The sequence below is a fragment of the Lolium rigidum genome, chromosome 7 (genome assembly GCF_022539505.1).
Source record: "Lolium rigidum isolate FL_2022 chromosome 7, APGP_CSIRO_Lrig_0.1, whole genome shotgun sequence".
NCBI lineage: Eukaryota > Viridiplantae > Streptophyta > Magnoliopsida > Poales > Poaceae > Lolium > Lolium rigidum.
The window spans coordinates 653,250-725,338 of NC_061514.1; the positions used below are offsets into that span (position 1 = coordinate 653,250).

Below are 72,089 nucleotides of genomic sequence, written 5' to 3' on the forward strand. Positions count from 1 at the left end.
TGTGCTAGAGCTTTTATTTTGAAAACATGAAACAATTTTGTCAACGGTAGTAATAAAGCATATGTATCATGTAAATTATATCTTACAAGTTGCAAGCCTCATGCATAGTATACTAGTAGTGCCCGCACCTTGTCCTAATTAGCTTGGGTTAACACTGATCATCATTGCATAACATATGTTTCAACCAAGTGTCACAAATGGGTACCTCTATGCCGCATGTACAAGGGTCTAAGGAGAAAGTTCGCATTGGATTTCTCGCTTTTGATCATTCTTCAACTTAGACACCCATACCGGGACAACATAGACAACATATAATGGACTCCTCTTTTAATGCTTAAGCATTCAACAGTTTAATATTCTCATAAGAGATTGAGGTTTTATGTCCAAACTGAAACTTCCACCATGATTCATGGCTTTAGTTAGCGGCCCAATGTTCTTCTCTAACATTATGCATACTCAAACCATTTGATTGTGAAAACCGCCCTTACTTCAGACAAGACGAACATGCATAGCAACTCACATGATATTCAACAAAGAGTTGATGGCGTCCCCAGAGCATGGTTATCGCACAACAAGCAACTTAATAAGAGATAAAGTGCATAAGTACATATTCAATACCACAATAGTTTTTAAGGCTATTTTGTCCCATGAGCTATATATTGCAAAGGCGAATGATGGAAATTTAAAGGTAGCACTCAAGCAATTTACTTTGGAATGGCGGAGAAATACCATGTAGTAGGTAGGTATGGTGGACACAAATGGCATAGTGGTTGGCTCAAGGATTTTGGATGCATGAGAAGTATTCCCTCTCGATACAAGGTTTAGGCTAGCAAGGTTATTTGAAACAAACACAAAGATGAACCGGTGCAGCAAAACTCACATAAAAGACATATTGTAAACATTATAAGACTCTACACCGTCTTCCTTGTTGTTCAAAACTCAATACTTGAAATTATCTAGACCTTAGAGAGACCAATTATGCAAACCAAATTTTAGCAAGCTCTATGTATTTCTTCATTAATGGGTGCAAAGTATATGATGCAAGAGCTTAAACATGAGCAAAATAATTGCTAAGTATCAAATTATTCAAGACATTTTAGAATTACTACATGTAGCATTTCCCGTTTCCAACCATATAACAATTAACGAAGCAGTTTCAACCTTCGCCATGAACATTAAAAGCTAAGAACACATGTGTTCATACGAACCAGCGGAGCGTGTCTCTCTCCCACACAAGCATTTATTCAGAGAATGAAAATAACAAAATGAAAATAAAATCACACAGACGCTCCAAGTAAAGTACATAAGATGTGACCGAATAAAAATATAGTTTCAAGAGAAGAAACCTGATAAATTGTCGATGAAGAAGGGGATGCCTTGGGCATCCCCAAGCTTAGACGCTTGAGTCTTCTTGAAATATGCAGGGATGAACCACCGGGGCATCCCCAAGCTTAGACTCTTCACTGTTCTTGATCATAGTATATCATCCTCCTCTCTTGACCCTTGAAAACTTCCTGCACACCAAACTTTAAGCAAACTCATTAGAGGGTTAGTGCACAATCAAAAATTCACATGTTCAGAGGTGACACAATCATTCTTAACACTTCTGAACATTGCACAAAACTTCTGAAAGTCAATGGAACAAAGAAACTCATTCAACTTAACAAAAGCGGCAATGCGAAATAAAAGGCAGAATCTGTCAAAAACGAACAGATCCGTAAAGACGAACCCGGAAGGGGCACTTAACTTGCTCAAATGGAAAAACTCAAAACTAATGAAAGTTGCGTACATATCTGAGGATCACACACGTAAATTTGCAGATTTTTTTTGATTTTTTTACAGAGACTTATGCGCGAATTCGTGACAGACAGCAATGCTGGTTTTACGCGCAGCAATCCAAATCTAGTATCAACTTTACCATAGAGACTTTACTTGGCACAAAAACATGATAAGGAGAGGTTGCTACAGTAGTAAACAACTTCCAAGACTCAACAAAACAAAAATTGCTTTAGTAAAATAAACACATGGGTTATCTCCCAAGAAGTACTTTCTTTATAGCCATTAAGATGGGCTCAGTAATTTCAATGATGCACTCTCAAGAAATAAGAGTTGAAGCAAAAGAGAGCATCAAAAAGCAAATTCAAAACACATTTAAGTCTAACATGCTTCCTATGCATAGGAATCTTGTAAATAAACAAGTTCATGAAGAGCAAAGTAACAAGCATAGGAAGATAAAACAAGAGCAACTTCAAAATTCTCAACATAAAGAGGGGAAACTTAATATTATTAAGATGCATATAACCATGTTTCCCTCTCTCATAATAACTTTCAGTAGCAACATGAGCAAACTCAACAATATAACTATCACATAAAGCATTCTTATCATGAGTCTCATGCATAAAATTATTACTCTCCACATAAGCATAATCAATTTTATTAGTTGTAGTGGGAGCAAATTCAACAAAGTAGCTATCATTATTATTCTCATTATCAAATATAGGAGGCGAAGTATCATCAAAGGAAATTTTCTCCTCAATTCTTGGGGGACTAAAAATATCATGCTTATCAAAGCCAGCTTCCCCAAGCTTAGAATTTTCCATATCATTAGCAACAATGGTGTTCAAAGCGTTCATACTAATATGTTCCATAGGTTTTTTAATTTTCGCATCAAACCATCCATGTCTTAAATCAGGAAATAGAATAAGAAGCTCATTGTTGTCCATTATGCCTAACTAGTGTAAATAAGAAACAAAAAGATGCAATTGCAGGATCTAAAGGAAATAGCTTCGAGCACACACACAACAGCAACAGAAAAGTACTTTACCTGGGACCGGAGTATGAGTGCCTTTTACCTTTCCTCCCCGGCAACGGCACCAGAAAATAGCTTCGTTGCCGGGATCCGGTGTGTGTGTGCCGTTTACCTTTCCTCCCCGGCAACGGCGCCAGAAAATAGCTTCGTTGCCGGGATCCGGTGTGTTTGTGCCGTTTACCTTTCCTACCCGGCAACGACGCCAGAAAAGTGCTTGATGTCTACGGGTGCTTCTATTCTTGTAGACAGTGTTGGGCCTCCAAGAGCAGAGGTTTGTAGAACAGCAGCAAGTTTCCCTTAAGTGGATCACCCAAGGTTTATCGAACTCGGGGAGGAAGAGGTCAAAGATATCCCTCTCATGCAACCCCGCAACCACAAAGCAAGAAGTCTCTTGTGTCCCCAACACACCTAATAGGTGCACTAGTTCGGCGAAGAGATAGTGAAATACGGGTGGTATGAATGAATATGAGCGAGTAGTACGGCGCCGTGAAAAGTGCTTGCTGGCGTGCGATTGATGGTAGTAATATTGCGAGGCAGTATAAATGCGAGTAAACAAGTAAACAAGCAGCGATAGCAGTATTTAGGAACAAGGCCTAGGGATCATATTTTCACTAGTGGACACTCTCAACTTTGTTCACATAACAGAATAGATAAATGCATACTCTACACTCTCTTGTTGGATGATGAACACCACTAATTGCGTAGGATTACACGAACCCTCAATGCCGGAGTTAACAAGCTCCACAATATTCAATGTTCATATTTAAATAACCTTAGAGTGCATGAAAGATCAACACAACTAAACCAAGTACTAACATAGCATGCACACTGTCACCTTCACACTATGTAGGAGGAATAGATCACATCAATACCATCATAGCAATAGTTAACTTCATAATCTACAAGAGATCATAATCATAGCCTACGCCAAGTACTAACACGGATGCACACACTCGTCACCATTACACCGTGCGGGAGGAATAAACTACTTTAATAACATCACTAGAGTAGCACACAGATAAATTGTGATACAAAACACATTGCAATCATAAAGAGATATAAATAAGCACTTCACTATGCCATTCATAACAGATGAATAAGTATTCTGTGAAATATAGCCTAAGAGACCCACACGGTGCACACACTCGTCACCTTTACACACGTGGGACAAGGAGTCTCCTGGAGATCACATAAGTAAAATCCACTTGACTAGCATAATGACATCTAGATTACAAGCATCATCATATGAATCTCAATCATGTAAGGCAGCTCATGAGATTATTGTATTGAAGTACATAGGAGAGAGATTAACCACATAGCTACCGGTACAGCCCCGAGCCTCGATGGAGAACTACTCCCTCCTCATGGGAGACAAGCAGCGTTGATGAAGATGGCGGTGGTGTTGATGGAGAAGCCTTCCGGGGGCACTTCCCCGTCCCGGCGGCGTGCCGGAACAGAGACTCCTGTCCCCCAGATCTTGGCTTCGCGATGGCGGCGGCCCTGGAAGGTTTCCCGTATTGAGGTTTTAGGTCTAGGACCTTTATATAGGCGAAGAGGCGGCGTCAGAAGGTCGAAGGGGCGACGACACCATAGGGCCGCGCGGCCAGGGGGTGGGCCGCGCCACCCTATCATCTGGGGGCCCTGTGGCCCCCCTCTGGCGGCTCTCGGGTGTTCTGGATGCTTCCGGTGAAAATAGGAACCTGGGCGTTGATTTCGTCCAATTCCGAGAATATTTCGTTACTAGGATTTCTGAAACCAAAAACAGCAGAAAACAGGAACTCGCACTTCGGCGTCTTGTTAATAGGTTAGTTCCAGAAAATGCATAAATATGACATATAATGTGTACAAAACATGTAGATATCATCAATAATGTGGCATGGAACATAAGAAATTATCGATACGTCGGAGACGTATCAACACCTAATACACTTGTCAGATGTATAGGTGCACTAGTTCGGCGAAGAGATAGTGAAATACAAGTAGTATGGATGTATATGAGTGGTAATAGCAATCTGAATAAAATATGGCAGCGAGTAAACATGCAACAGAACAGTAAATAAACGGAGATTCGATGTTTGGAAACAAGGCCTAGGGATCATACTTTCACTAGTGGACACTCTCAACATTGATCGCATAATAAATAACTCTTTCTCATATGTGCTACATACACTCTTTTGTTGGATGACAAACACCAGTCGTTGTGTAGGGCTACAAGAGCTCCCTCAAGCCGGAGTTAACAAGCGCCACAACATTCGGTATTCATATTTAAGTAACCTTAGATCATAATAGATCTTTGCAAAATAAACCGAGAACTAACATAGCATACACACTCGTCCACATTACACTATGAAAGGAGGAATAGATCACATCAATACTATCATAATGACAATTAACTCCACAACCTACAAGAGATCATGATCATAGCCTACGACAAGAACCACACGGTGCACACACTAGCACCTTTACACCATGCGGGAGGAATAGACTACTTTAATAACATCACATGAGTAGCACATAAACTAGTAGCGATACAAAGCTCATCATATGGATCTCAATCATGCAAAGCAATTCACGAGATCATTGTATTGGAGTACGAGAGAGAGAGATTAACCACATAGCTACGGTAGAGCCCTCAGCCCCGGGGTGAATTACTCCCTCCTCATCATGGAGACAACGATGGCGGTGAAGATGGCGGTGGAGACGGCGGTGGAGATGGCTCCGGGGCAATTCCCCGTCCCGGCGGCGTGCCGGAACGAGACTTCGTCCCCCGAATTGGAGTTTCGCGATGGCGGCGGCTCTGGAAGGTTTCTCGTCTCGTGGTTTTTCCGTGTCGAGGATTTAGGTCAGCAGGCATCTTATAGGCGAAGAGACGGAGTCGTAGGGGCCACAGGCGGCTCCTCCTCATAGGGGGCGCGGCCACACCCTTGGCCGTGCCGGCCTGTGGGGTGGGGCCCTCGTGGCTCCCCTCCGGCCCTTCTTCGGTGCTCCGGAAGCTTCCGGGAAAAATAGGATGTTGGGCGTTGATTTCGTCCGATTCCGAGAATATTTCCTTTCTAGGATTTCTGAAACCAAAAACAGCGAGAAAATAGCAACCGGCCCTTCGGCATCTCGTCAATAGGTTAGTTCCGGAAAACGCATGAATAATGACATATAATGTGTATAAAACATGTAGGTATCATCAATAAAGTAGCATGGAACATAAGAAATTATAGATACGTTTGAGACGTATCAAGCATCCACAAGCTTAGTTCCTACTCGCCCTCGAGTAGGTAAATGATAACAATGATAATTTCTTAAGTGACATGCTACCAACATAATCTTGATCAACATTATTGTAAAGCATAAGAGATGAATGCAGCGATTCGAAGCAATGATGAAGATAATGAGTAAACAAATGAATCATATAGCAAAGACTTTTCATGAATAATACTTTCAAGACAAGCATCAATAAGTCTTGCATAAGAGTTAACTCATAAGCAATAAGTTCTTAGTAGAAAGCTTTGAAACAACACAAAGGAAGATATAAGTATCAGCGGTTGCTTTCAACTTCAACATATTTATCTCATGGATAATTGTCAACACAAACTAATATAACAAGTGCAATAGGTAAACATGTAAGAATCAATGCACACAGTTTACACAAGTGTTTGCTTCTAAGATAGAAAGAATAGGTAAACTGACTCAACAATAAAGTAGAAGAAAGGCCCTTCGCAGAGGGAAGCATGGATTACTATTTTTGTGCTAGAGCTTTTCATTTTGAAAACATAGAAACAATTTTGTCAACGGTAGTAATAAAGCATATGAGTTATGTATAAGATATCTTATAAGTTGCAAGCCTCATGCATAGTATACTAATAGTGCTCGCACCTTGTCCTAATTAGCTTGGGTTAACACCGATTATCATTGCATAACATATGTTTCAACCAAGTGTCACAAAGGGGTACCTCTATGCCGCCTCGTACAAGGGTCTAAGGAGAAGGTTCGCATTGGATTTCTCGCTTTTGATCTTTCTCAACTTAGACACCCATACCGGGACAACATAGACAACAGATAATGGACTCCTCTTTTAATGCTTAAGCATTCAACAACGATTAATATTCTCATAAGAGATTGAGGTTTTATGTCCAAACTAAAACTTCCACCATGATTCATGGCTTTAGTTAGCTGCCCAATGTTCTTCTCTAACAGTATGCATACTCAAACCATTTGATTGTGAAAACCGCCCTTACTTCAGACAAGACGAACATGCATAGCAACTCACATGATATTCAACAAAGGTAAAAGTTGATGGCGTCCCCATAAACATGGTTACCGCACAACAAGCAACTTACTAAGAAATAAGACACATAAGTACATATTCTTCACCACGATAGTTTTTAAGCTATTTTGTCCCATGAGCTATATATTGTAAAGGTAAAGAATGGAAATTTTAAAGGTAGCACTCAAGTAATGTACTTTGGAATGGCGGAGAAATACCATGTGGTAGGTAGGTATGGTGGACACACATGGCATGGTTATTGGCTCAAGGATTTGGATGCACGAGAAGAATTCCTCTCAATACAAGGCTAGGCTAGCAAGGTTGTTTGAAGCAAACTCAAGTATAAAACGGTGCAGCAAGACTCACATATAAACATATTGTAAGCATTATAAGACTTTACATCGTCTCCTCGTTGTTCAAACACCTCAACCAGAAAATATCTAGACTTAGAGCGAACAATCATGCAAACCAACTTTTAACATGCTCTATGTAGTTATTCATTAATGGGTACAAGGTACATGATGCAAGAGCTTAAACAAGATCTATATGAGCACAACAATTGCCAAGTATCACATTATTCAAGACATTATACCAATTACCACATGCGGTATTTTCCGTTTCCAACCATATAACAATTAACGAAGCAGTTTCAACCTTCGCCATGCAAATTAAAAGCTAAGAACACATGTGTTCATATGAACCAGCGGAGCGTGTCTCTCTCCCACACAAGGATGAACTTATTCAAACAAAAACAAAAACAAACAGACGCTCCAAGTAAAGTACATAAGATGTGACCGAATAAAAATATAGTTTCAAGAGAAGGAACCTGATAATTTGTCGATGAAGAAGAGGATGCCTTGGGCATCCCCAAGCTTAGACGGTTGAGTCTTCTTGAAATATGCAGGGATGAACCACCTGGGCATCCCCAAGCTTAGACTTTTCACTCTTCTTGATCGTAGTATATCATCCTCCTCTCTTGACCCTTGAAAACTTCCTTCACACCAAACTCGAAACAAACTCATTAGAGGGTTAGTGCATAATCAAAAATTTCACATGTTCAGAGGTGACACAATCATTCTTAACACTTCTGGACATTGCTCAAAGCTACTGGAAGGTAATGGAACAAAGAAATCCACCCAACACAGCAAAAGAAGCAATGCGAAATAAAAGGCAGAATCTGTCAAAACAGAACAGTCCGTAAAGACGAATTTTAAAAGGGCACCAGACTTGCTCAGATGAAAATGCCCAAATTTAATGAAAGTTGCGTACATATCTGAGGATCACTCACGTAAATTGGCATAATTTTCTGAGTTACCTACAGAGAATTAGACCCAGATTCGTGACAGACAAAGAAATCTGTTTCTGCGCAGTAATCCAAATCTAGTATCAACCTTGCTATCAACGACTTTACTTGGCACAACAAAACAACAAAACTAAGATAAGGAGAGGTTGCTACAGTAGTAAACAACTTCCAAGACACAAATATAAAACGAAGTACTGTAGCAAAATAAACACATGGGTTATCTCCCAAGAAGTTCTTTCTTTATAGCCATTAAGATGGGCTTAGCAGTTTTAATGATGTACTCACAAGAAATAGTATTTGGAGCAAAAAGGAGCATCAAGGGGCAAATTCAAAACAAATTTAAGCCTAGCATGCTTCCTATGCATAGGAATCTTGTACACAAATGAATTCATGAAGAACAAGGTGACAAGCATAAGAGGATAAAGCACGAGTAACTTCAAAATTCTCAACATAGAGAGGGGAAACTTAATATTATTAAGATGCATATAACCATGTTTCCCTCTCTCATAATAACTTTCAGTAGCATCATTGATGAAATCCACAATATAACCATCACTTAAAACATTGTTATCATGGTTCATATGCATAAGGGTATCATTATTTTTGACATAGGAAAAACTCTTCTCATTAATAGTAATTGGAGCAGGATCATTATTAAGAATTTGAACATGGTAAACGAGTTGCATACTAAGGGAATGGTTTTTGGCAAGCCCATCATAACTATGACAAGTTTCATAAGGATAATTGTAACATGTGTCATATCCATCTCTATAGCGATTATCTAAACCAGAATATGTAATATCATCATTTTCACTAAAAGTAGAGGTCTCAAATATAGGATCTTCGAGCACAACGTCCCCAAGCTTAGAGCTTTCAATATCATCGTTTGAAGGGACATGAATAATGCTATCATCATTACTTTCATAATCAGTACCAAAAAGATTTCCAACATCAAAGGTAGTGTGTTCTTCCAAATCATGATCACTAACATGGGTAAAGGGTATAGGAAGATCATCGTACTCAGATTCATTATCATAATAATCATTAGGAGCAACATACTTACGGTTACCTATTGTTACCTCATACACGCGGGGATATGCCGTTGCCTCTTTCTTCTTATTCCCCCTCTTCTTCTTCTTCTTCTTCTTCTTCTTCTTCTTCTTTTCCTTCTCCTCATTTCCTTCTTTAGGAGGAAGAGGCTTGAAGGGAGGCTTCTCCTCAGGACCTGATTTATTTCCAGAAACAATAGAAGAAACTTGGGAGGATTCCCCCTTTTCATTAATAAGTTCAAAACACACAACGGTCCTATCATATTTTGGCAAAGTGTCATCTTCTAAAATATTTTGTATGTAAGTATTTGTATGGCAATTATTAATGCAATAAGAAAGACACCCATGCAGGACATCATCAATATCAAGATCCTTAATATCTAACAAAGAAATTTTTCTGGATAACTCTTCACACCACAAAAATAAAGTAAGTTCATCATGCTGATTAGGAGTAATTTCATCATCACAATACAAATTTGCAGCGCTCATGGGGTTCAAATTATCATTGGAGGAGCATTGAAAATTAAAATGACCCACTCTATGGCAAAGTTCACAAATAAAAGGATAGAGGACACAAACTTTTTTACCAAGATCATCTAGAGCCCTAGACCACTTTCTAGTTTTCTCATTAGTATGATGGATACAATATTCATCTTCGATTTGATTAATTCCACAAGGTCTATGCATTCCACAAAAATTAACATGCTTATAGGAAATAGCATTCTTAGGAGTTTGAGCATGTTTATTGCAGTCATTAACAACAGTTTCATCCTTCATACAAGCCTCTTTAAAAGGTTCATGATACTTATCAAAATTCTTCCTAGGCAATTCAAAATGAGAGGCAAAAGCTTTATAAAGATTTGCAGCAACTTGAGAGTCAAGACCATAGGTAGCACTCATATCTTGAAATTTACCAGTATCCATAAAAGTTTCAATGCATTCATAATCATAATTTATACCTGACTCTTTACCTTTGTTGTTCTCCCATCCTTCAGCGTTCTCCTCAATCCGATCAAGAAGATCCCACCTAGCTTCAACCTCCTTGCTTGTGAAAGATCCCTCCGAACAGGCATCCAGATAGTCCTTGTGTTGTCCTGAAATCCTCGCATAAAAATTGTTAACAATAACATTACGGGGAGCTCATGAATGGGACATTTGAGCATTAGTGACTTCAATCTCCCCCATGCTTGAGAAATACTCTCTCCATCACGAGGATAAAAGTTATAAATATAATTCCTATCAATATGCACTTCATGAGGAGGATAAAATTTAGAATAAAAGAGAGGTACAATTTCCTCCCAACCAAGAGAATGACTATTCTTCAACAATTTATACCAATGTGCCGCTTTACCAGACAACGACATAGAGAATAATTTCTTCTTCACTTCATCCATAGAGATACCTGCACACTTGAATAACCCGCATAATTCATGCAAAAACAGTAAATGATCTCCAGGATGGACAGTTCCATCCCCTTCATAGCGGTTATCCATAACACGTTCAATAATTTTCATAGGTATTTTATACGGAATACTTTCAGCAGGTGGATTTAAAATATCAGAAGCATCATTAGAGTTATCGCATATGGGAGATAAAGCATTATCAGAGCAAAATATTTCTTCCAAAGCTGAGGAGCAAAAAAGATTATTTTTATGTAAACTAGCTTCCCCAAGCTTAGACTTATCCATAGCATTAGCAGTAATTGCATTCATACTAATAACATTGCTACTATCATGCAAATAAGGTTCCATAGGTTTTTTAATTTTCGCATCAAACACTTCTAAATCAGGAAAAGGATTAAAAAGCTCACCAATTTTTTTTGTTGTTTTCCATTATGCCTAACTAGTGAAAATAAAAACAAGAAACAAAAAGATGCAATTGCAGAATCTAAAGGAAATAGCTTCGAGCACTCACACACCGGCAACAGTGCTAGGAAATAGCTTAGTAGTCGGAGGATGTGAATACCTTTTACCTTACCTCCCCGGCAACGGCGCCGGAAAAGTGCTTGATGTCTACGGGTGCTTCTATTCTTGTAGACGAGTGTTGGGCCTCCAAGAGCGAGAGGTTTGTAGAACAGCAGACAAGTTTCCCTTAAGTGGATCACCCAAGGTTTATCGAACTCGGGGAGGAAGAGGTCAAAGATATCCCTCTCAAGCAACCCCGCAATCACGATACAAGAAGTCTCTTGTGTCCCCAACACACCTAATACACTTGTCAGATGTATAGGTGCACTAGTTCGCGAAGAGATAGTGAAATACAAGTAGTATGGATGTATATGAGTGGTAATAGCAATCTGAATAAAATATGGCAGCAAGTAAACATGCAACATAACAGTAAATAAGCGGTGTTTGCAGTATTGGAAACAAGGCCTAGGGATCATACTTTCACTAGTGGACACTCTCAACATTGATCGCGTAATAAATAACTCTTTCTCATATGTGCTACATACACTCTTTTGTTGGATGACAAACACCAGTCGTTGTGTAGGGCTACAAGAGCTCCCTCAAGCCGGAGTTAACAAGCGCCACAACATTCGGTATTCATATTTAAGTAACCTTAGAGCATAATAGATCATTGCAAAATAAACCAAGAACTAACATAGCGCACACACTGTCCACATTACACTATGAAGGAGGAATAGATCACATCAATACTATCATAATGATAATTAACTCCACAATCTACAAGAGATCATGATCATAGCCTACGACAAGAACCACACGGTGCACACACTATCACCATTACACCGTGGAGGAGGAATAGACTACTTTAATAACATCACATGAGTAGCACACAACTAGTAGCGATACAAAGCTCATCATATGGATCTCAATCATGCAAAGCAACTCACGAGATCATTGTATTGGAGTTCAGAGAGAGAGATTAACCACATAGCTACAGTAGAGCCCTCAGCCCCGGGGGTGAATTACTCCCTCCTCATCATGGAGACAGCGATGGCGGTGAAGATGGCGGTGGAGACGGCGGTGGAGATGACTCCGGGGGCAATTCCCCGTCCCGGCAGGGTGCCGGAACAGAGACTTCTGTCCCCCGAATTGGAGTTTCGCGATGGCGGCGGCTCTGGAAGGTTTCTCGTATCGTGGCTTTTTTTCGTCCCGTGGTTTTAGGTCGAGGGGCTTCTTATAGGCGAAGAGGCAGCGTCGGAGGGTCAACGAGGCGGCGACACCATAGGGTGGCGCGGGCCACACCCAGGCCGCGCCGGCCTATGGTCTGGTGGGCCTGTGGCCCCCCTCTGGTCCTTCCCGGGTGTTCTGGAAGCTTCGTGGAAAAATAGGATGTTGGGTCTTGATTTCGTCCGATTCCGAGAATATTTCCTTACTAGGATTTACGGAACCAAAAACAGCGAGAAAACAGGAACTGGCCCTTCGGCATCTCGTCAATAGGTTAGTTCCAGAAAATGCACGAATATGACATAAAGTGTGCATAAAACATGTAGATATCATCAATAATGTGGCATGGAACATAAGAAATTATAGATACGTTTGAGACGTATCAGCCAGCCGAATAACCACATCAATATCTTCAAGTTCACAAGAACAAATTTCGTGCATAATCTCCGTGTAAAGCTCATAAGGAATAGCACTAATACTTGCACCAATATCACATAAACCATAATAACAATGATCACCAATTCTAACAGATAGCATAGGAACACTAGCTTTCCTAGACTTATTAGGATGCGAAACAATATTAGAAGCATCTTCACAGAAAATAATATGACCATCTTCTACATTTTCAGTCACAAGATCTTTAATTATTGCGACAGCAGGTTCAACTTTTATTTGTTCTTCAGGTTCTATAGGTTTCTTTTCACTTTTATGAACCGCACTATTTATAACAGAGTACTCCTTCATTTTAGCAGGGAAAGGAGTTTTTTCAATATAAGCTTCAGGAATAACATGATCAACAGTTTCCACTACAACACATTTATTTATAGATGAATCAATTTTATCTTTATACGGTTCATGATACTTATCAAAGTTCTTCTTTGGCAATTCATAATGAGAAGCAAAAGCTTTATAAAGATTTGCAGCAACTTGAGAATCAAGACCATAAGTAGCACTCATATTACGAAATTTATCGGTATCCATAAAAGCTTCAATGCATTTATAATCATAATTTATACCTGATTCTCTATCCTTGTCGTTCTCCCATCCTTCGGTATTTTCTTGGATCCGATTAAGAAGGTCCCTTTTAAACTCTTCCTTGTTGCGTGTAAATGATCCGAACAAGAAGTATCCGAGCAAGGTCTTGTCTTCAAAAGAAAGTCTTGCATAGAAATTATCAATAATAATATTACCGGGAAGCTCATGAATGGGGCATTTGAGCATTAAAGACTTCAATCTCCCCCATGCTTGGGCAATACTCTCTCCTTCATGAGGCCAAAAATTATATATGCGATTCCGATCTTTGTGAATCTCACTTGGAGGATAGAACTTAGAATAAAACCGGGGCACAATATCATTCCATTCAAGAGAATCCCCATTATCCGAGTAATTTATACCAATGCGCCGCTTACCAGGACAGCGATACAGAGAACAGTTTCTTCCTCACTTCATCCATAGCAATACCTGCACACTTGAATAAACCGCATAATTCATGTAAGAACAGTAAATGATCTCCAGGGTGGACGGTTCCATCCCCTGTATAACGATTACCCACTACACGTTCAATAATTTTCATAGGTATTTTGTATGGTATTTCTTCCTTACCTGGCGCCTCATCCACTACCTTTGCAGTAGTAGTAGATTTCCCAAATAAACACTCAAGAGAAGATCTCTCCATAATGAATTATAGCAGCGAGCGAGAAATAAAATCAGCACAAACGAGTAGAGATTTCCCTTACCAATTCCACTTACCAATAGCGCTTCACTCCCCGGCAACGGCGCCGGAAAATAGTCTTGATGACCCACAAGTATAGGGGGTGTATCGTAGTATCTTCGATAAGTAAGAATGTCGATCCCAACGAGGAGCAGAAGGTGTTGACAAGCGGTTTCGATGAAGGATTCACTGTAAATGCTCACAGACAAGTATTCAGGGGTTTTTGATGTAATAGATGAATAAAGTACGAGTAAATAAAGTGCGAGAGTAATAATTGCAGCGAGTGGCCCAATCCTTTTTAGCACAAAGGACAAGCCGGTTTGTTTACTTATAATGACCAAACGTTCTCGAGGACACACGGGATTTTAGTCTAGTGCTTTCGCTACATACGGCTAATTAATCTTCATTGTTTTGATAAGTGTTGTGTGGGTGAACCTATGCTAATGTACCGCCCTTCCTAGGACTAATACATACTTGTGATTATACCCCTTGCAAGCATCCGCAACTACAAGAAAGTAATTAAGATAAATCTAACCACGGCCTTAAACTGCGAGATCCCGCTATCCCTCCCGCATCGATATACCAACGGGGGCTCGGGTTTCGTCACTCCGGCAACCCCGCAATTGGCAAACGAGTACAAGATGCATTCCCCTAGGCCCATAAAGGTGAAGTGTCGTGTAGTCGACGTTCACACGACACCACTAGAAGAATAACACCACAACTTAAATATCATAACATTGAATATTACTCAACCATACTTCACTACTAACATTTAGACTTCACCCATGTCCTCAAGAACTAAACGAACTACTCACGAGACATCATATGGAACATGATCAGAGGTGATATGATGATGAATAACAATCTGAACATAAACCTTGGTTCAACGGTTTCACTCAATAGCATCAATAACAAGTAGAAATCAACAACGGGAGAGTTTCCCCTATCAAACAATCAAGATCAAACCCAAATTGTTACAGCGGTGACGAGGTGCAGCGGTGGAGACGGCGGTGATGATGATGAAGATGATGATGATGGTGATGGAGATGATGTCCAGCTCGATGACGGTGACGATGGCGTCGATTTCCCCCTCCGGGAGGGAATTTCCCCGGCGGATTCCTGCCCGCCGGAGAGCTCTTTTCTCTCGCGGTGTTCTCCGCCCCGCAGAGGCGGGCCGTGGCTCTTCGCGATGTACCCCTGGAGCTTAGGTTTTCGGGACGAAGGCGTACGCGAAGAAAAGGAGGCGAGAGAGGGCTGTGGGCCCCCTCCTCACAGGGCGGCGCGGCCAGGCCTTGGGCCGCGCCGGCCTATGAGGTGGGCCCACCTCGGGTCCCCTCGGCTCCCCCTTCTGGCTCCCTTCGTCATCTGGAAAAATAGAATTTTCGTATAATTTCCGTCAACTGTTGATCTTCCGAAATATTGCATTCTGACGGTGCTTTTTCCAGCAGAATCCTGGCTCCGGTGCGCGATCCCCAAATAATCATGAAACATGCAAAATAGATGAAATAACATAAGTATTATCTCCAAATATGAAATATATCAATGAATAACAGCAAATTATGATATAAAATAGTGATGCAAATTGGACGTATCAGAGGCGCAGCTCGAGTTCCGGCACCACATGCTAGTTTCGGCAGGTCGAGATGCGGGCGGCGCGCGGCTGCTCCTGCCTGCCTGTCGCGGACTCGCGGTGAAGGCGGAGTCTGTGACCAGCACCCGCTCGGCCATCAGCAGTAGCATCAGCTTTTGCCCATGGACATGAAGAATGGGTGAAAACAGTCTGCGCCACAGCAGTGGCGGCCGCAGAAAAAAGTTGGAGGGTGGGCACACCTCAAAAAAAATTGTGTCTCCCCTAAATGTGATAAATTTTGCTAAATGAGTTACATACATAGCCAATAAATTGCCAATATTGAAGCTCATTACATATATATATGAAATGTGCAAAATTACAATACAAATAGTTCAAAACTTGAAAGTCTTACATGATGGATAGCATAAATAGAAAATTACATCACTATGCTATCTCCATGCCTGACAAGGTATCGACTTGTCAATGCCTACAGATTGTAGACTAGGGTTTTCAGGGAAGTAGAGGGCAAATAGATCTCGAGGGTTCAGCCGGTGACAAGGTATTAACTTGTCAATGCCTACGGATTGTAGACTAGGGTTTAGTTGGATGTAGAGGGCAAGTAGATCTCGAAGGTTTCAGCCGAAAAGTACTCGACGAATATGAAAGCTAGGGTTTGAGAAACAATGATTCGATGCCTTCTGTGTCCCTCGACTCCCCCTTATATAGGAGGCGGAGCCGAGGAATTCGTATTGTACAAGTTACAGAGTCCGGGAAGGTTTCTAACTCCTCCCACAAGATTACAAATAATGCTTCCTATTAGAACTCTAGCTTTCCTTAACAATATCTTGGGCTTCCGAATCTTCTTATTCTTCGGGTAGTGGGCCTTCAGTAAACCCCGGGTACCATCATCGACAGGCCCATTGGGGATGCCTATGTCAGTAGCCCCCGAGATTTTGCTTGAATCGCAGAGTCAGGGAAAATCTCCACTGTTTATTTTTACTCGACAATTCAAAACCTTTCTATATTTATTCAGATAAATTTCTATATTGTGCAGGGATAATGGTAGTTGGGGCTAGTTCATCTGACGGATCAGGTACTAGTTAACTGCTCTAGTGGCAATCCGCAAAAACCTACTTCAAAATCACGTCCCTGGACATGATCTCGGGATACTTGGTGTAAACTTCGACGAGTGCCGCTTAAGGTCTTACCATTACGTCGAGTCCCGATTATATTTATCGGGTACCTAACGCGTCCGTTAGGATTTTTCTTCGTATCTGTTGATACGGATAAAAGTAACAAACCGACGTCGAGAGCGGCGCCACGCCTCACGAACGGATGCGGGGTCTTACCTTCGCAAAGTTTTGCGGCATTCGGAAATTGATCGCAACTTTGGCGTTACGAGAATATATTGTCGAGTGCTTATTCGGACTGTTGGAATGGCACATTTTATTGAGTCAAAGATGACTTATATTGTTCTCCCGATGGGAGTATATGCGGAGTTATTTATAACTCGAAATATACTCTTTTGCCCTTCTATCTTTCTTCTTTTCATTCTTTCTTTCTCTCTCTCTCTTTTTATTTATAATTTCATCGGGCACGCGAACAGGCGTTCCCGATGGGAGTAGCTCCGAGGCTACAGCCAAGGACTTGTCCTTGGTTGTAGGCTCCACGCCTTATGCCGCTATATTTTCTTTCTCTCCCGAAGTTTTATAATTTCTCGGGTGCGCGAACAGCGCTCCCGATGGGAGCGATCCCGAGGCTATGAACAAATATTTGTATTTGATCATAGGCTCATGCCATTTCTATTTTGTCTTTCTTGATCTTTTCATTTTTCCAAAGTAGCCCCCGAGCATTTGATCAAAAACTTGTATTTGATCAAAGGCTCTCCGATTTTTTTCATGTCGCCTTTTTATGCCAGCTGTTGAGTCGAATTTTTCTCTCGACAAGGTGACGTTATTGCTGACGATAGCCACGATTGCAAATCCGAAAATGGCGAGAAGTTTTCTCCCACTGCCTTGCGGGCCCAAATTATCCATTATCTTGACACGTCGTGTAGGTGGGGGACACACGTCCTCCGCTTTTCCGGCGCACGTACCGTAACTTCTCCAGTGTTAAAATACTTTTTTACCCTTGTTTCCACGTGGTTATCATCTGTCACACGTTTTTTCCATCCAACGGTCCGCCGCTTCACCGCACCTCTATATAAGATCTCCTTCTTCTTCCTCGAGCACTTCCGCTCGCGCCGCTCTCCTGCTCTTCTTTGCAAAACCTCCGCCTGCGCCCCACAACTTCCTGAGCTCATCTTCTCCAAGGTGCATTCTGCGCCATTGTTGATGCCACCGCGTCGGTTGATCAAGCGCGAGCATGCCTGAATCGTCAATGGCTGCCGTAGATGCGGGAAGCGCGGAGTGGGAAAGGTCCAAAATTTCCTCTCAGGACATCAATCTCTTGAAGAAGCTAGGGATTAGCAAGAAGCCCAAAGCGCTGTGCTTCCCTAGTGAAGAAAGCTACCCCACCCCTCCAATGGGGTATCGGGTAAGTTTCGTCGATCATCTCATCCGTGGTCTTTCCGCCCCCATTCATCCTTTTCTCCGTGGATTGCTTTTTGTTTATGGTCTTCAACTTCACCACCTCATGCCCAACTCAATCCTCCATATCTCCATTTTCGTCACCCTCTGTGAGGCCTTCCTTGGCGTCCGGCCCTAGCGGGCGCTATGGAAGCGCATTTTCTTTGTCGCCGCAATGGTTCTCCCAATGTCGCCTATAATATAGGCGGCGTTGTTATTCTGTTCGCCCCACGGTCGATTACTTCGACGTCAAACTCCCGACTCGAGTTCAAGGGTGGCGCAAAAAGTGGTTGTACATCCGGGAGGAGAACCATGGATGCGCCGAAGACAACATCCCTCCTTTCGATGGTGCCAAAAAATTCTTCGCCGCCGCTCTTCGGGATGCGGAGGCTACCGAGAAGAAAAACATCGACGGAGGCCTTGATGTCTCGCATCCATGAGTTGCAAAATACTCGCGGCAAAGAATTATCAGGCATCCAAATCACAGCGTATTTTCTTAGAACCAGAGTGCAGCCTCTTCAGGCTCGCAAAAACCCTCTCTGGAAGTTTCTGGCGACGAGGACGCAGATCGGTTGTCAGTGGATTTGGAGGTCAAGGATTTAGAAAAGCTTGTCCGAAAAATCTCTTCTCTCAGCAAAAAATATTCTGTCCCTTCTTCTTGTCGTGTAAAACCGTTCAGCGCCACCAATGCGCTTCCCAAGGTAAACTTTGTCGATTGATTTGTTATTGCCTTGCTATCTTTTTTTTAACTCCTTTTTTGACATCTTCCCCTGTTTTTATATAGAACCATCCTAATCTTATCTCGCTTCCTCCCCTTCCTGAGGGTGGAGAAGTCGAGGAAAGGGCCGTTGTCACCGACGACAACCAAGATGCCCCCTCTTTTGTGAATGAACCCGCAGATTCTCGAAAATCTGCGGGATGCGTTGAAAAGGAGGCTGCCTCTGAAGGTACTGCGTCAGCACAATCTCCTCCTCCTGCTTGTTTCTCCAAAGAACAAAAGGAAAAGGAGTGATGTCGAAGATTCCGGCACCTCCAAAGCCGAAGAAGCTGTTCCTTCACATCAGAAGGCAGCTTATGATCCATACCTTGAGGCCCTCATCAGTTCGTAAGTCACCTCTTTTTTTTTTTTATACTCGAAGATTTTTCTCTATCTTGCTTTTTATGCTGCCAACATTTAATCGCAGTGATGATGAGGAAGAAGTACCAGCTTTTGATGTGGCTGCTCGAACGAGTACGTCACATACTCTAGTTGTTTCGGAGACGCCAGTTGAGGGAGAGGAATCCTCGCCTCCTCAACAAAACGTCGGCGCTTCTACTCCTCCTTCAAGCCCCCTTGTCCCTTCACCGAAAAGGGCAAGGGTTGAAACAATCCCGGAGCCTACTCTCCAATTGAGTAACTCCTCTAACCCTCTCTTGGATGATGTAAGTTCTTAATTTTCTTGTCACTTGTCTATATTTCCTCTGTTTGCTTCTTTATGCCATCATATTTTTCCCATACCGAGCATTTCCTTTCTTTATCCTTCTTTGACGACCTATGATCAAAGAGCTTATTCGTATCGGTGCTCAATTCATTGGGTATCGTGAGTATGCGAGTAAGACTGAAGGTAATGCCTTGCTGCTTCTTTTTGCCCTTGCCTTCTTACTCCTTTGTTGTCGATGTTTTTAACTAAATTTAACTTTCTTGGCAGAAAAACTGGCGGAGGTCAACGAACGTGCCAATACACTTGCTCAAAAATTACAGCAAAGTGAAGAGGCTCATAAGAAGGCCGAATCAGATGCTATCCAAGCTAGAGCAGAGGCTGACAAGGCCAAGGCCGATGCTGCTGGTGTCGAAGATCTTAGGAAGAGACTTCACGATGCCGAGACTTCGCTGAGCGAGCATATAGCCGCACAATCTGCTCGCGAGGAAGCGATCATTAAGCGCGTAAGGTCGCAAAACCGCCGCTTTGTCAGTAAGTATCTGAACCACTTCACGTCCTTTCGACTTTCTTTCCTTCACTCGTTTGTTGATCAATAAGTTTTTATCTTGACAGATAAAACATCTCAAGAATTTGAACTTGAAGATCCCGACAACGATCCTCTTCTTGACGCCATTTCGTTCCTTGAGTTTCATGGAACAGAAGCACGCGAGGGCATTGATCAAGCTAAAGCAGAGTTGTCGTGACTCTTCCCCTATTTCTTCCCGAAGAAAGAGGAACCCGCAACTTTCCTTGCTCTTGCCAAGTGCTTTAATCCACCAGAAGATCTTGGACTGAAGATGCGCCGGGAGAACATGAAGATTCGTTGTTGAAAGCATCTGTTGCCTTGGTCGTCGATAGCCAACAAACTATCAAGCTGGGCGAAAGTAGGCGACACGGAACGGATAGAGCGAGACAAAATGGCGATCGTTGATCAAGGCGGCAAAGCCCAACACGAAGAAAATCCTGTCCTATCTCGGGATCAAGCCATCTTCAACTCCTAGCTCATCAAAGCCGGAGGTCTAGTTGAATGCCCCTTCTTTTTATTTTTCCTGTTTCTTTAGCTATTGTCGCCATATTAGTTTTGGCGACAATTACCTTAGTACTTTTGAAGAACTCCTTCTTGTAATATCCATGTAAATTTCTTGAAGAGCAATGGAATTCTGTCTTGTGCAATCCTTTGATATTGGAATTTTCTTTTCCAGTTGATATTTGATAACTACTCTGCCGATCCTCATTACGCAGATACTTCTCCTGCTTCCTCCTTCTCGAAGAAAACACTAGTCAATGATAACTTTGTCGACGGTTCTTCGGGACAACATTTGTCGCAAGATTTGCAAGAATTGCGCCAACAACTCCAATCTATGAAAAAACAAACTCTTGTGATGATGGAACAATCTCGACAAGCATCGAGAGAGAGAATATTGCTCTTCAACGAGGCAAGAGAAGCCATTGCTGCAAAGGATGATCTTGTTCTTGAGGCTACCGAAGCTTCCTCTCGAGAAAATTATATGCTTCGAGCTAATGATCGACACCAGCCTGGACATGACAGGTATGTTTCCTGTTCATAACCATGCTTTGGATGTTATTTTTGCTATTTTTCCTTCCTTGTCAATTTATTCGTTGTACCGGGCTCATTTTTGGATCTCTGCTGCCGAAGATCAACGTGTTGAAGCTCGAGCCAATGCTACTGCTCGGACCGGCCGCACAACATGGTTCTAACTTTTGGGTTACTCCCGAGCGTACCCGTCAAATTGTCGGATTCCAAGATCGCGCGGGTCAGGTCCGTGATTTCCTTGACTTCGTACGAAGACTTTGTTTTTAGTTTATGGAACCATGTTCCCTCGCAACAAAATGCAGAAACTCTTCCTGCATTAATGGAAAAGTTTCGAGATGCTCCTCGAATCCATGGCTTTGTGCGGGCTCAACTCTCTGCTGGCGCAAGATTTGTTATGATGATGATAAAGATTTGCCATCCAAAATTGCCCATGGATCAAATTGTTCCCACGTGCCTGGCTAAAATGTCGAAGAAAAAGAGAAACATGGGCAAGATTGATGATCTGGTGACTCCTGTAGCCGAAGATATGATGGATGAACTTCTTCGGATGGACGCTGAATTCTTTGTGAAGGGTAGCTATGCCGAGCATAGCACTCGTCCTTCCAATGAACGAGTAACCATAGACCATGTGCTAGGTATCCATTGATGGTTTTTCCTTTTTTCTTGCTGTAGTTTCACCATTGATACGCCTTTGTAAACATGATCTATATTGTAAAGCTGTCAACTCTGTAAGTATGTATTGTTTTTATTTTTGATCGTCCAGCCCCCGAGCCTTTGGCTGGAGTTTGCACTATTTTGTTATCTCGAAGATTTTCTCTTATTGCGAGAAGGTATATATATTTTGCTATCAATGGGCATGAGCCCCCGAGTGTCTTGGTGGTCATGTTCTATATTTTGTTGCGAGGTTTTTAGACCAAAGCAATAATATTTTGACGAGTACGCTATATTTACAGTTGTTAGCTTCCGATGTTCTATTTGGCGAGGTAATCTTGTACCAAGGCGAAATATTTCGGTAAGTCTAGTTTATCTATATTGTATATATTTTGTGACTTGAAGGCATTGAGCCCTCGAGCGTGTCGAAGAATAAGAAGTATATCTCCACTATCTTTATTATATTGCAGCACCGCGAGCCCGCCTCATTAAAAACCTTTCTCGGCCCCACTCGGTGCCCCGAAAAAGGAAAAGAGTGCGTCTGGAAACTCGCGGGCGTTTCGGTACATTGTATTTTTACGAGAGGAGGACTATATTTCGACTCTAAGCGTAGAACCGCCGAGTCGTGCCACGTTCCAGGGGTTTTTCTCGGGAACCCCTGTCTTCTTGTCTTTTATCCTGTATGCTCCTCCTTCGATTACTTCCGTAATGACGTAGGGGCCAAGCCATGGCGACTCGAGTTTTTCAGTACGCTCTTGGTTGACATAGGCATCCCCAATGGGCCTGCCGATGATGGTACCCGGGGTTTACTGAAGGCCCACTACCCGAAGAATAAGAAGATTCGGAAGCCCAAGATATTGTTAAGGAAAGCTAGAGTTCTAATAGGAAGCATTATTTGTAATCTTGCGGGAGGAGTTAGAAACCTTCCCGGACTGCGTAACTTGTACAATACGAATCCCTCGGCTCCGCCTCCTATATAAGGGGGAGTCGAGGGACACAGAAGGCATCGAATCATTGTTTCTCAAACCCTAGCTTTCATATTCGTCGAGTACTTTTCGGCTGAAACCTTCGAGATCTACTTGCCCTATACATCCAACTAAACCCTAGTCTACAATCCGTAGGCATTGACAAGTTAATACCTTGTCAGCCGAAAAAGTACTCGACTGCTAAGAACTAGGGTTGTGTTGACAATGAAATCGATCCTCTCTTTCTCCCTCGACTCCCCCTTATATAGGAGGCGGAGCCGAGGGTTTCGTGATGTACAAGTTACAAATACCGGGAGACACTTTGAGTTCGTCCCGTAATAGTTACAAGTCATTATTCCTAATACAACTCTATCTTTCCAAACTAACTCTTAACTGGGCTTCCGGGCTTCATAAACATCGGGTCGTGCGCCTTCAGTAAACCCCGGGTACCATCTTCGGCAGGTCCATTAGGGATGCCTATGTCAATGCCTCTTCGTAATTAATTCTACAATAACAATAGAAACAATAAAATTTGTATAAGATATTGATTGCCATTTTCTATCATATATCATCCATTCTAATTCTATAATCTACATAGCTGCTACACACAAATATCAAATGATTATAATACTAGGTAAAAAATATTGCCAAATGCAAACAGAGAACTAGAGAAGCCATAGCAGAGAAGAGAGCCAGAGAGAGCCGGGCACGGACAGACGGACTCTCTGTTCAACTCCAACCTGCAGGAGGGCCGAGGGCGGAGGCGGCGTCCAACGGAGCAGCTCAGCCAGGCGAGAGGAGGAGATCGGCGAGGGCCCGTGATGTCTACGGGTGCTTCTATTCTTGTAGACAGTGTTGGGCCTCCAAGAGCAGAGGTTTGTAGAACAGCAGCAAGTTTCCCTTAAGTGGATCACCCAAGGTTTATCGAACTCGGGGAGGAAGAGGTCAAAGATATCCCTCTCATGCAACCCTGCAACCACAAAGCAAGAAGTCTCTTGTGTCCCCAACACACCTAATAGGTGCACTAGTTCGGCGAAGAGATAGTGAAATACAAGTGGTATGAATGAATATGAGCGATAGTAACGGCGCTAGAAAAGTGCTTGCTGGCGTGCGGTTGATGGTAGTAATATTGCGAGGAAGTAAAGATGCGATAAAACGAGTAAACAAGCAGCGATAGCGATATTTAGGAACAAGGCATAGGGATCATACTTTCACTAGTAGACACTCTCAACATTGATCACATAACAGAATAAATAAATAGATGCTAGACTCTACACCCTCTTGTTGGATGATGAACACCACTAACTGTGTAGGATTACACGAACCCTCAATGCCGGAGTTAACAAGCTCCACAATATTCAATGTTCATATTTAAATAACCTTAGAGTGCATGACAGATCAACATAACCAAACCAAGTACTAACATAGCATGCACACTCGTCACCTTCACACTACGAAAGGAGGAATAGATCACATCAATACTATCATAGCAATAGTTAACTTCATAATCTACAAGAGATCACAATCATAGCCTACGCCAAGTACTACACGATGCACACACTTGTCACCATAACACCGTGCGGGAGGAATAAACTACTTTAATAACATCACTAGAGTAGCACACGAGATAAATTGTGATACAAAACACATTGCAATCATAAAGAGATATAAATAAGCACTTCACTATGCCATTCATAACGGTGAATAAGTATTCCGTGAAATATAGCCTAAGAGACTCACACGGTGCACACACTCGTCACCTTTACACACGTGGGACAAGGAGTCTCCGGAGATCACATAAGTAAAACCCACTTGACTAGCATAATGACATCTAGATTACAAGCATCATCATATGAATCTCAATCATGTAAGGCAGCTCATGAGATTATTGTATTGAAGTACATAGGAGAGAGATTAACCACATAGCTACCGGTACAGCCCCGAGCCTCGATGGAGAACTACTCCCTCCTCATGGGAGACAAGCAGCGTTGATGAAGATGGCGGTGGTGTCGATGGAGAAGCCTTCCGGGGGCACTTCCCGTCCCGGCGGCGTGCCGGAACGGAGACTCCTGTCCCCGGATCTTGGCTTCGCGATGGCGGCGGCTCTGGAAGGTTTTCTCTGGTTTCGTCGAACGTGGTAGGGTTTTCGCGACGGAGACTTTAAGTAGGCGGAAGGGCAAGGTCGGTGGAGTCCTGGTGGGGCCACACACTAGGCCGGCGCGGTCAGGGCTTGGGCCACGCCGCCCTACTGTGTCCCCACCTCGTGGCCCCACTTCGTTTCCCCTTCGGACTTCTGGAAGCTTCGTGAAAAAATAGGACCCTGGGCGTTGATTGCGTCCGATTCCGAGAATATTTCCATACTAGGATTTCTGAAACCAAAAACAGCAGAAAACAGGAACTGGCCCTTCGGCATCTCGTCAATAGGTTAGTTCCGGAAAACGCATAATAATGACATAAAGTATGCATAAAACATGTAGATATCATCAATAATGTGGCATGGAACATAAGAAATTATCGATACGTCGGAGACGTATCAGCATCCCCAAGCTTAGTTCCTGCTCGTCCCGAGCGAGTAAACGATAACAAAGATAATTTCCGGAGTGACATGCCATCATAACCTTGATCATACTATTGTAAGCATATGTAATGAATGCAGCGATCAAAACAATGGTAATGACATGAGTAAACAAATGAATCATAAAGCAAAGACTTTTCATGAATAGTACTTTCAAGACAAGCATCAATAAGTCTTGCATAAGAGTTAACTCATAAATCAATAAATCAAAGTAAAGGTATTGAAGCAACACAAAGGAGGATTAAGTTTCAGCGGTTGCTTTCAACTTATAACATGTATATCTCATGGATAGTGTCTATGTAAAGTAATATAACAAGTGCAATACGCAAGTATGTAGGAATCAATGCACAGTTCACACAAGTGTTTGCTTCTTGAGGTGGAGAGAAATAGGTGAACCGACTCAACATAAAAGTAAAAGAAAGGTCCTTCAAAGAGGAAAGCATCGATTGCTATATTTGTGCTAGAGCTTTTATTTTGAAAACATGAAACAATTTTGTCAACGGTAGTAATAAAGCATATGTATCATGTAAATTATATCTTACAAGTTGCAAGCCTCATGCATAGTATACTAGTAGTGCCCGCACCTTGTCCTAATTAGCTCGGATTACCAGGATTATCATCGCAATACACACGTTTTAACCAAGTGTCACAAAGGGGTACCTCTATGCCGCCTATACAAAGGTCTAAGGAGAAAGCTCGCATTTGGATTTCTCGCTTTTGATTATTCTCAACTTAGACATCCATACCGGGACAACATAGACAACAGATAATGGACTCCTCTTTAATGCATAAGCATGTAGCAACAATTAATGTTCTCATATGAGATTGAGGATATATGTCCAAAACTGAAACTTCCACCATGATTCATGGCTTTAGTAAGCGGCCCAATGTTCTTCTCTAACATTATGCATGCTCTAACCATTTAATGAGTGGTAAATCTCCCTTACTTCAGACAAGACGGACATGCATAGCAACTCACATGATATTCAACAAAGTGTTGATGGCGTCCCCAGAAACATGGTTATCGCACAACAAGCAACTTAATAAGAGATAAAGTGCATAAGTACATATTCAATACCACAATAGTTTTTAAGCTATTTGTCCCATGAGCTATATATTGCAAAGGCGAATGATGGAAATTTAAAGGTAGCACTCAAGCAATTTACTTTGGAATGGCGGAGAAATACCATGTAGTAGGTAGGTATGGTGGACACAAATGGCATAGTGGTTGGCTCAAGGATTTTGGATGCATGAGAAGTATTCCCTCTCGATACAAGGTTTAGGCTAGCAAGGTTATTTTAAACAAACACAAGGATGAACCGGTGCAGCAAAACTCACATAAAAGACATATTGTAAACATTATAAGACTCTACACCGTCTTCCTTGTTGTTCAAACTCTTTACTAGAAATTATCTAGACTTTAGAGAGACCAATAATGCAAACCAAATTTTAGCAAGCTCTTTGTATTTCTTCATTAATAGGTGCAAAGTATATGATGCAAGAGCTTAAACATGAGCACAACAATTGCCAAGTATCAAATTACCCAAGACATTTTATCAATTACTACATGTAGCATTTCCCGTTTCCAACCATATAACAATTAACGAAGCGGTTTCAACCTTCGCCATGAACATTAAAAGCTAAGAACACATGTGTTCATATGAACCAGCGGAGCGTGTCTCTCTCCCACACAAGCATTTATTCAAACAAAAACAAAAACAAAAACAAACAGACGCTCCAAGTAAAGTACATAAGATGTGACCGAATAAAAATATAGTTTCAAGAGAAGGAACCTGATAATTTGTCGATGAAGAAGGGATGCCTTGGGCATCCCCAAGCTTAGATGCTTGAGTCTTCTTGAAATATGCAGGTATGAACCACCGGGGCATCCCCAAGCTTAGAGCTTTCACTCTCCTTGATCGTAGTATATCATCCTCCTCTCTTGACCCTTGAAAACTTTCTCCACACCAAACTCGAAACAAACTCATTAGATGGGTTAGTGCATAATAAAAATTCACATGTTCAGAGGTGACACAATCATTCTTAACACTTCTGGACATTGCCCAAAGCTACTGGAAGTCAATGGAACAAAGGAATCCATCCCACATAACAAAAGAGGCAATGCGAAATAAAATGCAGAATCTGTCAAAACAGAACAGTCCGTAAAGACGAATTTTATTAAGGCACCAGACTTGCTCAAATGAAAATGCTCAAATTGAATGAAAGTTGCGTACATATCTGAGGATCACTCACGTACATTGGAATAATTTTCTGAGTTACCTACAGAGAATTAGGCCCAGATTCGTGACAGCAAAGAAATCTGTTTCTGCGCAGTAATCCAAATCTAGTATGTACCTTACTATCAAAGACTTTACTTGGCACAACAATGCAACAAAACTAAGATAAGGAGAGGTTGCTACAGTAGTAACAACTTCCAAGACACAAATACAAAATGAAGGTACTGTAACAAAATAAACACATGGGTTATCTCCCAAGAAGTTCTTTCTTTATAGCCATTAAGATGGGCTCAGCAGTTTTAATGATGCACTCGCAAGAAATAGTAGTTGAAGCAAAAGAGAGCATCAAGAGGAAAATTCAAAACAAATTTAAGTCTAACATGCTTCCTATGCATAGGAATCTTGTAAATAAACAAGTTCATGAAGAAAAAAGTAACAAGCATAGGAAGATAGAACAAGTGTAGCTTCAAAAATTTCAGCACATAGAGAGGTGTTTTAGTAACATGAAATTTCTACAACCATATTTTCCTCTCTCATAATAACTTTCAGTAGCAACATGAGCAAACTCAACAATATAACTATCACATAAAGCATTCTTATCATGAGTCTCATGCATAAAATTATTACTCTCCACATAGGCATAATCAATTTTATTAGTTGTAGTGGGAGCAAATTCAACAAAGTAGCTATCATTATTATTCTCATCATCAAATATAGGAGGCATATTGTAATCATAATCAAATTTATCCTCCATAACAGAGCGGTACTAAAAGACCAATATCATTATAATCATCATAAATAGGAGGCAAAGTATCATCAAAGTAAATTTTCTCCTCAATGCTTGGGGGACTAAAAATATCATGCTCATCAAAGCCAGCTTCCCCAAGCTTAGAATTTTCCATATCATTAGCAACAATGGTGTTCAAAGCGTTCATACTAATATGTTCCATAGGTTTTTTAATTTTCGCATCAAAACATCCATGTCTTAAATCAGGAAATAGAATAAGAAGCTCATTGTTGTCCATTATGCCTAACTAGTGTAAACAAGAAACAAAAAGATGCAATTGCAGGATCTAAAGGAAATAGCTTCGAGCACACAAACAACGGCGCCAGAAAAGTACTTTACCTGGGACCGGAGTATGAGAGCCTTTTACCATTCCTCCCCGGCAACGGCGCCAGAAAAGTGCTTAGTTGCCGGGGTCCGGTGTGTGAGTGCCGTTTACCTTTCCTCCCCGGCAACGGCGCCATAAAAGTGCTTGATGTCTACGGGTGCTTCTATTCTTGTAGACAGTGTTGGGCCTCCAAGAGCAGAGGTTTGTAGAACAGCAGCAAGTTTCCCTTAAGTGGATCACCCAAGGTTTATCGAACTCGGGGAGGAAGAGGTCAAAGATATCCCTCTCATGCAACCCCGCAACCACAAAGCAAGAAGTCTCTTGTGTCCCCAACACACCTAATAGGTGCACTAGTTCGGCGAAGAGATAGTGAAATACAAGTGGTATGAATGAATATGAGCAGTAGTAACGACGCCGTAAAAGTGCTTGTCTGGCGTGCAGTTGATGGTAGTAATATTGCAGAAGTAAAGATGCAGTAAAACAAGTAAACAAGCAGCGATAGCGATATTTAGGAACAAGGCCTAGGGATCATACTTTCACTAGTGGACACTCTCAACATTGATCACATAACAGAATAAATAGATAGATGCTAGACTCTACACCCTCTTGTTGGATGATGAACACCACTAACCGTGTAGGATTACACGAACCCTCAATGCCGGAGTTAACAAGCTCCACAATATTCAATGTTCATATTTAAATAACCTTAGAGTGCATGACAGATCAACATAACCAAACCAAGTACTAACATAGCATGCACACTGTCACCTTCACACTACGAAAGGAGGAATAGATCACATCAATACTATCATAGCAATAGTTAACTTCATAATCTACAAGAGATCACAATCATAGCCTACGCCAAGTACTACACGATGCACACACTGTCACAATTACACCGTGCAGGAGGAATAAACTACTTTAATAACATCACTAGAGTAGCACACAGATAAATTGTGATACAAAACACATTGCAATCATAAAGAGATATAAATAAGCACTTCACTATGCCATTCATAACAGTGAATAAGTATTATGTGAAATATAGCCTAAGAGACTCACACGGTGCACACACTGTCACCTTTACACACGTGAGACAAGGAGTCTCCGGAGATCACATAAGTAAAACCCACTTGACTAGCATAATGACATCTAGATTACAAGCATCATCATATGAATCTCAATCATGTAAGGCAGCTCATGAGATTATTGTATTGAAGTACATAGGAGAGAGATTAACCACATAGCTACCGGTACAGCCCCGAGCCTCGATGGAGAACTACTCCCTCCTCATGGGAGACAGCAGCGTTGATGAAGATGGCGGTGGTGTCGATGGAGAAGCCTTCCGGGGGCACTTCCCCGTCCCGGCGGCGTGCCGGAACAGAGACTCCTGTCCCCCAGATCTTGGCTTCGCGATGGCGGCGGCTCTGGAAGGTTTTCTCTGGTTTCGTCGAACGTGGTAGGGTTTTCGCGACGGAGACTTTAAGTAGGCGGAAGGGCAAGGTCGGTGGAGTCCTGGTGGGGCCACACACTAGGCCGGCGCGGCCAGGGCTTGGGCCGCGCCGCCCTACTGTGTCCCCACCTCGTGGCCCCACTTCGTTTCCCCTTCGGACTTCTGGAAGTTTCGTGGAAAAATAGGACCCTGGGCGTTGATTTCGTCCGATTCCGAGAATATTTCCTTACTAGGATTTCTGAAACCAAAAACAACAGAAAACAGGAACGGGCCCTTCGGCATCTCGTCAATAGGTTAGTTCCGGAAAAAGCATAATAATGACATAAAGTATGCATAAAACATGTAGATATCATCAATAATGTGACATGGAACATAAGAAATTATCGATACGTCGGAGACGTATCAGCCCGCCCGGGAGGAGGTTGGCGAAGACGGCGAGGGTCCGGGCCGTCCGGCGACGGCGAGGAGAAAGGACGGGGAGCGACCTGACCGCGCGAGCTGGCAAGGAGAAGGGGCGGGGATCGACCGCTGTGGCCCATCGGCCGTCCGCCGGCAGGGAGATCGACCGCCGGTCGTGCCGTCTGGTCTAGAGGCTGGAGCGGTCGAGCGGAGGAGGCCAGGAGGGGATCGACCACGAGTTCGTCCTGGACCTGGATGCCTTTCTCCGTTTCACGTCACGTGGTTCAGAAATTAAGGGTAGTAAAAAATCTCACAAAATTTGGGGTGGGCCACGGCCCACCCAGCCCACCCTGTAGGTCCGCCCATGCGCCACAGTGACATTTCCAGTCGACCAACAGTCACTTTATGGCATGACTCCTAGTCACATCAATATTTTAGAACTTTCAATAGTTGATACTTTCTCCAGATCTCAAAGCAACCTGCTGCTCTCAACGGTAGAGATTACTTCCTCACCCATAATTGCGTGTACAAAGTTATTTTCGATAATAATTTTATGTCAATTATTGATTGATGCATACTTGCTTTGATCCTCCGTCATGGCAGTAAGATATTCTTTTCACTGCATGGCAGAGCACAAACAAAGATACTCCTCAAATGCACCGAACAGATCGATCGAAAGACTTCTTAATCATCCAAATGGAGTGACCCATCGACCACCATCGTCATGCTACCCATCAATCATAAAAGCTAAACTATTTTGAACACACTGCTAGGCCACAAACTCAAATTACAGGTATCAAAATCAAAATTTAGACTAGTCGATGTTTGCTTTATTTTTGCGAGGTTAACAAATGCGGTTGAGCTGGACACCTCGCATGCAAGGTTGGTTGGGTTGGGCTAATTATTGTCTATCGGTTCTGCTTGAGCTGGACATTATACGAGGAAAACACCAACAATTTTGCCTATTGGCAAAATATTTTGATAGTTGCCTTACATTAAAATAACGGAGGCGGTGGTTCGTTGCTGATGCAAAACTGATTCTGTGCGTAGTAGTTACCCTGGCCTTGGGATCTCGCCGGATTCGGCACACCGGCAATGGCAGCATGAACGCAGCAATCAACATGAACATTTAGGGATCATTTTATTGACTTGCGGATCGATGAACACAAAGATCTCTCTCATGTAGTCCTGTTTCATCTTAAGCACAAGATCAGGTGAAGAAACTTCTAAATCTTGACGGGAGGGGATCGATTAAGATCTCGACCGGAGGCCTACAACAGTAGAAAGATCATGAGAAACATTTTGCCCCCGCGCGAGCAGGAGTTGCTCAGGACCATTTTTCGATAAAGGGAATATATTAATATCAAAAAGATACCAATTACACCCAGCCTCTGCAACAACGCACCACCCTAATGGCACTACGGATGCACACAGCCAAAAAAAGGAAAAGAAAACTAAGAAACAAGAGTCCCGCTACAGTATCTCGGGTCTAACAACAGCAATACATCCACCGCCAAAACAACACCTGAAATACAGACTCTCCAAAAACGACGCCTCCAAGAAGGGAACAGTGCTCTAACACTGTCGTCGCCCGATCAACGATCTTAGGTTTTCACCCTGAAGATAGTCCCCGCTCTCAAAACAATGCCTCCAACAAGGTCATTGTCGTGCACAACCAGTTAAGGTCAGACCTTGGGTTTTCACCCCGAAAGGTAGGACTCGAACTTCACCTCGTGTTGTCGCTCCCACTTTCATACCGCTGCCGTGAAGCCCGGAACACCAAGCAAGTCCCTCAACAGCGCGGAGACTTGAACCTCCCTTAGCTAGTCCTCCCTCCGGCCTTCATGAACTTCTCTTCTTCCGACTTTCATCATGGATCCATAGTCACTTAATGTCAACACGGAAAAAGAGCTTCGCGCCGCTCCCTCCAGAACCAATCGGTCGGAATAAAAGCATGGGTGCGCACGACCGAATACCACCGATCCAGCAAACTCCAGGCAAAAAACACTGTTACATTCGCCGGCGGAGCCTTCCGGAACTCAACACTCCGGCTAGATCACGAGTCCAGGCCTCCGGTAGGTATTCCTCTTCACGCAAGAGAGACCCTAGGACCACCGCCTTTATTCAGGTCGGACCCCCACGTCGGCGACCATCCCGGGCTGGCCACTCCAACCCTCCACCGGCGACTCCGTCGCCGGCTTCCATGCATCTCCATCTCGCCGCCGGAACGCGGTGATAGATCGATAGATCCACCACCACCAACCGCAGGCCGACCCTCTCCAGCGAAGAAGAGGGCCACCTCCACCGTCGTACCCAAGGCTGCTGCCCCGGGCGACCTCGTGTCGCGGGTGAAGCCCGAGATCGCCTCCACTCACCGGCGAGAGGCGGGGGGAAAATGGCGCAGGCCATGGGCCTGGCCGCCGCCCACCACCAGCCCCTGCCGGAGTGCTGCGGAGAGCCGACGGGAGGAGGGCGCAGGCAGGCCGCCGCCGCCCATCCCAACCGCGCCGGCCGATCCACCAGGGGAGAGCCGACGGGAGAAGGGGACGCAGCGCAGGCCGCCGCCGCCCATCCCATCCGCGCGTCCGCCATGCTCGAGGGAGAGAGATCCGGCTGCCGTCCACCATGCGTCGACGAGGAAGGGCCCCCGCCGCCGCCACGCCCGGTGGGTCTTTGCCCCGGCGGCGCTACCGGCAGCGGCGGTGGCGGCTAGGGCTGGGAGGCTGGGGGTACGGGAGGCTGGGGGCTGGACGGTACTGGAGCAGCCAGTTGCTCAGGACCATATATTGCTCAAACTTCCAAAGTCTTATTACAACAACAACACACAAAAAAACACTCAACGTCGACGGCTCACTTGGCCGGGACCAAGGATCCAAGCTTTCGGGTGGTGACCGTCGGCCAGTCCTGCTCGAACATTTCCACCTTATACATGGCGTGCGCGTCGTTCATCCTCAGCGCGTCGACGTCGAGCCGGTAGTTTATGCCGACGGCAACGATCTGCATCTCGCCGCTCACCACCTTGCTGAACCTGAGCCCGTCGTTGTACACCCACGTGTGCTTCACCACAGCCCACCGGCCGAGGTCCTGGACGTGCGGGTCGGTGATGTTGATGATCGGTTTCCACTTCCCGTCAAGCGCTGCACTGGGCGCGGCAGCAGCAGCGGCGTCAGGGACGGTTGCATCGAGCGCGGCAGCGGCATGAAGGACGGCTGCGCCGGCGACGAGGAGAAAGAGTAGGGTGCTCATCCTTGTCATGGTTACCAGGCCGCGGCTAGATCCTGCCTTCAAGTCGATTGGGTTTGGAAAATGTCAGATGGTGTGATGAGACTGGGGACTGACTGTGGACCATTTATAGAGATTTTCTTGGACAGTGCATTTAAAGATACTATTAATTGTATCATATATCTACATTAGTTCTAGTAGATCTTTTGGTAGTGCATTTAAGGAGATTATTTGTATCCATGTATCCATAATTAAAGAGATTAAATGGAGTACAGCTGTAAGTTAATATGGACGGTGCTGAGCGTTCTCGAGAGGATCGAGGCAAAAAAAGCTCCGCCGTCCAATTGGAAGCCTACAGGTGATGTAAAAACGGGACCACCCGAGCAGCTACATGCGCACCTGCGTTAAATCCCACCACCGACCTAATGATCCGATGCTTGTCCACCGCATGTGGCTGTAACTCCGGCGAGACCTCTGTCGACACATCGCGCACAAACGTTGGCATCACCACCGGAGTCTCGACTCTGGCTAGCAACAATGATGCCCCCCCCCCCCGCGGATAGGAGCATCCAGCCCCGCCATGCCGTAGCAGCACCTTGCCACCACCCTGGCAGCGTTCCCTTTCAGTAGCCACTTATCCTCGCATGAACACATGGATGCTAATTGAAGTTTCTCCGACTACCCTCTGCACCTTCACGACTGTTGGCCCATGTGCCTGCAACTGCGGTTGTCGCCCCCTTGCAGGAGCTCTGCGGTCCTCTCGTGGCGCCACCGTGTCATCGTCGCTGATTCCCGCACAAGAGCAAATCGCCGCGGGAGGCGCCGTCAAACGAGCGATGAAAGGGGCAACAACTAGCTGGAGGGGAACGACAGCAAGACGTTAGTTGGTGGGCAGCATGGTATGGTTGGCGGTGGCGTGCCCAGTGAGAGAGATGGCAAGAGCACAAGTAGGGAAGAGAAAACAAAAAAAGAGAACGAATGGAGGGGAGAGTTTGGGAGGATATAAGATACCAGGTGGGGTCTCCTTTACGCCGCATCATTTCCTCCAGCCATGCGCGATTTACGTGTGTCGCTCAGGAAGAGTATAGGTATTTTCCAATTAATATTAGGTAATAACCATATCTACATGCTTTAGTGTTAATTTATTTAAGTAGGATACACTTTTGGGTGTGCTTGTTATTTTAACTACCTCGTCAATGCGTGACGACAAAGGTGTAATTGTCGGGTGAGGAGTATGGTTACATTGCGTATTTTCCCTCATGTTCTCCTTCAACCAGACATACATTGCTTCGATCTACGGATGCTCAAGGTTAATGCTTTTGTGGTTACATGTGATGGATGTTGCTACAAAGCTTAATGAGCGCACCGTGACACTTGTGGTAAATTAGGACACATAAGATGACAAAACTGACACCTCCGTCTCGTATCTCCTCTAAAGATTATGAACTGCCCGACGACTCTTGACCTTGCTGCATTCCTTGCCTCCATGCTCTGCCTTGAGCACCGCCTCCACCCCGGGACTATGTATACATCGTCTCCGACACCGGTGACCTTCACACCCACCCCTAAGTCTATCGCTAGTGACATGCACCTTTCCAACCCTAAGTATCTTCCTCACTAGGGTTCATGTTGTTGCGGCTAGCCGTGGCGGCCCTGCCGCTAACTTGGTCCTGATGCCAGCGTGGCCAATCACATCAGCCCCACATTTCGCTTTGTTTAGGGATGTGCATGGAGATATATAAGAGGAGTGAGCGGATCGGCCATGGCCATGCTGAGTAAGAGAAGACAAGGGTGATTTATTATGCTTGAGAGCATTAAGGCACGCGAGAGGGGGGATATTGGGCCCTCGTGGTCACCGTTCTAGAAGATATGCTAATTGCAGGCATGGTCAGCCGCTACAGAGTCGTCTCAGATATAAAGAATTTCAGATTGGTTTATATTGCATCAACTCTATGTATGGAAGTAACATACTTTCTCCACCGTGCAAAAACACATGCAACCAAATTTATTCATTCCTTTGGCTAGTGGTACACGCCCTTGCAACATTGCTAGTGCTGAAGAAGCACGGCTAGGTGCTACCAAAATTCTAGCATTTCTCTATGTTAATGTCTAGCATGACGCTGGGTAAGATAGCAAGCCAAAATAACATAAGGTACTACTCTCTCCATCCCTCGATAGGTGGGATAGAAATTTACAAATAGAGTAAGAAGGGTTCGTTGCGGGAATAACATGCTACAGGAATCTTTATCGACCAGTATACCCTTTTGATTCACATGTCAAATCTATTTTATTCCCCTGCATTCACTCCCCCTATCTCCCTCCGCACTTGTGCTCTCACCCTATCCGCGTGCTCCCCCCCACCCCACCCTCGGCCTCTCCCTCCACCCCACCACCCTCTCTCATGAAAGCCTGAGACAACTTACACATGACGCATGCTAGCATGGCCTAGTTGAGCCATCTACCATGGTCGTAACTTCTCCATAACTCTCTCACACAAATTGCAACTAATATATCCATGAAACATACTTCCAAGTATCCTTATTTATAGGAGTAATTGCCCGTAATTTGATTCATGTTTGAAGTTACTCAATCTGTATGAGTAGTTTCCTAGGCATAGGCCTTTGAGAGGGACCGGATGAAGGAAACTAGCGTGACTTTAGTTCAAGGGAGTAAGTAAGTACTTACATTCAAGTAATATCCTGAGCATTCACTTTCTTCATAAGCAATGCATGAAACTAATTCGATGTAGCTAGATGAGAATATTTACGAGACATCTCCTCGGACTCCCTTTTGGTAATAAATGTTTATTATGGATTCAACGTTAACTATATCTAGCTTGAAGTTGTTCACCATCCAAGATCACACGCTTCGTGGATTTGTTTTGTTTTCCAGCCGGGATCACACCGCTTTCCCTTAAACACTCAACGGAAATGATTGTATTACAAAGCAATTCAAGGAAGAGGGAAAAGGGAAGAGCGGGTTGGTGCAGTAGCAGGAAACCTGATGTGAATGCTCTCTCTTGAGCACCCCTACGGAGCAAAAACCTACTACCTCAAAACAACCCAACTTAGTTCAACGGTTCAACAATCAAAGACCGACTACACCAGCAAACAACCATCTACTAGTACTTATTAGGCAACATGCAAAAGGACATCCACCACCCTTCAGTAATCGTCAAGACACAAGCAAGAGGAAATGAAGCTGAAAATCTTGTTGCATCGCTTCTCATCATTCCCTTGTTATCTACATATGTTGGCACACGCCAGTATGGATTGCTTCTTTGTCTTCCTTCCTATAAAGCCCTACGCATACAGTGGAAATAATAGACACAAGAGATTTCAACTTATATTTCTCAAAAGTCACTTTGTTTCTTGTTGTCCAAATAGATCAACAGACTGCAACAATGAGCAAAGTACAAAAAAAATTCTTCCAAGGACGGAAAACATAAAACATAGACATGGTTTGCCAAATCGAAGAAGCGTAGGAGTTTTAATAAAAACAACAATAATACCCCATACAAATTTCACAGAGGAACACATGAACAACATATGATCCTTCCTTTCCAACTGATGACAAAAGTAGCAACTAGGATTGCCAGGACACTTTCTCCTTTTCGTATCATATCTAGTCAAAATTGCATTTTTCATCTTGCTATAGGACAACTAAACCTTAATAGGAATCTTTGTTTTCCAAATCCATTATAATTTGGACCAAAGGAATCTCTCCAGATAATTATACACTGATTTGGTCGAGGAAATATTGTTCTTATTTAAGCTCCACACAATTTTATCACCATTATAAGATAAATGGATCTTTGTAGCTTTACCTACAATGTATAGTTCCACTATTAAAGAAAAAATATGCAAATCTTCTTCGAAACTGAATATTAAAGTATTCTAAGCATATTGCTTTAAAGTGATATCCACTTCCTGGCAAATATCATATAAAAAGGGGTATTTCTCTATCAAAGCAGAGTTTCCAGAAACATAGATGTTGCCACTATTCAACATTATACCTCTACCTCTCCATCAAAATGGATTTATTTTGTGAACTGCAATTGCATGACAACAAAATAGCAAAGATACTAATACTCTTCCCTGACTCTAACTACATTAAATATGTGTGTTGTGCAGTCATGACTCTGACTACATGATACCTTCGACCCAGATTACAGATTTTAGTACTTGAAATTCTTTCCCCAGAGATCTAGGTTTATCGAATCCACGAAAAGATTGATTTTGGTGTAAGATCAGTCGAACAACACTTCTAGTTTTCGTCTAGTGTTTGATTTACCAGTCAACGTTTTTCTTGTGTGTTTTTGTATTAGTGATTCGGAGATATGCGAGGGCCTAAGGTTTCACATGCAGTTGTGCATTAGTAAATGAGATTCAACGATAAAATAAAGCTCACATGTGTAAATATGTTGAAATAAAGATACTCATATAATGTAGGTGATGCGTCATAAGAACACCGTAATGATACATGTCACAGTCTTTATGGATCTGTTATCCGCCTCGGATTCCTACGCAGCACACAAACTCTTGGTATTAACATAAATTAGACAATTAATAGAATTAGGATCACTGACGTCACCGTTACTCCCTAGAAGATAGCCACACTACCAACCCATGAATGTTATCACTTGAACACAACGTTGGATCATGTCACTATTGTACTCAAACCTCACAATATTTTTACCGATCTTTGCGGGTTTGGGTGCCTGTCAAACCTTAAGATCGAGGCAAGAAGATCAGAGACTAGAAATGGACCTTGATGAACGTACTACACAATATTCCATACGTAAAATAGATGCACCAGATATTGCAAGGCTAGGTGACTACTCACGTATGATTAAATCAACAATCATAAACATTCTATTATGCATCTCCAAGATATGAATGATAAGTCGTTTTAAATATCGCCAACCGTGAATGAATCAATATTACAAGTAGGGATAGAGAGAGAGAGAGAGAGAGGATGGATGTGGTGATGATGATGATGAGGCGGTGAAGTCGATGGCGTCGGCGACAGGGCTTCGTTGTAGATTGGATTTGGCTATGGTGGTGGAATGTGTGTTTTCTCTTCGTGTGTCTCTTGAATGCCATGGGTGCTTTCATAATTTATACTATGTTTGACAAGACAAAGCTACCGACACATGGTACCGTTAGCCGTACGAGCGGGTATGACCGTACAAGTGCTCTTAAACCTTATGTGAATCATCTTTGAACCCTTGTTGATTGGTGACCTTTTGAGGTTTAACGATTTCTCATAGCGGTTAGAGGAGTTAAAAAAGTTACCCGTCATAACATTACTATTACTAATGTTTAATCAACTCATAGCCAAAACCTGAGAGTTCTTTTTTGGTAGATCGTTTAAAGGCCAGCAGAGTTGTTAGCAGTATCCATGGTATACACCAGTGGCATGAGACACACATAAATCAATATATCACTATGGTTTAAACAAAATGATTTTTGGCAATTACCGTTAAACAACTCACTTCAAATAAAGTATTTTTGAGTTGATCATATATTTTTATGGGGTTGAGTTTACTTATAAAGCTAGGCCCTTAAGGCAATTAATACAACATCCAAGTCATCATTAAGAGAGCAATCCAGATCAATCCGGTGGCACCAAACAATTCCAGCGGGGCGTCGGTTTCTGCGCCGATTTCGCCATAACCTCTCAAACTGCAGTTTCTCGAAAGAACTGAACTTTCACAAAGTTCTCGAACTCCAATTAAGCTGAAATCACTTTTGTTGGAAAGATAACGACGAATAGAACCCCAACAAAAATATTAGGAATCACCACGGGATATTTTGAAACATTTTGAAAAGTGAAACCTCTCCAACCCAAGAACCGTTAAAAACGTCCACACTTGAAAATGCAATAGAAGATACATACCTATTCCATTTCCGATGAACTTGGGCTTATTGAAAATCTAGCAACAAGCTCAAAAACCTCACATAGAGAAACACCAATAAACAACAAGAATTAAAAGGATGTAAATATGCAAAGGATTAAGCTCCCTAAGATAATGTGATCAAGTTATCCAACCGAAACTCCTCTTGATAGTGTGGTTATTTATCCTATAACCTGTCTTCTCGACGACCACCTAGATACCGGTAAAAGGAAAACCTATCATGACCACACCTTTTCCTTGCATATCCCACTTGATAATTGTTGCTTTTTGAAGACTCATAATTTGCTCCCCCATACACCACTATGGGAGTGTTTTTCCTTCAAAAACAAACTATGGCATAGCTTTATTAAACATGTCCATTAACACCAAATAGACGACAAATAAAGCTTGTGAGTTTACAACAGAAGTCGGTTTCTTGGTATGCTGAGACACCGGCCTTTTTAGTTCACAACCTTATGGCTGATCGTAACTCTGCGGTTTTGAATTAATAAATCTCGTGATTCCCTCAAGAAAAAAAGGATAGCAGCCCGAGGGTTTGAGACAACCTAAAGCCAAAATATGACTAGCAAAACTGAAGGCACGTGAACCAACCGGACGGGTGGACTACAAGCAATGCTTGGATGCTCCTTCTAAGTACATATATAGCATGAAAACACGGTGATAATAAATAATTAATAAGCAGGCTCAAGTTCTTAGGATATATCGTTATTTTGAATTCATTTTCATCTCAAAGAACCTCAGAAAGGGACATACACAAATTCAGATAACATCTATATGAATCTTCAAGTTCTTAAACAACAACTTCACATAACTCTTGCGCACCCTTTGGGTCCTTAAACTCGTAAAGTGAATCCCCAAAAAGCGGGTGAGCATCCATGTTGAAACTGTTGATAAGCTAGATCCCCTGCTTCTTTGTCCACGGGTATCTATCCTTTTGTGTCTTACACCTGCATTTCTCACACATTGTCATCTCATACATGTATATGTCACTGCGATCGACGAATGCTTCCATGACACTTTTGATATAATTCATAAACTTGTCTTCTAATTGAAATTCAAATACCCTGAGCACAGCCAGATTCTGGTGCTTGCAGATGCTTCCCACTCTACACCCACGTCCTCGCTAAACGCATGGCCCCTCCTTTCCTTGCTATTTCACATTTATCCCACATCTGCATTTTGTCATGTGAAATTTGCACTCAACAATATAAGGAGATACAAAGTTAGGCAAGTAATCAATAATTTCAATGCAGCGCAGGAAGTTTAACGTGTTGTGTACGAGCATTGACATAGGATTGGAAGAAGAATTCCAATCCACTTGGAAGGTCACTTGTCTAAAACCCCTTGAAGTCGCAGACAAAACCGCATCAGGCAACACCAAAGCTTCAATGATCACGTGATCATCCACTCCTTCATAAACCTTGCATGAAGCACCTCTGAACGAACTCCGCTCTCGTTCAATTATCCCCGTCCCAAAGAAATACACAAAGATAGCTGAATTGCACCATCTGAATTAATATTTATAATTGCAATCTGGTCGAATGAGCGAACCACGGTAATGGATGACTTCGGCAAAAGATTTGTGATTGATTCTTCCACTGATCCATTCCTCCAGACCTCCAGATAATTAATTTGGCTCCAAACCTCATCAGGTATCACTTGATAGAGGCAACACATATTCTAACATGACAACAATGAATTCCATTAATTAATGATATGGAAAGATTACATCATAAAATCATTGTTGAATACAATGGACGACACAATTATAAGAGGGCAAGACTAAGAAAAAATTGAAATCTTGTTGCCGTTCATGCAGAGCGAGCTTGGAACCTTACACCACCATGATGGATCACTCAAAGGCTGGAAGCAATATAACCATGCATAATCTAAGAGACTTGTCCGCAACGACGTTTACTCCAGAAAAATAGACCGGCGCAACAAATCTTGACGAAGAAGCCCTGTCGGTTCTACAGGTCAAGAAAGCTCGGGCTCAGCTTCGGCGGCCGAGATAATATCCCAGCCCGCATGAGCCATGCATGCATCTCCTCAGCGGTAGGGAGGACACTGCCTTCACCTACGATGTCAGAGGCGTCCAGCGTCCCGAAGAGGTAGCTACCATAGGGTGGCTCACGGCCCAAAGTCATGGATGTAGTAGGACCAGCATTCCGAGGTGTTGCCACCATACGTCCGTCCTCGGGTTTAGGACGGGGTGGTGCGCGACCAGAACGGAGCTGTAGGAGGCGCGCTTTGACGATATCAAGCTTAGTCTGCACCGCCGATGCCGTGGCAGCGAGGAAGTCATTAGGCAGGTCGTTGAAGTTTTCGCGGTAGCCGGCGAGGAAGTCGTGGAGGACGAGCTTGACCTGCTGGTTACGGGTCTGCTGCTGGACTTTGGCCAGCCTCACTCTCACCTTCTCGTTTCTCTGCTGGAGGATCTCCAGGCCGTCCAACTTTTCCTTGAACCTCCCGAAATCCAGGTCTCTGTACCGGCGCACAACCTTCCTGGCTGCCTCGGGCGACGGCCAAACCACGGGCCGGTCCTCGCCGGGGAGGTACACCACGAGGCAGGCAGGGGTGTCGCAGAGCACGGAGATCTCGCGGACCTTCTTCAGCACATTGGGCAGGCGCCTATCCATCGCCTTCTTTCGCTTCGTCTTGTCCATGATCCACTGCATCTTCAGCCTCCCCCTATAACTATGAGACATTGCTTTTGTTGTTTGATGTGTGAGGAGAATAAAGAGGGTAGAGGCCGTTTTATAGCAGAGAATTCATAACTGCTGTTGTGGCCATATTTGGATTTTGTGTATAGGTGTATAGATGCAGGGAAAATCTTTGGAGAAAAAGAATGTCATTTCCCAGATAGAGAAAAATCTACAAACATTTGTGTATAAGCTCCAAATACAGGGGAAATCTTAGGAGAGTAAAACTTCTTAATTTCTGGATAGAGCAAATCCGTATTTGGATTTTGGGCATCTCGGTGTATATATGCTCCAAATGCAGGGAAAATCTTTGGAGCATAAAAATGTTATTTTTAGATATAGCCAATCCATATTTGGATTTGGAGTATCAGCTTATATAAGCTCCAAATTTAGGGGAAATATTTGGAGAATAAGAATGCCAATTTTAAATCCATATTTAGATTTAGAGTATCGGTTTATATATGCTCCAAATGCAGGAACCATCTTTGGAGAATAAGAATGTCTATTTTCAGAAAGAGCACATCCAAAAAGATTTGATCACGTTTTAATCACAAAGATTTTCCAACGTGCATATGTATGAGAACAAAAGAAAACCTCACATCACATGTATGTTGATTATTATTCTATCATGTACATACATATGCACCTTTTCAGCGAAAAAAGAAGTAATTATATTTGTTTTTCCGGAATGTATACTTGAATTCCATGTCAATGAAATCATGTTTAACAACAAAAAGTAAGTCAAATTATAACGGACCGCTTTGGTCGGCCCGGCCCGGCCCGAGAAATGCACATGTATATAAACAGAAGATGAAGCGCATCTTCGGCCCCTTGGTTACAGATTTGGCAAGCACCACTGTCTCCAATATGTCGGTTAGCCAGGATGCATTTTAAAGGTAGAATGCCATGAAGAGCTCTCCAAATAAAGATTTTTACCTTGCTAGGGATTTTGAGACGCCATAAAATCTTCCAGACCGGGTTATGAATAAATTGACCTGGTAAAGCCAGTTGGCCTGCTGATGGTCCAAATTGATGCTTCCACTGTAATACCCCGAGCGAACCTTTGTGAAACCCCAAGCCAAAAAATCCTCAAAACCTTGATCATTTAATGGGATTTGGAGAATGGGTCCCACATCCACGGTACATAACAGTGCATTCAATATATTTTCGTCCCACACTCTAGTGTGAGGATCAATCAGATCAGAGACCTTTGTAAAAACAGCACCATTCCGAGGCGAGATAATTTTCATGTTTGGGGATGTAGGAAATCCATGGGTCATTCCAAATTTTTTTTTGTCCATCCCCAACCTGCCATACGCAGCCCTGTGTGAAGGTAGTAATACCGGCCAGAATACTTTGCCAGGTGAATGATGATGGTCCTGCTTTTAGAATATCTTCATCCGGGTAGTATTTAGCCCTTAGCACCCGCCCACCCATGCACATATGGATTCAGGATTGGTTATGAGTCTCCATGCCTGTTTTGCAAGCATTGCAAGATTAAAGGAATGAAAATCTCTAAAACCCATATCACCTTTTTTTTTGGGATAACACAATTTCCACCAGGCTGGCCAGTGCATTTTGTTATTATTTTCATCTTCACCCCACCAAAACTGAGCAATGGCGTCCATCATTCGCTTGCAAACTCCTTTAGGAACAAGAAACACCGATATAGTATATACCGGTATCGTGTGTGCAACAACTTTTAAAAGAATTTCTTTCCCTCCTATAGATAAAATCTTTCCTTTCCACCCATTTATCCTTTGTATAATCCTTTCAATAAAGTGTAAGAAGCAATCACTCTTATCTGCTCCCACAAGAGCCGGCATACCAAGATATTTATTAGAAAGAGCTTCAGTATCAATATGCAAGGCCTCACAAATTTTTGCCCTCAACAAAGCATTAGTATTGGGCGAGAATGCTTGACTTTGCCAAAACTCACCAATTGGCCCGAATTAGCACAATAGGTACCCAAAACTTGCTGCAAGGAAGTTGCATTAGTCATATCCGTTTTCATGACTATTAGGGAATCATCAGCAAAGGGTAGAAGTGAGACTGATGGTGCATTTCTGTACACCCTAACTCCATCGATGCCACAAACTTCTTTTTCGTACAACAAGAGATTAGATAAACTTTCTGCACATATAAGAAACAAATAAGAAGAAAGAGGATCCCCTGCCCGCAGACGCATGGTAGCCAACACCTAATTAACTAGCACGGACCTCTCCCGTCGATACAAAAGAGGCAATCGATCGATGTACTGGTGATTATGATTCATCATTGTGCATAGCTTTCACTAGTTCTCATTCACGTGTGCATTCATTTTACATTGCTGTTTCTGGTTCCAAATTTGGCATCTTTTTAGCAACTTAACTTAGATGCACTAGGTAACAAGAGAGATCATCATACTGCGCTACAGCGAATTCTAATTCATGATAACTTCTTACAATAACCATGATCCTTTTTGTATAAGAGGTTACATAACAGCAGCACCAGCGGGCAAAACGAAATAATTTAAAAAACTCTTAATCAAAGTAACAAACATGTCAAACAACTGGCTGCTGACTTAGCAACGTTGTTCTGGATATATCCAACCAACACTGCGGGTGCACAATCTTTGCTAGATGATCAGCCCTCAATGTTGAGCAAGAGCGAATTATGGCAAACGACTCGATTCCGGCGGTAACTCTCTTCTTCAATGATATCTTCTGTCTTTTAGTCCAAGGGAACCTGCTCGGCTTCTCATCCTGGCAGTGATTGCACAACAACTTACCATACAGGAACACGTCCTTTAGATTCACCGCCGACGCCATAACACGTCTGAGATAACTCACCATGCAATCTTCAGATTTATAGCCAAAGATGATAAGTGTGACCAAATTGTGGTGCTGGAAATCAGGTGCAGCCGAGTCCCACTCTACACCCCTGTTCTCGCTATACAAATTTTCTTTCCTCACCTCCTCATCTGTTTCCATTATACACGCATGATCCCATACCTGCATGCCAGAAATAGGACAAAGGCAAACATAATTTGTCAATTCAGCAGATACATGTATCTGGTGAGAAAATCATGCAAAACCTGACATTAAGCCCCATGTGGTAAAGAGAGATCTCTAGGTAAAGCACATACTGTTATGTATAGCTCCTTCAGTAAGGGCGCAGCTTCAAGAATAAACATTGTCCAGGTGAGATCATACCCTTCAGGAAGATCAACCAGATTCACAAACCTTAGTTGGCGGAACACAGATGCCAGACTTTTGGTCGGTAATTCTGGCTGCACCCAAACCTGCAAAGAACAAACACATGATGGAGATGAGCAAGGAATAAGTGAAGCCACAGCTAGCAAAGCGATAATCTTGACTTACCTTTTCAGATTTAAATCCCAACTTCAGATCCCGTATAGAGGTACCGCAAAGAAACTCACTTAACTTGACTAGATTGTGAAAACTATAGCCAATATTTGTGAGGCTTACAGTCTCGAGCAATGGGACATGACCAAGCACCAGTGGATCTTGGTAATTTATCCAACCATCAAAGGTCATCTGTGTGAGTTGAGGGAGCCAGTTCAGCTTAACTTGTTCGAGAAGGCAATTGACGATACTGAGCTCACTGAGATGCGAGTGTTCAACTTGCAGTGTGCTGGGATCACCCGAGTCGCAGTTGAGCAAACGCAGATGCTTCAACCGCTTGCAAGTGATGAGGATGTTGGATATGTCTGATTCACCAAACCTCAAGTTCTCTATGTCGAGGCTAGTGAGACCACCGAATGCATTTGGACAGGCCTCAAAGAACCGCATGAATTCTCTCCCGTAGATGACCAGCTCATCATCATCGACGTCATCAGTGCCAACCTTACCTGTCATAACGCTGAATTGGGCCGTCTCAACCAAGTGTGTCTCCACGGCACGACCAACAGCTTGTCCAATTGAAACGGGGACATCATCTCTCAGGTAGAACGCGGTAGACAGGACGCGGATGGTGTGCTCACCCGGATTTCTGCGCGTCAATATGCTCTTTGTGGCTTCGGCGGCAGCAGCATTCACCCGAAACATCTCATCATCAGACACATTGACGTTTGACACACCCTCGGGCAGGAAGTCCTGAGCGTTTATAATAAGCCGAGAGAGCTTGGCGGCGAGCTGAGTCCACCGTCTGGAGAGGATGCTGGTTCTTGCGGCGTCGAGGACACCGAGTCGGTCAAGAATGTTGAGCAGAATGTCATCAGGCAAAGCGCTGAGCCTGCTATAGTCTTTCTGCGTTTGGGATAAGAACAAATAAGACTCAGATTTCACACTAGTCACAGAGATGCAATTTTGATGCAAACTTGATATACTTTCTCCTTGCCAAAATGTTGTGCGTATAAGAATTTAAAAAATTCAAACGATGTAAAGTTTGACCAAGTGTGTAGGAAAAAATATCGACTTTAGAATACCAAATCAATACTATTAGATTCCTCACTATCTATATTTTCATATGGTATACATTTTTTTGACTTTTTAAAAATCTTATATGCGCTATATTGTGGCAAGGCGGGAGTATTTTTCCAGACAAAACATTGCAATTATGAAGGGAGCATTTTTTTATTCAGTCTCAAAGATGCAATTTTCATACAGTTGTACAAGTGCAATATTTATGTAGTCCAGGATGTACAAACTTGATAAAATTTAAGTTTTAAAGAAAAAAAAAAGACCTAGAGGGAAAGAAAGGACAAGGAACTCACCCCCATGGCTCCAACGGAGATCAGCTGAGGCCCGAGAAGAACCTGGCAGTTGATGGCTCCGGAGTGCGTGGTCTCCTCCGAAATCTGATCAACTGGGAAGATACACACGGCTTGGGTTTCGCCCAGACCCTAACCGAGAAGGAAGGGGATCGAATTCAGATTAGAGCTCGCGATCGGAGCTGCTTTAATTGCGGGCCGGAAAGGCGCTACTGCTGCTTAGATTTTGCAAATATAAGGGGTTTCCTTACCTCCAATCTCCGGTGGCTGCCGGCGGGGGCTGAGGTCGCCGGCGGCGGCGCTCCTCTTTTCTCTCGCTCGGGCCGGACGCCGTCGTCTGTTCTCGAGACTGAAGAGACTAGGCGACGTGCAGCTTTTTTTTTTTTGAGCGGGCGTACAGCTTGCCTATCCCGGTCAAGCCCAATCAATAATAGCCCAGCCTGACCAGGTCCAGCTTGATCGGGAAAATAAAGCCCAAATAGCTCTAGAAACATAAGCCCAGTAGGTTACCGGAACGACATCCGAGGCTCCGACTCATATTCACCTGCATTTGTTCAACCCCTCAAAAAAAAAATCTGCATTTATCTACAATGGTATAATAGTATCTGGCCAAGACACAATCAGACATTGTGTTTCGGCAAACACCAGAACATAACGCTAAGCGACAAACCTGCATCGTTGTTGCCATCCCCGCCGAGGCTATGTCGCCCCAAGGTAGAAGGTGGGTTCTAATAAGGATAATAATGTTCCTTCGCAAAAAAAGAGGATAATAATGAAGTGGAATTTTTTGAATTTTTCATAAACATGGAAAGGAAATAAAAATATGAAAATGGAATTTCTCTAGTTTTCTTTTCGTGACAACAATTACCCCATTTAGTAGAAATTTCTCCGTTTTACCTCATTTAGTGAAAATTTTGCCACATTTCACCCTTTTTAAATTTTGAAGTATTTTGTCCATTGTGAAACAAACATTTGGTCTATGTGTCATCCGTCATGGGCAGCATCGATGTGTAGCTACTACTTTAAATGCAACATGAGCGCACAACTCGACCTCCTCCGGCCGCTATAGCAACAGCAGGCCAGCAAAGTTGTCTTCATCAAAACTACTTATATACTGCCGCCAGCAAGAACAATGGCACAATCTTACACGTTTAGTAATCTCTGTGCCGGTCATATTTACGACAAGAGGTTATCCATGACAAATACTCTTGTGTGCCCAGGCTGCAACCGCGTACTCATCCCGATGATGGTGCGCCGGCTCCACGACCAGCTCCAGCAGCTTAGCATGATGAGAATGTTCTGGTCGCCGGCAGTTACATTTGCTCTTGAGTCCACTATAGGCGTGATCACACATTCATCTTCGATCACGGGCTAGTTTATATACATAGATTGATTCGATTTGTATGTGTGGCCAGGGACCGATTGAGCAGCGAGTGGTGAACATTGGGACAAAATAGGTCTCCGATGTGCCACGCTAGGTAGACTTGATTACCAGGTTCCAACTAACATAACACTTTCAGTTATTAAAAAGGGGTAAAATATGGCATAAATTTAACTAAATGGGGTAAAATGGAGGATCTTTTATTAAATGGGGTAAATGTTGTCAGATATGACAAACAAGGGGGTAAAATATGGAATTCACTAAAAAACAAACCCAAGTGCTAATAAGTGCACGGTGGCCAGTTAGTCCTCCCGAGCCATCGATTCGTGGCCGTCCGATCGTGTCCATCTACGTCGATCAGGGTCTCGTCGACCCGAACTGTCCCGACCAAAAGTCACCTAGGGGACCCACCTGTGAGGGTGGAGTTTCAATCGACGGAGATCCTCTCGTCTCTCTCCCCATTCCCCGTCTTTTCCCCATTCCTGTCCTGACCTTCTCCTCCGTAGCTAGGGTTTCGATCTCAGCGGCGGCGAGCCAGACGCGCTGGTGGCTAGAGAGGTGCCTGCTTAAGGGCATCGTGATCGTCCATGGAGATCTAGCCGCGCGCGAAGAGAGGGAGATCATCGGCGGAGGCCGAGGCGCGCGGGAGTGCACTGAGATCGGCGACAGAGGTCGACCCGCGCGTGAGTGCGTGGGAGATCGGAGACGAAGGACCCCATTGAGTCGAGCTCGGCGACGTAGAGCACGGAGGGGGCGAACGAGCTCGGATTCGTGATTTCGGCAAGCTGTGATGTCTACATCGTGGTTCCTAAGGTTAGCCATGTACTCAAAGTCCCCAAATTCCCCCAGATACGAGCGCTTGCTTGTGAATCCATGAATTTTTGAAAGTTAATGTAGGGTATTGCGTCCGATTTTGTTGTGTGGATTTCATCTCTACAACAGATCCATTATTCTACTTTTTTCCCATGGTTTGCTGAGCTGCTGGTGCGGAATATTTGTGTATGCACATCTCGATTTTAGTTGGACCACACTGAAATCATATGAGGGATAGAGCATGGGCAAACTAGACGCGTTTAGATTATTTTGGTTCTGTTTGTTTCAGGTAGTTTCTGATGGATAGCAAGTTGAATAGATTATGAAAGTTTCTTCACATTAATTTTGTAGGAATAGAAATGTGTGGTGTCAACAAAAGACGACCTAATGGGGTTTAGATATTATACCGATTGAGATGCAGCAAGAGACACTTCTCCGTGTAAATACAAATATAGTTAATCTGTCATACTTGTTGAAACAATTAAAGTCAGCCAACTAGCACACTGCCAATGGAGGAACTGAAGTATAGATTATCCTAGTTAGACATGTTTGTTGAGAAACTGAAGTATAGATTATATTACTTGCATAGAAGCAAGATAAACATGGTTGCTGCACAAATGTTACATACTGTTGCACTGCGAAATCACTGAAAACTAAATGAATTTTCGTGATCTTAGCAGTTAGCACTTAGCACAAACTAGGATTTTTAAATAAATATTCAGTAACAAATGTAGCACCATTGTGGCGTATTTTCTGCAGTTGTTGAAGTGGCCATGAACAACCTACTCCCGCTTTGTTTGCTCTAGCAAAATCATATTGGAGAAACGATTTTTTTTCTCCGAGTTAGCATGCTGGGTTAATAGTCTGGGACCATGCAGTCACCATTTAATCGTTGCCATCTTGTTCGCTGCCGAGTACCGGCCGATCCTAATCGTCATAGGTAAGCTGATGTGTACCAGTTAGTTAAAATTTTTTTTGGAACATGGAGCAGCTGTGTTGCCTAGTTAAACGTACTTGCTCCCTATATAGACTAAGTTAATTTTGTCAGCATAGCTAAATTGTGCAACCACGCTAACTTAGCTGGTTACATAGTTTAGTCCATTTTGTTGTAGGGGGTGGATGGGGAGCTATTTTTTAGGTGATTTTCTCCATCATAGCCAAGTTGACTTGTAGCATCTAATTAATTTGCTTTTTGCAACATGGACCAACTGTGTTGTTTAGCCTAGTTTAACAAAGTTACTATCTGTAGAATGCACGTAAGTTTCACTGAAAATACTAAGTTGATTTGTCAGCATAGTTAAATTGTATCAACCATACTAATTTAGTTGGTTACATAGATTAGACAAAAGAAAACTAATTTAGTTGGTTACATAGATTAGACAAAAGAAAATTGTCTGCGGTGTGTGGGGAGCTAAGTTCACTTGTAGCATCTAATTAAGTTGCTTTTTTTGCAACATGTGACAGGACATGTTTTTGCATCTAATTGTAGTTTAACCAAGTTTCTATGTGTATAATATACTGATGGGATTCGTAGCATAGAAAACAAAAAATTTCCTACCGCAAGAACGAATAACAAGCCAAGATCCAAACTAGAAGATGGTAGCAACGAGAAGATCATGAGACTAACCCTCGAAGATTTCAAAGCCTACGAGATTAGATCTCGTTGTTGATGTAGTCGATCACTTGCCGATTTCAAAAGCGCGTAGAAGATCTTGACGGTGCCACAGTCGGGCAGCACCTTCGTACTCGGTCACACGTTCGGTGTTGATGACGACGTCCTTCTCCCAGTTCCAGCGGGCAGCGGATGTAGTAGATCCTCCTCGGAATCCCGCCAGCACGATGGCGTGGTGACGGTGGTGGTGGAGATCTCCGGCAGCGCTTCGCTGTAAACACCGCGGGAGAAGAGGGAGGAGGGAGTAGCTAGGGTTTGGGGGAGAGGGGGGCTTGGGGCGCCGGCCAGGGAGCCTCTTGGTGGTGCGCTCAAGTAGTGGTCAGCCCCTCCCCTCTCCTCCCCTTTAAATAGGTGGAAATCCCTAGGGTTTACCCCAAAACCACATTGGAGTCCAACTCCAAAACTTACCAAATTTGGGAAACCTAGACAAGGTGGGATTCCTCCCCTTCCTTGTGGTGTAGCCGGCCACCTTGGTGGAGTCCACCATGGACTCCACGTGGAGTCCACCATGGACTCCACCTTCCCACTTGGTGGGTTGGCTAGGGCTGGTGGAGTCCCTCCGGGACTCTACCTTCCATAGTTATTTATTCCGGATGATTCTAGAAACTTCTACAACCTTCCATAAATTCACCGGACCACTCCCAAACTTGGAATGTGACTTCCTATATATGAATCTTATTCTCTGGACCATTCCGGAACTCCTCGTGATGTCCTGGATCCCATCCAAAACTCCGAACAACATTCGAACGCCATTCCATATTCCATATCTACTTAAAACGACATCAAACCTTAAGTGTGTCACCCTACGGTTCGTGAACTATGCAGACATGGTTGAGACTCATCTCCGACCAATAACCAATAGCGGGATCTGGAGATCCTGAAAGTGCATGGAGCCCCCATGTGTGGTTTTGGTAATTAATGACAATCCCTATGGACTAATGTTTGCATTAAGTTATATTTGTAGGTGTTGTCCATAGGCAATGCTTGAACCATATGTTGGCTTCAAGGTTGCAATAAGAAGAAATTGATGAAGGATATCAAGTGTCAAGTATGTCTTGAAGATGAAGATGAAGTGAGCCCTCAAGTTACTTCAAGACATCAACATGATGAAGAATGAAGAAATGATGTGCAAGTTCAAAATGAGCCATCTCTAAGAGATCATTTGCTTGAAGCTTGCCATCCATATGGTGATCATGGATATGTGAAGATGTGCCTAAGAAGAAGCTCTCCCATGGTGGATTATGGGGGAGCAATCCACAAGACTTCGTCAAGCAAGCACAATCAAGAAAGGTGTTCCATCTTGTTGCGGTCAAGATCGTCATCATCAAGCTCAAGTGGAATACTCAAGCTTGCCATCCATATGGTGATCATGGATATGTGAAGATGTGCCGAAGAAGAAGCTCTCCCATGGTGGATTATGGGGGAGCAATCCACAAGACTTCGTCAAGCAAGCACAATCAAGAAAGGTGTTCCATCTTGTTGCGGTCAAGATCGTCATCATCAAGCTCAAGTGGAATACTCAAGGTTAAGGTTTGCTTTTGATAGGGTTTCTTTCTCACCGGTCTCATGGTGTAGTTGGAGACCGGTTTATAGTTTAGTTGTCGTACTATCAAGAGGGCTCTCGAGTGAGTAACTCGATCGTATCCTTCGGAGAGCTCAAACCTTTGCATTCTTGCATCATCTTTCTTGGTTGTTATTCGGATCTTATCCATATGGTGTTTTAGAGCTTGTGCTTATTCTCATGACAAGCTCTAGTTCATCGAAAACGGATTCCACATGAATCACTTGTTGCGTTTTCGATATTGGAGTTTTTCTCGGTTTCTCGTATTGAGAGGTTTCACTCTAAAATACATAGAAAAACCTACCCCACTTGTTATTAAGCTTTTCACTCTTTGTGGGGTAGCTCTTGTCATCTTCTTTACAACAAAATTGGTTTCACCTAAATCCGAGTTTCCTAACTCAAGTTGTTGCATTTTCCATATTGGAGGTTTTACCGGTTTGCTGTTTATAGATAGGTAAAACCTTTATCCATTTGTTTCTATCCTACTCTGCTAGACTATGATGTTTCTATGCATATTGTTGTAGAGCTCGTTGTTGTGATTTCAACGAGCCCAAGATCATCGAAATCGGAGTCCGGATTCAAAAGTTATTAAGGTTTTCGTATCGGGTGTTTGGGCAAAAACTGGGGGGCCGGAACTGCCGCCGGGAACACCTCGGCACTGCCGCCGGGAGCACCCGGCACTGCCGGTGGACATGGCCGGCACTGCCGGCCTCCCCTGCACTACCGGTGGAACAAGGTCGGCACTGCCGGCCACCCCGGCACTGCCGGTGGCTCAAGGCCGGCACTGCCGGCCTGTCGCGATTTTGGCCCCAACGGGCAGAAATCTGAGACCCCTATTTAAGCCCTTCTTCCTCCTCTTTCTCCCTACTTCTTCTTCCTCCTTTTGCTCTCCACCATTGTTGACCCTGAGAGCTTCCCACATCCCTCTACTCCTCCAATGATTCTTGAATCCATTTGAGGGAAAAGGAAGAGGAGATCTAGATCTATATTTTTACCAATCAAATCCATCTCTTTGTGAGTGGAACTCTCTAGATCTTGATCTTGGTGTTCTTTGTGAATTCCTTTGTTCTTCCTCTCTTATTCCTCCAATAGCTTTTGTAGCTTTGTTGGAATTTGAGAGAGAAGGACTTGAGCATCTTTGTGGTGTTCTTGCCATTGCATTTGGTGCATCGGTTTGAGTTCTCCACGGTGATTCGTGGAGGTGAAAGCAAGAAAGTTGTTACTCTTGGGTTCTTGGAACCCTAGACGGATTCTAGACCTTTGTGGTGATTTGTTGGGAGCCTCCAATTAAGTTGTGGATGTGTGCCCCAACCTTTGTGTAAGGCTCGGTTTCCGCCTCGAAGGAAATCCCTTAGTGGAACCATGACCTAGGCCTTTGTGGCGAGGGTCACCGGAGATTTAGGTGAGGCGCCTTCGTGGCGTTTGGTGTGTGGTGTGAGTACCGCATCTTGGGGTGAGGCTTTTGTGGCGTTGGTGTGCATCGAGCAACCGCACCTCAAGGTGAGCCTCTTGTGGCGTTCGGGAGCACTAAGCAACCGCACCTCTCCACCGGAGATTAGCACTCGCAAGAGTGTGAACTACGGGATAAATCATCGTCTCCCGCGTGTTTCGGTTATCTCTATACCCGAGCTCTTTACTTATGCACTTTACCTTGTGATAGCCATCGTGCTTGAAGTTATATATATCTTGCTATCACATACTTGTTTGTATTGCTTAGCATAAGTTGTTGGTGCACATAGGTGAACCATTGCTTAGAATAAGTTGTTGGTGCACATAGGTGAACAATAGTATATAGGCTTTGGGCTTGACAAAGTAAACGCTAGTTTTATTCCGCATTTGTTAAGCCCATCTCGTAAAAGTTTTAAATCTCCTATTCACCCCCCCTCTAGGCGACATCCGTGTCCTTTCAATTGGTATCAGAGCAAGGTCTCCCATTCTTAGGTTTCACCGCCTTGAGAGTAAAGATGTCGGTTAGGGGATTAGATCACAATAACTTGTTTATATTTGATGGCACAAATTATGATCTATGGAAAATTTATGTGCTTAATATTTTACGGGGTATTTCCCCGAACATGGAGCGATTTCTTGACATGGGTTTTTCTTCTCCTAAGGATCCCCAAAAATTATCTTATGAGGAGAAGAAAAACTCTTATCTCGATGCTCTTGCTTCTCATGTGTTTTCCATTGTTGTGAGCAATGTAGTTACTTCTTCAATCATGCCTTTTGGGAGCGCTCATGAATTATGGACAAAGCTTCAAGACAAATATGATGTGTCCAATATTATTGAGGATGATTGTATTGCTTCCACTTCCGGCCGTGATGAGTTCTCATCTTCATCCACTTCACCAAAGTGTGGTAAGACACAAGGTAATGATATGGTGAGTGGTGATGAAAATTGCAATGTTGATATTGAGCTTACTATTGATGATTCATCATCTCTATCTCATTGCAATGCTTCATCTATGGACATAAATACATCTAGCACTAGAAATCATCTACATGCTTGTGTTGATAGTCCTTGCATATCATGTGTAAGTTGCTTACATAAATCTCATGATGATATGCTTGCTTTGTCTTGTGGCCATGATAAAAATGCTTCTATTTCCTCTAGTTGTTGTGTGACTAACAATGTAGAGGAAACCAAAGATTCTATTGGTCAAGACAAGATCTTGAAAGGAGCCTCAAGTAACTCCTCATCTTTATCTCACGGTTCTCATATATGCCTTATGGCCAAGAGTTCCATGGTATCTCCTACCGTGGAACCTAATATTTCTCGTGGTGATAAGGATGAGGATGAATATGAAGAAGAGGATTGGGTTGTCTCTCTACGCGATAAGGGTGAGAATGTATTCAAGGTTCTTTATAAAGATAAAATTGCTAGGACTCACTTCTTTGAAATCTTGACTACCGATATTGAGAGCCAAAAACTTATTTGGATGCATGAGAACACCATTGATAAAAAGGGTGCTCTTGAACGAGAGTATGCCAATGATGTAGCATCCCTAAAGAATGACCTTAAAGAAGAACAAGAGACCACAGCCTCTCTTGAAGAGCAACTGGAAACCCTTGAACTGTCTCAAAATGAAATAGTTTCTAAACTCACTAAGGAAAGAGACCATGCTAAAGCTCAAGTAAAAATGCTTAAAAGGGAAAATCCCAAAGTTGGTGTTGGTCATGATAAACTTGTTAAGGATCTAGATGATCTAGACAAGGCCCACAAGGTCTTGGAGAGCGAACACTCTATCCTCGCCAAGTCCCATAAGCAACTTCAAGCTTCCTATTTAAAAGAGCATGCTATGTTACCCTCTCTTCTTAATATGTCTTGTGATGATGCTTGTGCTACTAACTCTACTTCTTGTGAAGCATCTATCTTGAAGGAGAATGTTGAGCTAAGGGCTCAACTTGAATTGCTAACTAGCAATTATGGGAAATTGGAAGAAAATCATGGAAAGCTTTCTAGCTCCCATGAGGATCTTCTAGCCTCCCATGATAGGCTAAAGTTAACTCATGAGGCTATCATATCAAAGGCAACACCTTGTGAGCCTCATGTGGATACTAGCACTACTACCCAAAAAGCTATATTGCCATGTGCTAGTCCTAGTAATTCATCCACTCATAGTATTGCTAAATCTTGTGATGAATTATCTTCCTTGCCTTGTTGCTCTAACAATGAAGGTTCTACTTCCTCTAGTACTTGTGTTGTTACTAACCATGTAGAGGAAATCAAAGAGCTCAAGGCCCAAGTCACTTCTTTGAAGACCGACTTGGTAAAGAGTCATGAAGGGAAATGCAAACTTGACACGATGTTGAGTATGCAACAATCCCCCAATGACAAGAGTGGACTTGGATTCAAATCCAACAACAAGAACAAGTCCAAGAACAACAACAAGAAGAAGGGCCAAGTACAAGTCAAAGACCCGGCCAAGATTGTTTGCTTCAAGTGCAATATTGAAGGGCACCATGTTAGATCTTGCCCTTTGAAGAAGAAGCAAAAAGGGAAGCGGCCTCAAGCTCAAACTCATATTCAACCTCAAGTTGAAGAAATGCCACTTCCCAAGAAGAAACAAGCCAATGCTCCCATTGTGGAGAAACCTAGTGAGAAGAAGGAGAAGAAAAGAACTTGCTACATATGCCGTGAGAAGGGCCACATCTCCTCCTTGTGCACAATTGGTACCTCATCCAACTCTATCACCATTGATGATGTTTATTCTCTTCGTAAGGATGAGGGTGGTAATGTGTTTGCCAAATATGTTGGTGCTCAAAGTGGTGTCAAGAAAAGAACCATTTGGGTTGCCAAGCCTATTGTGACTAATCTCTTAGGACCCAACTTAGTTGGGGACCAACAATCCAAAATTTGATCAATAGGTGCTTGTTGGAGGGCTTTGGAGACTTGGCTACATCATGAAGAATTAAGGGATCTTCATCATTTATATTATCTCAAGCCAAGTCTTTTGATTATCTTGCTTCTATCATATATCCAATGTTCCTCCTTGCGGTAACTTGTGCTCAACTCATTTATATTGAAAGTTACTCGCCCCTTAGCATGTGTTAGTTTTGTTCCTAACATGTGTTTGTATATATTGTGCTTCCTACTTGATTTTCTTGAGAAATCAAGTCTATGCATGTTGGGTTGCACACCATGTATTTGTATTTGTGTTGGAGCCACTTTGCATCTTGTTGTATCTTATATGGCTCTTATGAGCGATTAATGGACTATCCCATTTTGGGTGAGTGATATTCCTTTGAAAATTTCATGATCCTAACAATGTGTGTACATGAGGAATATCACTTAGAATTGATATTGCAAGATTATCTAATCTCTATGTGGTATGTCATCTTCATGAGAAATTCAAATTCTAATGTCCATTAATATCTCTAGTTGGATCTTATTTGCCTCTTGTGAAATTAAATTCCTTATCACATTGTGGGGGAGTAATAAGCTTTGTGCATATTACAAGCCTAGGAAATGTGAACATTTGAGGTTGTGACACATAGAATTGATATTGTAAATTATCTCTCTTATGTGGCATGTTTTCTCAAACAAGTTCCAATTTTCTTAAATGACTTCATTGCTAATATCTTTGTGGATCTTTTTTTGTCAAAGTTTTTCTTGGCATGGTTTTTCACAATGTGTCCCTCAATACATTTTTGGAAAACCATGTGCTTCAAGTCATACTATTAATTGCTTTGCATGTTGGTATGAATGCTATTAATTGCTTTGCATGTTGGTATGAATACTATTAATTGCTTTGCATGTTGGTATGAATATTATTAATTGCTTTGCATGTTGGTATGAATACTATTAATTGCTTTGCATGTTGGTATGACTAATTGAAGCTATCAAGGAACTCTCTTTGCATGATGGTTAACTCTTATCTTTTACCATATGCTTTATTTGGTGTAAATATGATCTTACATATACTTACAAACTACCACCGGGAAATATCTCCTAATACCTCTTGTCCTAGGACAATTGGCAATCTATTATGAGGTAGAAATTTATTGATCATATTTACATTGGCTCTTGTGTTTAAATTGTCTTATTTATTGCCATGAATGTGTTGTGCTTTGACTCCCATGTGTCTTCCTTGCATCTTATGGATCTAATTTGTCTATTCAAACTTTCTTAGCATTTTAGTAGATATAGGTAGCGTGATGATCCTAGTTTTGTGCATTTAGTATTCATATGCAAAATCCTAGATAATGCACTCATCTTGGGGGAGCTCTCCTATATTTGTTAGAATGCTTAACATCTCTTGATCATTATCAAAAATTTGGTTTTGGGAGACATAAACTTTCTTTTTGGTACTTTGTGCCATCATAAAAAGTGTCGAGGGTTTGGTTTATTTGTTGGAACCTTGCTCTCTTGGGAGTTGGTTATCTCATTCCTTTGTGTTTAGGTTTAATTAGCTTCTTATAATGAGATAAGCCTTTGGAGTCAATCTTGTGTTGATTTGATTCTTTAATATAAGTTGGACAACCATTGTCTCTTGATTTATTTGGTATTTTGTCCAAATTGTATCTTCCTTTGGTTCTTGAAAGTATTGTGCATGCATATTTAATATATGTGTATCACCCATTTACGCAATGGCGTTTGATGTAATCAAAGCATCCTTTCGGTGTAAATTATTTACATGATCTCATGGTCGAAGAACTAGGTAACTATGTATCGAAAGCTTATAGCAATTTGAACTTAATGACTTGATCTTATGCTACGCTTATTTGGGTGTGTGTCCATTATATCATTCATTAAATGGCATAATCTTGTTATTAATAACATCCAATGTTCATGATCATGAAACCATGATCATCTTTTAATCAACAAGCTAGTTATACAAGAGGCTTAGTAGTGACTCCTTGTTGTTTACATAACACACATGTATCAAAGTTTCGGTTAATACAATTATAGCGTGGGATGTAAACATTTATCATGAACACTAAGATATAACAATAACTAATTTATTATTGCCTCTTGGGCATATCTCCAACAGTCTCCCACTTGCACTAGAGTCAATAATCTAGTTCACATTTGTAAAGATATAACACCTTGGCCTTCTGGTGCTTATCATGTTTTGCTCACGGGAGAGGTTTCAGTCAACGGATCTGACACGCTCAGAAACGTATGTATTTTGCAATTCATTTGCGTCTCAACGCATCACTCATTTTCCAAATGAGTTGGCATTAACCATATATGTTCAGTCTTCTGGTGGAACCTTAATTCTGCGGTCTGAATATGTCACTAATATTGTCACACACAATATAGCTTCAAAGTCCTGACACTATCGGAACTACACCAAGTTCTCAAAGAACTCCTTGAATTAAACATCCTCAGTCATTGTAAAACAATGACATACTCTGCCTTCGTTTGTAGAATCCGTCACAATATTTAGAACTCATCTAAATCTAGCATAGACTTCTTCTAGCTTATTGTGCTACCTTTTAAACAACACTTAGCCTAATTGAGATTGAAATTTTATTTTTATATGTGACCAAACTAATATCGGTGCAACACCTTACAACGATTTGTTTGTCATTACCCATACAAAACTATATATATATATCCTTGGTTCTTCTAAAGCACTCAGAGATATTCTTACTGTTGTCCAATGATCATTACATGAATCATTCTGGTATATGCTCGTAACAAAAGAAGCCCGGTAACCGGGTGTATACGTGAGCACGCGCTGAATATGTGACACGTGGATAACACCGTCCGTTTGTCCGTTTGGTGGAATCTGTCTCAGCAGTTGTGTGGAGCCCACGGCCCCACGAATCCCGAGCAACTCTCCTTCTTGCCGTCCAATCCGGATGAAAGTGGACAAGTCCACGGAGCGTCCGCGTTTGCAGTGTAAAGCAGGATTAGCAGGAACCTGCGTCCGCATGCATGTGGGCTTCGCAGGATTAGCAGTTTCCGCGTCCGCGCCTGATTGGTCACGATTGATATGTGCGCAGCTCTAGCGCTCTTCAACTGTGTGGACGGAGGTACTATTGCATGTATTTTGGTCTACAAACTAAACAAAACATTCATGTCTAACATGAAATCCCTTAGAATATTGATAACTTTCTAGAAAAAAACTGTAAATTAAATTGTTAGTTAAATGTGCATTTTCTGACACTTGAAGCACACAAAGTTTCAGAATCTGGTATGAGTAACAACTCAGTACTCAAATCCTGCAATGCATACATGGAACTGTCAATCAGGGTGTCATTGAGCATTGCCACCAGTCCACCCTCCAACCGAATTCTCATGTATCTAAAAAGTAGAACTTTAATGACCCACTGATCCACAATTAACGACAAACTATAATGTTGACTCTTAGCTCGACTAAAACTTGATCAAAAAGCATGTCAAATCACAAGCTCATCATTGTAGTAGTTGATAATACTACCAGCTGGCCCTACATAGTACCTGGTGGAAGCGGGACCGCCCGAGTGCCCGGCCTCCCCATTCACGGAGGAGGGGCGGAGGTCGACCTCCCTAGTACCCGCACCTGCATCGCGAACGGCGGCGGCGCCCCGCGCCCCCCGTTGACCGGCCGGGCTCATCGTGCTTGGGAAGAAGCCGGCCGATGCCATCGACGCTTCTCCTCCAGTGCATGCTCTCCACCCAGCCTCCTACAGTTTCACTGGAAAAAAAATCTCCAGGGTCAGCTCATAGTTTCAGTGCACCAACAGTTCAGTTCACTGCAAGAGGGAAGGCTAATGCTCCAAATCACCATCAACAATGCAGAAAAAGCTTTCATGTATATAAACTAAACTTGTTCTTTCAATTTGGATGACGTTTGGTCCAAATTGGGCAGAGTGCATCCCTTGCTGAATCTTATCATTTGCAATTGCAAGTGTCGGGACAACAGTTTCAGTCAACATGTGTGTCTTCACTAAAGGAGACAAGCAATGAGTTGGGAACAGTTTGTCATTTCAGTGAATAGAACAATGAGCAATCTTCCTAACATATACGGAGTAGTTGACGACCTCCCATCTCAACTGTCGTGCACACTTTTTTTTTCCCAATTTAGGGTATTATTCACGGAAAATAAATCACAATAATCATAGAACAAATCAAGACTATATACTCCAGCTGTCCAAAAGAAGGTACTGCAGTTTAAACTTCAGTTTCAGTTCAATTTTTCCTTGCCCCAGATGTATGTATGGAAATATAGGCAAAAAAATAGTGATGGAATTGCAGCTGAAATAACACTATCAAAGGAAATTAACCGATCAGTTCGGAGATCTATCTACTGAACTAGCAAAATTAGTATGCGAACCACTGAAATGAAAATACAGAGTAAATGAAGATAAATAAAAATGAACTTGCTGGATCTTAATATATTATGCAGCTATAAGCATGCAAGCAACACCAAGTAATTGTAGCCTTTGGCGATTGATCTTATTGTCAGAAAAAAAACGGTCAATATAGTTCACTGTCAGATACAAGGTATCAGGAAGAAGATGATATTCTTCAGCAGCCTTCAAGAAGACAATACTTTTAAGCAAGGAGAAGAATGAGGCGGGTATCGCCGTGCTCGTCATGGTCATCTGCAGCCCCAGCAGGGCAGCAGCATCCCTGGCTCGGTGTGCTCGTCGCCGCCGCGAACACAGCAGCTTGTGGCCAGGTTCGCTGTCTAATGAGACTACAATTAGCAGGTAACCCATTGCTTCGGAATGCTGGCTGGTTGCAGACAAACACAAGTGAACTGCAAGTCTGCAACTAGGTTCGCCTCCTCTCAATCCCTTCTCAAACTCGCGGTGGTCGAACAATTCTAGCCTGCAGGCCATCTCAAATCGAACAGCACACGCGCGCGGCCAACCTCAATTCAAGAATCGAGGTCCCTTCGCTGTAATTTCCAAAATCGAGGGTCTGAAATTACCTGTATCCGTCCTGCAGTAGTGGGGGCGAGGTTGGAGAGCAGCGTCTTGTCGATGACGAACACCCAGCCGTGGGCTGTGCCATCACGGACTTGTGGCGTCGCAGGCGTCGGAGACTGGCGAGGATCAGATGAGGTGCGCCGCTTTGCTTGGACGCTCGCCGGCGACCACATCTGGGGACCTAGGGCGGCCCGGCCCTCCTCCAAGCGGCGACTCTAGTGCCCACGGGAGAGCGGCACGGCGACACAGGCCGTATTCATAGAAAGTAAGAGGAGTGGCGGTGCACCGCCGCCGGAGCCGGCCCTCCCAGAGGAATCCACCTGTGTCCATGGCGTGGCTGGGATCGAGCGGACCCGGACGCGTCGCCGTCCTGGGATCCGGCGAAGATTGGGCGCGGCGCGGGGGCATAGGTCCGGCGCGACGCGGCGAAGTAATCGGGGCTCCTCGGCGTTGGGGGACAGGGGCTCGCCTGTGGCTCGTGCAGTCGTGCTCCTGACCCGGGCGAGCCGCTCCTGTCCACTCCAATTCGGCCTCCCCTGCTTCCAATTTAGCCTCCAATTTGGCATGGTCGAAGGTGATGGCGCTGGGGGCTAGCCGGAGGTGCTGGCGCGAGGGGCTAGCCGGAGGTCTTCCAGTGCGTGCAGAAGCCACTGAGGAGCGCTGGGGAGGAAAAAAAGAGGACGGCATCAACTTGAAAAGGCAGCTTAACGACGTTTGGTGTCCGTTTGTGAGGTCAGAATCTCAAAGCGAATCCAACGGTAATGGATGCGTGCTCACGTATACACGCGGTTAGCAAATCCACTCTCATGCTCGTAATGCTTTAGAGCACAGGACATCTGATTTTGTACGTATTATTCATGATCTAAAATCACTCATGTGTTTTTACTCATCGAGTGTCAAATACACTCAAATCTTGTTAAACCTTCACATGGAAAATAACACATTCTTAATATTTTTATATTGAACTACTTCAATATTTATTCTATGTACTTTGACTTAAACTTATTATGTGTTTCAATCTATCTTCATAGATCTTGACACTAAATATGTTTCAGTCCATATCCTTTCATTGAAGTTAATTCTCAATGAAATCTTTTAATCACATCAAGTATATAATTACATCATTTATAATCAATGATATGTCATCCACATATTATATTATAACTATGTCTCAGCGCTCCCACTTAATTTCTTGCAAATGCAAGCATCTTCATCGTTTATGATGAAATCAAAACTCTTTGATTATTTCATCCGGTGAAGATTTGAACTCCGCGATACTCACTTCATCCAATTGAAGTTTGTATACTTATCTAGTATTCCACGGACCAGCAAAACTCTTGGTTGTATCTAGTATACATACTTAATACACACTTCTTGTAAGGAATGTATTTTTGCCATCCTACTAACATATATCGTAAAAGAAATATGTAGTGATTACTAGAATAATCCACATAGACTATAAACATCGCTACGGAAGATCTAATCTTATCGTAGTCAACTCTTCACTACTAGAAAACAGCTTATCAGTGGCGCACTAGTGGTGCGCCACTACTATCACGCCACTGCTAACTTTTAGTAGTGACGCACTAATGGTGCGCCACTACTAAGTTATACAGAAGTGGCGCACTAGTAGGTGCTCCACTAGTAAGCAAAGGGGTGCACCACTCCTAAAGTTACTGGATGCGCCACTGAATTGTTATGGGGTGCGCTACTACTAAAGCTACCGAGTGCGCCACTGCATCTTTACGGGGTGCGCCACTGTTTGTTGAATAAATTGAAAAATAAAAAAAGGCCACGTGGGACCTAGTTGTGGTACCGGTGCATGTGAGTTAAAGCGTAGTACTATTACAGTGGATCTGCAGGTGTGGCTGATGATGGATCTGAATATTAGAGTTATTACAGGACACAAACGAAAAGGTGCCAACAAAATTTCTAAAATTTGCAGCCAGGACCCTAAGAAAAATACAAAAAAGCAATCAAATCCAGCCGCTGTGCTCGATTTGGTCGACGCCGACGGAGTCCGGCGTTTGCGCTGCAACTTGACGAAGTGGTCGGCGCCCTGGAGCACATCGCCGGATCTGCAGGTCGCTCATCGACGCCACCGCCGAGGGGACGCGCTGTGCGGCCGACGCGGCGCTCCTCTGCGCCCCGTGCGCCGTCGATTCTTGCAGGCAGCCAGTGACCGCCGAGGGTGTGCGATGTGCGGCACGGGGGCCGACGAGGCGTTCCTCTGCGCCCGTTTGACGCCGAGGTGTACGGCGACAACTTCCGGCCGCAGGCGCCACCATCGCACCACCGCCGCATGCGCCACCACCGTACCACCGCCGCAGGTGCATCTTGGTGCCGAAGGTCGTCCGCCACGACGAGAACGACGCGTCCGCGACGACCTCGAGCTCCTTCTGGGGAGAGGGCCAGGGGGCGGGGGTGGGTGGGGAGAGGATGAGAGCGTCGGTGGCGGTGAGCCACGCATGACGGTCGCACGCGCACGCCGGCACCGCCCCGACGCCGTCGGATCTCCGGCAACCATGAGGAAGGACGAAAGCGCCAGAGACGAGCACCACCATCCTCGCCGGACATGTCGCGCACGTGGCCAGGGTAGCTGATTCCCTGCACTCCTACGGCGACCACAAAGACGCGGCGCCGATGAGCCCCAGACGGCCACGACCCTCCAAGCGCAGCTTCGGGGCCCCTTCTTCCACGGGGCCGTGTGGGGAATGGAGAGAGCCGGTGGATTTGGCGGTGGCAAAGGGAGGACGGTGGAAGGGGGAGAGAGAAAGTGGATCTGGGAAGTGTTGAGGACGGTGGGGAGAGAGAAAGTGGGTTGGGGGAGAAATAGCGTGGGTCGGTGCATGGTGCGTGCCATGTGCGTGCGGTGGGGACGCGCACGCGGCCGGTGTGGAGGTATGTGCGGTGGTCAGTGGCGCACCACATCTACTGCGCCATTGCTACACGCAACACAGTGACGCACCAAATATAGGTGCGCCATTGCTATTTAAATAGCAATGGCGCACCTATATTTGGTGCGCCACTGCTAACCCTATACCAATTTATAACTTAGTTTTAGAATTAGTAGTGGCCCATGACTAAACTAGTGCGCCATTGGTAATTGACTACTAGTGGAGCATCACTTTTTGGTGCACCACTGCTATTTAGCAGTGGAGCACCTGTGTAGTGGTGCGCCACTGCTAGCAATCTTACGGCTAGGCCTTTTTCTAGTAGTGCTTTGAACTTTGTCGTAAACAACTTTTCGACAAGTCGAGCTTTTTCAAGGATATTGCATCCAAGTCCATCAATTTTATAGGTTCATTTACTTTCAAAAAGTATTCACCTATCTTGGATTTCATGGCGCATAGCCATTTTAACGGAGTCAGGGCACATCATAACTTCTTTGTATGTAGTTGGTTTATCATTATTCAAAATCAATCCTTTGTCCACAAATTATTTATTTGATCACAAAGTAAACCACATCTACAAGGTTAAATAGGTACTTTGATCTCCATGACTATAACACTTTGTAGACATGGGAGCTATGATCGTCGTGGCCGCTTCCGGAACCATTTCCGATGCTGCGCTACTATGATCATCATGCTCAGGTTCATGAACCTTATCAAGTTCCATTGTCCTCCCACTCAAATACTTCGCTAGAAACAATTTCTTGGAAATAAGTAAGAAACATCGACAAACACTTTTGTCTTTGTCTCCATAGTGGAAAGAATTCCCAATCAATTCTCTGGGACAACCAACAAATACATTCATCCGATTTTGGTTGTAAACTTATTTACTTATGCTATGCATACCAAACTTTAAGAAAGGACTATTAGGGTTTATACCCATGCCATAACTTGTATGGTGTCGTTTCAACGGATTATGATGATGCTCTATTTAGTGTAAAAGCGGTAGTCTCTAAAGCATAATCCACAAAAATATAATGGCGTCATTTTTATTTATCTCATCATTAACCCAACAAGGTTTGGATACATCTCTCGAATACTCCATCATCACTATGATACTCCAAGAAACGTGAGTTGTAGAACAATTTCATAACTCTCTTAGATGTTCGCTAAAACTCGCAATTCAAATATTTCCACCATGATCCAATCATAGATATTTGACTTTTCTATTACGATGATTTCCACTTCATGCTGAAATTTATTTGAATCCATTCAAATGTTTCAAACTTCTTCCTTATCGAATAAATATATCCACATATATATACTCAATTCATTGTTGGAAGTTTTCATGAAGTAGAAGAATCTTCCGCACACAACTATGCCCAGTGAACCACATACATCATCATGTATGTTTCCACTAAGTTAGTTGCCCGTTCAACTCTTGGCCTATGAACGGTATTCCAGTCATTCTCTTTATGTTATCACCAGATTTTGGCCAAATCAAGAGATGGGCCGTAAGTGAAGATGGGCTTGAAGGACGTACACATGGAGCATCTTCGAAGCGGCCTTGCGCTAAGAGTTTGGGCTGAATTGCCCGTGTATCTGTAATTTAGTAGATCGTATCGTGTTTAGAATTAAAAGATAGAGTTTAACTCGTGCACGGTTAGGTGCACGTCAGATTAGAAAGTCCCTTGGACTATAAATATGTATCTAGGGTTATCGGAAAAGGAGGACAACCACGTTCACAACAAACACAAATCAGGCGCATCGCCACCCCTTCCTTCGAGGGTTTCTTCCGGGTAAGCGTCATGCTGCCTAGATCGCATCTCGCGATCTAGGCAGTACGCGTTTATTCGTCTACCTTGTGCTGCTCGTGCTGAAGCGTTGTTGATGGCGAGCAGCACTACCTATCATTAGGTGTTTAGGGGCTTGCATTGATGCTTTCTCGTGCATATCTGCGTGGCAATGCCGTCCCTCGACACCTAGCTGCCCTTACACCTATCTGGGTGTAAGGGCAGCATCTTGCTTGTTCTTTACATTAGTAGATCCGATCCGTTATAGTTGCTCCTTGTCCTTCAAGGATTGGTTTAATATCTGCATAGTTAGGCCTTATCTCTGGGGTCGGACGATCCGGTAGTGCGTTAGGTGTTGTTTACCGTTCCTACAAGGGATGTTCCGGGAATTAACGTAATGTTGGTTTTTAGGCCTCTTGTAGGGGTAGTTTTCATCATCTTCCGTATTTGCTAGGCCCGACTACGCGTAGGACGTTCCGGTTATGCGGTGAAAACCCTAAAGCTGTCGTAGATTGGTTTAGCTTTGTTTTGATCAAGCGGGATCCCCATGCCATTGCAAATCCAACATGAACCATGGGGCGATCGGCTCTTTGAGCCGATCCACGAGGCAACCCTGAGAGCCAATAGGGCTCGTATTTAATGTTTACGTGTCTACCATGCAGGAACAATCGAAGCAATCTAACACCTTCCCGATCGGGTCTAAGTCGGGTGGCACGCCCTAGCAACCGCCGGGACGTGGGCTGGAAGACTTGCGGGACGACGCGAGGTGCCAGGGTCCACTAAGCGGCCTTGGGAGCCTCCCGGCTCTTCGTGTTGCTTAACCATTGCCCGCCGGTGGGTTTTGGTAGGTAACACATTCTGGCACGCCCGGTGGGACATCTTCTACAACATCCACGTCAACACCGACATCCGAGATGGCAGAGGAACAGATCACATACGAGGATCTTCCTGCGGAGCACAAGAAGAAATACGATGAGCTGAAGGCCATCTGTGAAGCCGAGCTTATCGGCTCCTTTGAGAAGACCCGTTCGCACGGCATCAAGGTCAAAGGAGGCACACGTTCGTCTCCTGGCGTCAATATGGTGGATCTCAGCCACTCTATAAGGGAGCCAGGGTTCTCCTTTGGTGTCAACATGGCAGGGCTTGTGAGCCGCCATAGCACGGACAAAGCAGAGAGCAGCCACTCTCGTGGCAAAGATAAAGAGGAGGCCGTTCCGCGCGACCGGCCCCAAGATGATGATAGACGGTACCTGACCGAGGAGGAGGTGAGAAGCATACGGTATCAACGCCCACTCTCCGTGCATCTCCTCAACAAATATGAGCAGCAGTACGACCGACGTCGGCGCCACGACGAAGACGACGAAAGATATCGTCGGTCAGATGCAGCGGACAGGAGGTATCGTCAGCACGACAGAAACAACGACGGGTATGAGCTTCACGCTAGAGGGAGGTCAAGGGAGCAAGACAACATGAATAAGCACTGGGACTGTCCTTTCTTCAAACATTGCTGGGACTCAGGAATGAGCCGATTGCCAACAATCGAGAACTGCCCAGAATGCAAACAGCAAAGGAGGAGGACAAATGAAGCTTCAGTGTTCGAGCGTCTAGGGCCTCTCCCACCTCATAATAAACAAGCTGAGTCGTCTCAAGAAGAAGACTTTGAGGAGTCGGATGGAGAAGAAGATAGGTATCACCGACCAAGGTGGTGCCCTGATGGACTCAGCCATTCTCAGAAGCGTAGGGTGCAGCGGCTGCGAAACTCGGAAGAAGCCGAGGCACGGTACTCGTACTCGTTGAGGAAGGCACGGCCCGATCCGGCCGTGAAAATTCAGCAAACATTGGAGACAAAGGCGCGCCCGCCAAAGAAAGTATGGCGCCCTAAACGGACGAAAGCCGATGCACGGGCATCGGTCGATGCCGATGCGAGACATCGGTCGACACAAACATGGTGTTCATACTCCCGTCGGAATTTCGCGCTCCAAACGACGAGGAGGTATCAGTGGCTCAATTCGACTGCGGTCCACGACCAGTTATCTTTGAGAAGCCACGAGATAGAAGCTATAGGCATTTGAAAGCCCTATACTTGAGGGGTTACATCAATGGGCAGCTCGTCGGCAAGATGTTGGTTGACACCGGAGCGACAGTCAACATAATGCCGTATTCCATGCTACGACATTTGGGGCACTCCAGTGATGATCTGATCAAGACCAACGTCACATTAAGCGACTTCAACGGCCAGGCGTCGGAAGCAAGAGGTGTTCTGAATGTAGAGCTTACTGTAGGCCCGAAAACCATACCTACCGCGTTCTTCATCGTCGACAGCAAAAGCAATTACGCCGTCCTATTGGGAAGGGATTGGATTCATGCTAACTGTTGCATTCCATCTACAATGCACCAATGCATCATACGATGGGATGGAGATGAAGTGGAAGTCGTTCGAGCGAGATGACTCAATCGAGATATCGTTAGCTGCCATGAGTGTGTGGGAAGCAGATAACCAAGAGCCGCTCTCTGGAATCAGTTTAGAGGGTTGTGAGCGCATCGAAGCTTCGAAAAATGGGGTAAGGCTGGTTCTATCCACCGGCCTAACAGAGTAGCAACGTCCAAGGCATTGGACGTACGTGGCAAGGCCGATCCCTGCGATCGGCCCTAAAAAAAAAATGAAAAGCAAAGAATCTTATCTCAAGCACGCCACGTAGCTACAGTGGAACTCCAAGAAGTTGCAAACCATCGTCAAGCGTTGCAATGAAAAAGGAGGCCGATTCCAGCAATCGGCCAAAATTATCCTCGACATACGTTTTGTCCGAGTTCGACATTGATCCGACGGATGCTCGAAGAGCCGATACCATCAATTACTTGACGGAATCGGCTCGGGGGCACATAGATGGATGGGACACGAGGATACGAAGCTGGGAGTGGATGTCAAACACCCAGCAGAGCAGCTCAAGTATGGGGGCCGATGCATAAACAAATCGGCCGTAAAAAATGGAAAACTCCAAAATTTTTGGGCACAGCCGATGCGTAGACATCGACTTAAGAATTAACAGCCGATGCACGGCCATCGACTCAAGGGATACGACTGTTACAAGCCTAATGGAGCAGTCATCGAGTTACGTAACGAGGCTCTAATGAAGGAGCCCCTCAGTGGAATGGTTGGTGACTCCGTTAGCAAATCTTCAAGATCAGCAGCGCCTGCGTAAGCATGCAGATCAGGTTAGGATCATGAGAACAGCCGATGACCATCCAATTGGCTGTGATGTTTCCTTCTGGGACTTGACCAAGGTGACAACTTCACCAAATATCTTCGCCAGAAGCTGCATCAGTCTGCCCGAGGTAATGAGCCCATCTGAGCAGCAAGACGCAAGAATGGAGCTAGGAAGAGTTCAAGGGCCACTACGTTTGAGGGTTCTTAGTTCAAGGGAGCTGCTGATCCTTCCAGAGCCGTCCTAGTGCATTGTCTCCTTGGGCGTAAGCTTTCCTGCCCTGTTTGATGAAGAGCTGGAGTGGCTCGGGGGGCAGCTCACCTTGAAGGTTCTCTGCTGTTGAAAGCCGATTTGGTCAGAATCGGCTGACGCTGCACTACAGTTGGAAAGCCATTGATGGCCCATTTGACTGGTCCACTTCTGTTCTCGCCTTGACTGAGGCTTGGGGGGCAGCTGGCCCTGAAGATTCTTCGTTCTGAAGAGCCGATGGTGTTGAAATCGGCTGTCTCTGCATCATGACCATGTCGAAAGGTGGCGAGCTCTTGCAGAAGAAGACCACCAGGGTTGATGGGAGGAAATTGAAGAGGGAGCCATCATCATTGATTAGGCTCTAGACCAGTGTGTTGCTGCAAAGAAACAGAACATCGCAAGGGAAGCTGTGAGCAAATGACACCTGTTTTACGAGAGTATCAGCTTCAACATCAAGGTTGTCAGCAACGGGCTAAGAAGCTTTCCTGGAAGCATTAACCCAGGAGTGTTGCCGTCAGGACAAACATCACGATCGGATGATTTTGAAGTCCAAAGATCTGAGGGTCTCAAGGCTGTGTGCTGGACGTGTTCGATTGGGAGTTTGGATCTGAATTTCAAGGATTGCAAGTTACCATCTGAGGAGGTGATTAGATTGATCGGTCTTGCAATTTATTAGAAGAGCTGATGCATTGCCATCGGCTCATTGGACATCGACCAAGGTGACAATCGGCTAGATCGATATGGAAGAAATCGACAGAATCAAATTGGGAAATTCCTTCATTGATAATCAGGTTTCCTACATAGAAGGAGCTGATTGCTCTCAAAAGGAACTGCTGGGGGATACATTGCCCCATCTACTACTCCTAGCTCTATCCTATCTAGGGGCCGCTGCTGCCCTCATCGTCGCCATCGCCGCTGGCGGCGCTGCTCCCGGCCGGCTCGTCGTCGCTGCTGTAGCGACCACCGGCGGGACCTTCATTGTCCTCGTCTTCTTCGTCAGCGTCGGCATCGTCGCTGTCGAAGTCGCTCATGTTGCCCGGCCAAGGACAGAGACGCTTGGCCGGCGGCTCGTCAGAGGAGGTGTCGTCCTCCTCCTCTTCCTCCTCCTTCACCTCCTCAGCGGAGGAGAAACTGTCCCAGGAGAAGCCATCGTCGTCGCTTTCCTCCTCCGATTCCCCGATGGCGAGGAAGCGGAGGTCGCTCTCCCCGTCCGTTAAGGACTGGTCATCTTCGGACCAGACGGAGGAGTCGTGGCTCGACTCCTCCCCGTCGGCTATGGCGCGGCGGATGTTGGCCGCGTGGGCCTCCTGCGGGTCCCACTCCGGCGTCGGCTCGCGGGAGGGGGAGGATTGGGTGGAAAGACCCGATGAGGGAGAAGAAGAGGAAGAAGACATGATAGCCGAGGAGGGTTTTTGGGAATGCTAGGGCGAGGAGGATGAAGAAGGGAACTGCAAGAAGTGGCTAAATAAAAGGGGATATAGCGAGTTAATGTTTAAGCAGTTTCCGAGGATGTGGTGCCAAAACCGTCAAATCGTGCAGGGAAGTTGAGAAGGCAAGACGTCATGATGAAGAATACTGCGACGGTTACTGCTACGCCACGACATGACCCTTCGAAGAAGACAGATGGTTTTGCAATTATCATTATCAAAACCAGGGGGGCATGTGTTATCACCAGATTTTGGCCAAATCAAGAGATGGGCCGTAAGTGAAGATGGGCTTGAAGGACGTACACATGGAGCATCTTCGAAGCGGCCTTGCGCTAAGAGTTTGGGCTGAATTGCCCGTGTATCTGTAATTTAG

The 72,089-nt window shown here is 43.9% G+C and overlaps 2 protein-coding genes and 1 long non-coding RNA gene across 4 annotated transcripts; all 3 read right to left on the minus strand.

The window, feature by feature from the left end:
* Window positions 1–32,082: 32,082 nt before the first annotated feature.
* Window positions 32,083–34,099, minus strand: LOC124669983 (cysteine proteinase inhibitor 8-like). The gene is made up of 2 exons (XM_047206507.1): window positions 33,583–34,099; window positions 32,083–32,136 (listed from the first exon to the last, which is right to left on the minus strand). The coding sequence occupies exon 1, from the start codon at window positions 34,055–34,057 to the stop codon at window positions 33,653–33,655; it is 405 nt and encodes a 134-aa protein (XP_047062463.1). The 5' UTR covers window positions 34,058–34,099; the 3' UTR covers window positions 32,083–32,136; window positions 33,583–33,652.
* Window positions 34,100–45,031: 10,932 nt separating this feature from the next.
* Window positions 45,032–47,700, minus strand: LOC124674737. Of its 2 annotated transcripts, none has more exons than XM_047210789.1 (5): window positions 47,612–47,700; window positions 47,364–47,492; window positions 46,009–46,882; window positions 45,774–45,929; window positions 45,032–45,639 (listed from the first exon to the last, which is right to left on the minus strand). In XM_047210789.1, the coding sequence occupies exons 3-5, from the start codon at window positions 46,693–46,695 to the stop codon at window positions 45,190–45,192; spliced, it is 1,293 nt and encodes a 430-aa protein (XP_047066745.1). In that variant the 5' UTR covers window positions 46,696–46,882; window positions 47,364–47,492; window positions 47,612–47,700; the 3' UTR covers window positions 45,032–45,189. The 2 variants fall into 2 exon arrangements, with proteins under 2 accessions (XP_047066745.1, XP_047066744.1); XM_047210788.1 differs by having other exon boundaries at window positions 46,009–46,896; window positions 47,612–47,694.
* A 12,644-nt stretch (window positions 47,701–60,344) lies between these two features.
* LOC124676581 lies at window positions 60,345–62,952 on the minus strand. Its single transcript, XR_006993694.1, has 2 exons — window positions 62,156–62,952; window positions 60,345–60,913 (listed from the first exon to the last, which is right to left on the minus strand). It is a non-coding gene; the product is annotated as an uncharacterized LOC124676581 (long non-coding RNA).
* Between the last annotated feature and the right edge of the window lie 9,137 nt (window positions 62,953–72,089).

Coding starts and splice junctions, on each gene's coding strand:
- LOC124669983 (XM_047206507.1), bottom strand. CDS start 34,057: ATGACAAGGATGAGCACCCTACTCTTTCTCCTCGTCGCCGGCGCAGCC.
- LOC124674737 (XM_047210788.1), bottom strand. Junction 45,930..46,008: donor TGGGATTTAAATCTGAAAAG/GTAAGTCAAGAT, acceptor TGTTCTTTGCAG/GTTTGGGTGCAGCCAGAATT. Junction 45,640..45,773: donor TGAAGGAGCTATACATAACA/GTATGTGCTTTA, acceptor TCTGGCATGCAG/GTATGGGATCATGCGTGTAT.